Source organism: Salvelinus namaycush, unplaced genomic scaffold (genome assembly GCF_016432855.1).
Source record: "Salvelinus namaycush isolate Seneca unplaced genomic scaffold, SaNama_1.0 Scaffold37, whole genome shotgun sequence".
Taxonomy (NCBI): Eukaryota; Metazoa; Chordata; class Actinopteri; order Salmoniformes; family Salmonidae; genus Salvelinus; species Salvelinus namaycush.
The window spans coordinates 207501-261915 of NW_024060674.1; the positions used below are offsets into that span (position 1 = coordinate 207501).

Consider the following 54415-nt stretch of genomic DNA (forward strand, 5'->3'; position numbering starts at 1 on the left):
TGTGTGTGTGTGTGTGTGTGTGTGTGTGTGTGCATGTGTAAGCCTGGCTGTGAGGCGGTCTGATGTTTCTGTATGGTGTCTCTGCTGTTGAGGGCTCTTTGTTGTTCTCTCTCTCTTTCCCTGGTCTCTAGCTCTACTTCAGTAGAGAGGCAGTTCTGCCTGTATGGTAGAAGCTGTTGAGGAGCCTTTTAGTCCTAGACTTGGCACTCTGGTACCGCTTGCTGTGCGGTAGCAGAGTAAACAGTCTATAACTTGGGTGACTGGAGTCTCTGACAATTTTATGGGCTTTCCTCTGACACCGCCTATTATATAGGTCCTGGATGGCAGGAAGCTTGGCCCCAGTGATGTACTGGGCCGTTCGCACTACCCTCTGTAGCGCCTTACAGTCAGATGCCGAGCAGTTGCCATAGCAGGCGGTGATGCAACCGGTCAGGATGCTCTCGATGGTGCAGCTGTAGAACCTTTTGAGGATCTGGGGACCAATGCCAAATCTTTTCAGTCTCCTGAGGGGGAAACGGTTTGGTTGTGCCCTCTTCACGGTTGTCTTGGTATGTTTGGACCATGATAGTTCGTTGGTGATGTGGACACCAAGGAACTTGAAACTGTCGACCCGCTCCACTACAGCCTCGTCGATGTTAATGGGGGCCTATTCGGCCCGCCTTTTCCTGTAGTCCACGATCAGCTCCTTTGTCTTGCTCACATTGAGGGAGAGGTTGTTGTTGTCCTGGCACCACACTGCCAATATTTTTACCTCCTCCCTATAGGCTGTCTCATCGTTGTCGGTGATCAGGCCTACCACTGTTGTATCGTCAGCAAACTTAATGATGGTGTTGGAGTCGTGTTTAGCCACGCAGTCGTGGGTGAACAGGGAATACAGGAGGGGACTAAGTACACACCCCTGAGGGGCCCCAGTGTTAAGGATCAGCGTGGCAGACGTGTTGTTGCCTACTCTTACCACTTGGGGGTGGCCCGTCAGGAAGTCCAGGATCCTTAGCTTAGTGATGAGCTTCGTGGTCACTATGGCGTTGAACGCTGAGCTATCTCAGATAGGTGTTCTTTTCATCCAGGTGGGAAAGGACAGTGTGGAGTGCGATTGAGATTGCGTCATCTGGGGATCTTTTGGGGCGGTATGTGAATTGGAGTGGGTCTAGGGTGTCCGGGAGGATGCTGTTGATGTGAGCCATGACCAGCCTTTCAAAGCACTTCATGGCTACCGACGTGAGTGCCATGGGGCGGTAATCATTTAGGCAGGTTACCTTCGCTTCCTTGGGCACAGGGACTATGGTGGTCTGCTTGAAACATGTAGGTTTTACAGACTCTGTCAGGGAGAGGTTGAAAATGTCAGTAAAGACACTTGACAGTTGATCCGCGCATGTTTTTAGTACACGTCCTGTTAATCAGTCTGGCCCAGCGGCTTTGTGAATGTTGACATGTTTAAAGGTTTTGTTCACATCGGCTACTGAGAGCGTTATCACACAGTCATCCAGAACAGCTGGTGCTCTCGTGCATGCTTCAGTGTTGCGTTCCTCGAAGCGAGCATAAAAGGCATTTAGCTCGACTGGTAGGCTGGTGTCACTGGGCAGCTCACGTCTGGGTTTCCCTTTGTAGTCCGTAATAGTTTTCAAGCCCTGCCATGTCTGACGAGCGTCAGAGCCGGTGTAGTAGCATTCAATCTTAATCCTGTATTGACGCTTTGCTAGTTCGATGGTGTGTGTGTGCGTTTGCGTGTGCATGTGCCTTTGTGCAGCTGTGTGTATTTGTGAGTGTGCGTACAAGCATGCTTGCATGTGTGTTTGCTTGGCTGCACACGGATGTGTATGGCTCTGACCATGTGTCTCTTTCTCTCCTCCAGGTGGGTCCAGGGTTTACAGTGTTCAGGGAGCAGGAACACCATGGCTGCTCTGAGGCTGCCTCTAGAGGGGGACCTCCATGGGGGTGGGACACTCCCCCTCACTCCCTCTCCTCTTCTCCCTCCGTCTCCCCCTCTCACCCAGGGCCTCTACCTCTTCACCAGCGGAGTGCCTGACCAGGAAATTGTATGACACTGTCCTGGCAACAGTTATATCAATTGGTGATGATGACTCATGATGGTGAACATTAGAACGGGTATAAGAAGAGCTGATCTGAAATCAGTTCTTTAGCCACAGAGAGTAACCATATACTGTTACACTGGTCGCACTTCATCCCAACAGGGCACTATAATAGAGACATGCTTCCCTCTGGTGCCCTCTGCTGCTGGAAACGAGTTAATGCACTAGCTAGGTGTCACTGATATACTGTGCCTACATATTCATATGCCCATGCTTGTTGTCTGGCAGCTGTACGTTTCTATGAACATGTGAATTCATTTTTTATTTAAAAACAACTCTTCTCTCGACAAGTCAAATGAATGACAATCAATCCAGAACAAGTCTCTTGTTGCTCTGTTCCCAGGCAACGGTGTCTTCATATGTGTCAGAGTGCTGCAGTGGCCGGCCTCTACGTCTCCACATCTGTCTGTTGACTGGAGAGGAGACAGAGGCACAGACAGAGGCACAGACAGAGGGTTGCCCTCCACCTCACCATGCCACCAGGGAGGAGACTGCGGTGGCACTGAGGGAACTGGCACAAGCTGGCAACGGACGCTTCCACTGGATCAGTGAGACAGGTATGTGAGAATTCACACACACACAATCTTCATGAAGACTTCAAAAAGTGCTATGGAAAAATAGATTACTCCACTATCAAGTGGCACCTTGAAGAAATGAGCACCAGTGATGACAGTAGAAGTAGAACACTTACCCACCACAGAGGTGATTACTTCCTGGAGGGGCTACCAGCCAGCTGTGTGAACCCACTTATCCCCCAGCTAATGGCCTATTCAACAGTTACTCCTTCTATACTGTGTGTGTGTGTGTGTGTGTGTGTGTGTGTGTGTGTGTGTGTGTGTGTGTGTGTGTGTGTGTGTGTGTGTGTGTGTGTGTGTGTGTGTGTGTGTGTGTGTGTGTGTGTGTGTGTGTGTGTGTGTGTGTGTGCATGCATGTTGCCTGTATGTCTGTGTGTGTATTGAAGCATGTTGCCTGTCTGTCTGTGTGTATGTGATACTGGGTGGAAACCCTGAGCCCTGGTCTGTCCTGTCCTCTCACTGCAGGCATCCTGGAGAGCGATGACATCACTGCTCTGATTGGAGAGATGGAGAGGGCTGCTACTTATTGGCAGAAGGTGAGATTGGAACAGCATGGGGAAGGGAGAGTGCTAAACAGCAGCAACAACAATGGCTTACACACATCTGTCCTAAACTACTCAAAACATTTAGATTCAGATACTAGTCATATGTATTGACAACATACTGTAAGGTATTCTGTTTACATTATTTTAATGGGGAAAAAATTATTCAACCACTTTAACATTGTAAGACTGGCATTGCAAATCTATCCATTGCTAGTTAAAGGATGACCTGTATCTCTTTGTATTTCTGTGTGTGGCTCCAGAGCGCCATGCTGGTGGACTCCCTGACCCAGAAGTCTGACTGTAGGTGCCCAGGGGAGGATCTCTCTCCTGGGGACAAAGCTCCGGCCCAGTCCACCCTGGCCTGGAGACGCAGAGACAGACCACTGCCCCCACCGCGACCCACAGCACTCACCCTCGCCAGGCTGGTTAGAGCACACACATACGCACGGATGTACAAACACACACAATAATATTTTCTCCTCTTTGTCCTCTCTCATTTCAACATCAAACAACACTTTCAACATTTCTTTCTCAACTCTCAACTAACAAACAGAATATCAGATGAAAGATTATTTTAGAAATGCCTCATCTTGGGCCGAGACAAAGTAGGATGCTAATAAATATGGAGTGGATGTTATAATGTTTTGTGTCGATGCTACATAAGACCGCATGAAAGCATTTATGAAGATTATATAAACATATATAGGGCATTATGATGCTTTATGTCATGCAAATAAAGGTTTTATGAGTGCTTTATACTGCATATCACCACTCCAAGTAAAGGTTTACATAAGTTTTTATTTTCTGCTGACAGCAAATGAAGGAAGGCCGAACAAACGAGCATTCCTCCTCTCAGAAGGCTCTCGCATGGCGTCCCAGCAGTGCCACATCTGCTATCCCACCGGGTGAGTCAGCATTCTAGCCTGGTTAAACCAGACTGAATCAGTTTTAATGCCGGGCTGGAGGTTTACCAGCGGTATCTAGGTAAACTTCCCCGTGGGTGACTGACAGTTCAGTGGAGTGAAGGTTGTGTCTCAGGTGAGTGTCAGGCAGGGGCTAGAGCAGGGCCCAGTTCATTAGGCACCAAACAGAAACAAACAGTCTAGAACATGGAATGCCAGACAGAGCAACTGTCACCTTTCTGTACCACAATGAGTGCAGTAAGTACCAGTTCACTGCTGCTCCTGTCCCAACCCCAGTCAAAGTGAGTGCCAGACTAAAAGTTAATAAACTATTAATCAAATGGAGGATGGCTCCAGTTCATCAAAGTCCTTTGCATGAGGAATTAAATCCATGTTGGGTCGGTAAGGAGTTACCCGTATTTCCAACGGGTATGTTGACCTTCACTTTATCATTCTCTCTACAGATTCTTTGTGTCTTCAAGATGCTTTTAAAGATGTGAAGACTAGACTAGGGCTTTGTCCCAGATGGCACCCTTTTCCCTACAGTACCAGTCAAAAGTTTGGACACACCTACTCATTCAAGGGTTTTTCTTTATTTTTACTATTTTCTACATTGTAGAATAATAGTGAAGACATCAAACTATGAAATAACACATATGGAATCATGTAGTAACCAAAAAAGTGTTAAACAAATCAAAATATATTTTATATTTGAGATTCTTCGAAGTAGCCACCCTATGCCTTGATGCCAGCTTTGCACACTCTTGGCATTCTCTTAACCAGCTTCATGAGGTAGTCACCTGGAATGCATTTCAATTAACAGGTGTGCCTTGTTAAAAGTTAATTTGTGGAATTTCTTTCCTTCTTAATTCTTCGAGTCAATCAGTTGTGTTGTGACAAGGTAGGGGTGGTATACAGAAGATAGCCCTATTTGATAAAAGACCAAGTCCATATTATGGTAAGAACAGCTCAAATAAGCAAAGAGAAATGACAGTCCATCATTACTTTAAGACATGAAGGTCAGTCTAATCAGTCAAAAATTTAAAGAACTTTTAACGTTTTTTCAAGTGCAGTCACAAAAACCATCAAGCACTATGATGAAACTGGCTCTCATGAGGACCGCCACAGGAAAGGGAGACCCAGAGTTACCTCTGCTGCAGTAAGTTCATTAGAGTTAACTGCACCTCAGATTGCAGCCCGAATAAATGCTTCACAGAGTTCAAGTAACAGACACATCTCAAAATCAACTGTTCAGAGAAGACTGCATGAATCAGGCCTTCATGGTCAAATTGCTGCAAAGAAACCTCTACTAAAGGACACCAATAAGAAGAAGAGACTTGCTTGGGCCAAGAAACACGAGCAATGGACGTGGAAATCTGTCCTTTGGTCTGATGAGTCCAAATTTGGGATTTTTTGTTCCAACCGCTGTGTCTTTGTGAGACGCAGAGTAGGTGAACGGATGTTCTCCGCATGTGTGGTTCCCACCGTAAAGCATGGAGAAGGAGGTGTTATGGTGTGGGGGTGCTTTGCTGGTGATACTGTCAGTGATTTATTTAGAATTCAAGGCACACTTAACCAGCATGGCTACCACAGCATTCTGCAGCGATACGCCATCCCATCTGGTTTGCGCTTAGTGGGACTATCATTTGTTTTTCAACAGGACAATGACCCAAAACACACCTCCAGGATGTGTAAGGGCTACTTGACCAAGAAGGAGAGTGATGGAGTGCTGCATCAGAAGACCTGGCCTCCACAATCACCTGACCTCAACCCAATTGAGATGGTTTGGGATGAGTTGGACCGCAGAGTTAAGGAAATGCAGCCAACAAGTGTTCAACATATGTGGGAACTCCTTCAAGACTGTTGGAAAAGCATTCCTCATGAAGCTGGTTGAGAGAATGCCAAGAGTGTGCAAAGCTGTCATCAAGGCAAAGGGTGGCTACTTTGAAGAATCTAAAAGAATCTAAAAGATATATATAAAACACTTTTTTGGTTACTACATGATTCCATATGTGTTATTTCAAGGCGTTGATGTCTTCATCACCCCGTCAGCCAGGGTCAGGGTTTCTCCCCTCAGGTACATCACCACCCTGTCAGCCAGGGTCAGGGTTTCTCCCCTCAGGTACATCATCACCCCGTCAGCCAGGGTCAGGGTTTCTCCCCTCAGGTACATCATCACCCCGTCAGCCAGGGTCAGGGTTTCTCCCCTCAGGTACATCATCACCCCGTCAGCCAGGGTCAGGGTTTCTCCCCTCAGGTACATCATCACCCCGTCAGCCAGGGTCAGGGTTTCTCCCCTCAGGTACATCATCACCCCGTCAGCCAGGGTTAGGGATTCTCCCCTGGTACATCACCACCCTGTCAGCCAGGGTCAGGGTTTCTCCCCTCAGGTACATCATCACCCCGTCAGCCAGGGTCAGGGTTTCTCCCCTCAGGTACATCATCACCCCGTCAGCCAGGGTCAGGGTTTCTCCCCTCAGGTACATCATCACCCCGTCAGCCAGGGTCAGGATTTCTCCCCTCAGGTACATCATCACCCCGTCAGCCAGGGTCAGGGTTTCTCCCCTCAGGTACATCATCACCCTGTCAGCCAGGGTTAGGGATTCTCCCCTGGTACATCACCACCCCGTCAGCCAGGGTTAGGGTTTCTCCCCTCAGGTACATCATCACCCCGTCAGCCAGGGTTAGGGATTCTCCACTCAGGTACATCACCACCCCGTCAGCCAGGGTTAGGGATTCTCCCCTGGTACATCATCACCCCGTCAGCCAGGGTCAGGGTTTCTCCCCTCAGGTACATCACCACCCCGTCAGCCAGGGTCAGGGATTCTCCCCTCAGGTACATCATCACCCCGTCAGCCAGGGTTAGGGTTTCTCCCCTCAGGTACATCACCACCCCGTCAGCCAGGGTCAGGGTTTCTCCCCTCAGGTACATCATCACCCCGTCAGCCAGGGTCAGGGTTTCTCCCCTCAGGTACATCACCACCCCGTCAGCCAGGGTCAGGGTTTCTCCCCTCAGGTACATCATCACCCCGTCAGCCAGGGTTAGGGATTCTCCCCTCAGGTACATCATCACCCCGTCAGCCAGGGTCAGGGTTTCTCCCCTCAGGTACATCATCACCCTGTCAGCCAGGGTTAGGGATTCTCCCCTCAGGTACATCACCACCCCGTCAGCCAGGGTCAGGGTTTCTCCCCTCAGGTACATCACCACCCCGTCAGCCAGGGTCAGGGTTTCTCCCCTCAGGTACATCATCACCCCGTCAGCCAGGGTTAGGGATTCTCCCCTCAGGTACATCATCACCCCGTCAGCCAGGGTCAGGGTTTCTCCCCTCAGGTACATCATCTCCCCGTCAGCCAGGGTCAGGGTTTCTCCCCTCAGGTACATCATCTCCCCGTCAGCCAGGGTCAGGGTTTCTCCCCTCAGGTACATCATCACCCTGTCAGCCAGGGTTAGGGATTCTCCCCTGGTACATCACCACCCCGTCAGCCAGGGTTAGGGATTCTCCACTCAGGTACATCACCACCCTGTCAGCCAGGGTCAGGGTTTCTCCCCTCAGGTACATCATCACCCTGTCAGCCAGGGTCAGGGTTTCTCCCCTCAGGTACATCATCACCCCGTCAGCCAGGGTCAGGGTTTCTCCCCTCAGGTACATCATCACCCCGTCAGCCAGGGTTAGGGTTTCTCCCCTCAGTGTACTGAATGAAGGATGACTCAGCTCTATTTTTGTCCTCTACTAAAACGTTACCCGTCTACCTCAGACTAGCTTTCTTGTTGTTATTGTTGTTGTTGTTTTATTATTTTTGTTTTCCCAGGGATACACTCATGAGATGAATTGTTGTGTTTTGATAATACAAAACTGCAGATGTTTTTTAGTTTGTATACAAAGGATGAGGTCTTTTTTCAAGTTTAAATAATTGTATGATGTAAAATTGATATAGCCTTTTATTAGTTAGCTTGTTTGTTGTTTCTCCTTCAGTACAGCCCATGACTGGTTGGGGTCCAGTAGAGACTAAAGCCAAGCAGAGGAAGCCTTCTCAGGTCTCCCAGTCTGTGTTCTACCTGGAAGATGGTAACTTGGGTAAGAGTGTGTGTGTGTGTGTGTGTGTGTGTGTGTGTGTGTGCACGTGTGTGTGTGTGCACGTGTGCGTGCTCATGTGTGCACGTGTGCGTGTTGACTTTTTGGGTTGTGATTGTATTTTCCCTATTGTCTTGACCTAGGTGTGGTGTTCAAGTCTTACCCCAAACCTAAAAGTGTCCGAAAGTCCATCCCCTTAGTGACTCTGCCAAAGCAGGAAGAGATCTGCTCGACCAATCGGGTGCAGTATGAGAAATGCATGCCAATCATCAAGTCAACCAATCAGATTGATATATTCATCTAACATCAGCCGCCTTATTTAAATGCTCTTATTATAAGTCGGTCTGATAAGGCAATGTGCTAAAAATGTGTGTGTGTGTGTGGGGAGGGGCCAATATGCATTTTTTTCTCATATGTCTCTTGGCCCTGACCTGTAGTGGCTGAAGAGGTTCAGTATTAAGAGGCAGAAGCTTGACATCTATAAGCTGGTGTCTGGACCTGACTGTACTCATCATAAGAAGCTGGTCCCCTCGGTCCTCAAGAGAGTGTCTGCCAAATACTGCTCCATCTTCCCCAGTGTCCACATCAACGTGAGTCAGAGGAGAATGGCTTCAATAACATCTTTTGGCATAAATACAAATTAAAATGCTAGCAACTAAGTTCAAGTACGAGTACAAATGTCCAATGCGGCCAAATGGTGAAAAAATAATTACATTTGATTATAAATAATAATAATATCAGGTTATCCAACCAGCTATCTATCCACAGTTTACAATTGGCTCATTCATCCCCCTCCTCTCCCCTGTAACTATTCCCCAGGTCGTTGCTGCAAATGAGAACGTGTTCTCAGTCAACTTACCTGGTAAAATAACGGTAAAATAAAAATAAATAAATAAATAAAACTCCCATGCTGGTCTGAGCCTCCTGTCTCTGTCTGTGGTTGTTGTTTCAGGGGATGGTGAAGCACCTGCAGCTGACTCCAGGAGAGTTAAAACAGTACCTTACTCAGACTGAGAGACTCCTGCTGCGCTACATACAGAGGCTGCAATGGCTGCTCTCTGGTATGCCTCTCTCTCGCTCTATGTCTCTGTCACTGTCTCTGTATCTTGTCTGAAGACCTCTGTTCTAGTCATTCTAATTATATGGTACCAAAGTACTGAAATATCTATGAATGCCCGGTTGAAGAAACCATAGTGTCTGGCTCCTTCCGCTCACTTCCTCCCCAGGTAGCAGGCGTGTGTTTGGGACGGTGCTGGAGAGGGAGGTGTGTGTGCTGCTGGATGTGTCCGGCTCCATGGCTCCCTGCCTGGGGGAGCTGAAGACCAAGCTGGCCTCTCTCATCTGGGAACAGCTGCATCACAACACAGTCAGGTAAACTAAACCTAAAAAGCTTTGCTTACCCCTGGACACTTCCACTGTTGACTATCCCAGAAAAATAATGAAAAAGGAACTCTGTGTTGGCCTAGACAAACAGGCTCACGTTTCTCTTTCTATCCATCTGTCTGTTTCATAGAGGAAAATTACAGGCAATGGTGACAGTAGAAATTTAAATAACATCTTATTCTAGTTCTGTGGTTGTTACTACTGTAACTTAAGTTCATTATGTTCATATAACCATCTCACCCCTGCTACACTCACACCCATTGGTTATTGTCATATCTAACCCCAGACCCCTTCTCTGACTGTGTCCCAGGTTCTCTCTGCTGGCGTTCTCTGAGGAAGTGAAGGTGTGGCATCCGGCACTGCAGGAGCCTACAGAGGAGGCATGCCGCGACGCGGTGCAGTGGGCATATCAGCTCAACACCCATGGGGGAACCAACACTCTGGAGGCCCTGCAGGTGACGGGTTTAACCTCACTAGGGTATGTGGGACGCGTCCCACCTCGTCAACAGCCAGTGAAACTGCAGGGCGCCAAATTGAAAACAACAGAAATCCCACAATTAAAATTCCTCAATCATACAAGTATTTTACACCATTTTAAAGATACACTTGTTGTAAATCCAGCCACAGTGTCCGATTTTCAAAAAGGCTTTACGACGAAAGCACACCAAACGATTATGTTAGGTCAGTGCCAAGTCACAGAAAAACACAGCCATTTTTCCAGCCAAAGAGAGGAGTCACAAAAAGCAGAAATAGAGATAAAATGAATCACTAACCTTTGATGATCTTCATCAGATGACACTCATAGGACTTCATGTTACACAATACATGTATGTTTTGTTCGGTAAAGTTCATATTTATATCCAAACATCTGAGTTTACATTGGCGCGTTATGTTCAGTAGTTCCAAAACATCCGGTGATTTTGCAGAGAGCCACATCAATTTACAGAAATACTCATAATAAACATTGCTAAAAGATACAACTGTTATGCATGGAATTTTAGATCCACTTCTCCTTAATGAAACCGCTGTCAGATTTAAAAAAAACTTTACGGAAAAAGCACACCATGCAATAATCTGAGTACAGCGCTCAGAGACCAAAACAACCCAAACAGATATCCGCCATGTTGTGTAGTCAACAGAAGTCAGAAATAGCATTATAAATATTCACTTACCTTTGATGATCTTCATCAGAATGCACTCCCAGGAATCCCAGTTACACAATAAATGTTTGTTTTGTTCGATAATGTCCATCATTTATGTCCAAATACCTCCTTTTTGTTTGCGCGTTTAGCCCAGTAATCAAAATTCATGAGGCGTGATCACTAGGTGTAGACAAAGTCAAAAAGTTCCGTTACAGTCCGTAGAAACATGTCAAACGATGTATAGAATCAATCTTTAGGATGTTTTTAACATAAATCTTCAATAATGTTCCAACCGGAGAATTGTCTGCAGAATTGCAATGGAACGCAAGCTAACTATCACGTGAACGTGCGTGGTCAGCTCATGCCTCTCTGGCAGACCTCTGACTCAATCCCCTCTCATTCGCCCCCACTTCACAGTAGATGCCTCAAACAAGGTTCTAAAGACTGTTGGCATCTAGTGGGAGCTTTGGGAAGTGCATATGACCCATAGACACTGTGCATTCGATAGGCAATGAGTTGAAAAACTACAAACCTCAGATTTCCCACTTCCTGGTTGGATTTTTTCTCAGGTTTTTGCCTGCCATATTAGTTCTGTTATACTCACAGACATCATTCAAACAGTTTTAGAAACTTCAGAGTGTTTTCTATCCAAATCTACTAATTATATGCATATTCTAGCTTTTATGGCTGAGTAGCAGGCAGTTTAATTTGGGCATGCTTTTCATCCAAAATTCCCAATGCTGCCCCCTACCCTAGTGAAGTTAAGTAATAACTGTCATGTTATAACCTCCATATGTATGTTGCCCAGACTGGCTGAGGGTTTGATGATAGTGTGGGCCTGTACCTGCTGTTCTTGGTACATGGCATATGTCATGTTAACCAATTATGTTTATATATGTCATGTTATAACCTCTGTTTGTATGCTCCTTGTCATGTTATAACCTCTGTATGTATACTCCTCAGACTGGCTGTAGGTTTGGGGACAGTGTGGGCCTGTACCTGCTGAGTGATGGGAAGCCAGATTCCAGCTGCAGCCTGGTGCTGAAAGAGACGGAGAGACTGACCACAGGGAACCACATTACTATTCACACTGTCTCATTCAACTGCACAGACAGGTCTGACTATATGATTGATGGATTTGTACATTGATTGATTTGTACATTTAATCTATTACACGATGACGCTCACTATGACCCTCTATTACACTTCTGACAGCTCAGCCAATGACTTTCTGAAGAAACTGGCCCACCAAACTGGGGGTCGGTACCATCGTTGTCATGACAATGTGGATGCACTCAGTGGGCTGTTGGAATCGGGCCTTAGGGATGGAGATGTGAGTAGACACACACGCACACACAAACACACGTACGCATGTATACACACCTGAGCGTCATAGCCTGTGTGCTATTAGTCAAACACTGAACCAGCTTTCCCTGTCTCATACCACTCAGGGGTACGAAGGATGAGTACACAGTAGAGACAGATATTCAAGTTTGAGGGACCTATTGTGAACTGATTCCAACAGGAACCTACCCTGCCGGCCCTTGAGGGAGATGATTTGAGGAGACTGGCTCAGGAAATTGACAAACTGAGACATTTCCGGAAGCAGGCACAGGTCTTCAGGTTTGTCTTACAGTGAGCAAATGGGTTAAATTTAGCATAAAAACTGTTGTCCATGACTGACCTTGACCTGTTTTTGACAGGGAAATCATTTTGGAAAAGAAGAATCCAGAGGAAACAACAAGAATCAACCAAACAGACTAGATTACTGTAAACCCAAGAATTTGACTTCAATGATTTTATATACACATTTGTAATTCAGATTTTCAGTGACTAAATATATGAAGAAAGTAGTTGTTAAGAGATTAAAACTGGTGTGCATGAATTTTGTCGGATTAACCATATACTGTACACAGTTCTATTTGACCTAATTTGGGTGTGCAGTATGCTTTGTTCAGATTGACAAACCTCTGCTTTTCTTAATTTAAAACTAGAATGATTAGTTGCTACATCATTTTTTTACTTATAAATTATTTCTATATGTACCCATTGATTCTTGAAGAATATAATTTATAAATGCCTCATGAGCTTACTTCAACTGTCATACCCATCAGAAAGCTTGTTTTACTCCAATGTTTGTAAAAAAAAAACACTATATAGCCTGAAGAGGCAGGGCTGACCACTTTGGTATTGTTTCTCTAAAAACAGCTAATAACCTTATTGTGTTATATTGTTTCTATGTACCAATGAACATATCGGCATGAATAAAACAAATGATTCCATGATGTCTGTTATAAATAATATGAGCATGTCTAATATGAACATGTCTAATATGAACATGTCTAAAATGAACATTCCTAGTATGAACATGTCTAATATGAGCATGTCTAAAATGAACATGTCTAAAATGAACATGTCTAAAATGAACATGCCTAATATGAACATGCCTAATATGAACATGCCTAATATGAACATGCCTAATATGAACATGTCTAATATGAACATGTCTAATATGAACATGTCTAATATGAACATGTCTAATATGAACATGTCTAATATGAACATGTCTAATATGAACATGTCTAATATGAACATGTCTAATATGAACATGTCTAATATGAACATGCCTAATATGAACATGCCTAATATGAACATGCCTAATATGAACATGTCTAATATGAACATGTCTAGTATGAACATGTCTAATATGAACATGTCTAATATGAACATGCCTAATATGAACATGCCTAATATAAACATGTCTAATATGAACATGTCTAATATGAACATGTCTAGTATGAACATGTCTAATATGAACATGTCTAATATGAACATGTCTAATATGAACATGTCTAATATGAACATGTCTAATATGAACATGTCTAATATGAACATGTCTAATATGAACATGTCTAATATGAACATGTCTAATATGAACATGCCTAATATGAACATGCCTAATATAAACATGTCTAATATAAACATGTCTAATATGAACATGTCTAATATGAACATGTCTAGTATGAACATGTCTAATATGAACATGTCTAATATGAACATGTCTAATATGAACATGTCTAATATGAACATGCCTAATATAAACATGTCTAATATGAACATGTCTAATATGAACATGTCTAGTATGAACATGTCTAATATGAACATGTCTAATATGAACATGTCTAATATGAACATGTCTAAAATGAACATGTCTAATATGAACATGCCTAATATGAACATGTCTAATATGAACATGTCTAGTATGAACATGTCTAATATGAACATGTCTAATATGAACATGTCTAATATGAACATTCCTAGTATGAACATGTCTAATATGAGCATGTCTAAAATGAACATGTCTAATATGAGCATGTCTAATATGAACATGTCTAATATGAACATGTCTAATATGAACATGTCTAATATGAACATGTCTAGTATGAACATGTCTAGTATGAGCATGTCTAATATGAGCATGTCTAATATGAACATGTCTAATATGAACATGTCTAGTATGAACATGTCTAATATGAACATGCCTAATATGAACATGTCTAATATAAACATGCCTAATATGAACATGTCTAATATAAACATGTCTAATATGAACATGTCTAATATGAACATGTCTAGTATGAACATGTCTAATATGAACATGTCTAATATGAACATGTCTAGTATGAACATGTCTAATATGAGCATGTCTAATATGAACATGTCTAATATGAGCATGTCTAATATGAACATGTCTAGTATGAACATGTCTAATATGAACATGTCTAATATGAACATGTCTAATATGAGCATGTCTAATATGAACATGTCTAATATGAACATGTCTAGTATGAACATGTCTAATATGAACATGTCTAATATGAGCATGTCTAATATGAACATGTCTAATATGAACATGTCTAATATGAGCATGTCTAATATGAACATGTCTAATATGAACATGTCTAATATGAACATGCCTAATATGAACATGTCTAATATAAACATGTCTAATATGAACATGTCTAATATGAACATGTCTAGTATGAACATGTCTAATATGAACATGTCTAATATGAACATGTCTAATATGAGCATGTCTAATATGAACATGCCTAGCATGTCATACATCTTTATTAGGTGTAATGAAGGTAATAAACACATAGAAGCACAAACAAACTGCAATAATATCAGACACCATCAGACACCTACTTACAGCACTGAAAACCCAATCATCCCACATTTCATCAGGATCTTTTGACAAGTCAACACAGCTTCATACTGTTCACTTCCCAAGCACTGGGTTGACACACATGACACATTACAATGAAAGAATGAGGGTTGGGAAAGCTTTCCCAGTAAATATGACATTTTAAGGGGTAATGTGCAGTTGCTACATCCATTTTGGACTTATAAATTAATGATATGTACCCCATTGATTCTTGAAGAATATAACTTAGAAATGTCCAATGAGCTTAGTTCAACTGTCATACCCCATCAGAACCCAAAATATAAGCTTATTTTACCACAGTGTTTGTAAACAAAGTAAATGTAAACAAACACTATACAGCCTCAAAACATAATCAAACTATAATGTTGACATCATGAATAGCCAGTCCTGAATTTGAGAGTGGTTACATTTCTCCAGTCCTGACCCTCAGCTTTTTACCAAAACATGAGCGGGAAAGTATTTGGTATTGTTTCTACCGCTGATTGCCTGATTGCCGCTTTAAGGTGTTACCGTTTCATCAAGAAGCAAGCAGCTGAGCCAGCACTTGCAGAAGGATGCTGGGGAGTTGGGTGGGCGTCAGAGAGATTTGAGGAGAAGGGTTGACGCTTGAGAAGTGCAGGGTTGAGACAGGACTAGGGGAGGGGCGAGGTTTGTGAAGGAATGACAAATAGGTATTCTGTACATTTGCTGATTTTGTACCTGTGAAACATGATCTTAGTCAGAGTGTGCGCGTTTCATCCAGACCCTACGGTAACGCGTCTCAGGTGAAGCCACAAGTGATTGTCAGGCAAAGGTTGTCAGCGTAGACTGCAGGGACCTGCGAGAGGGGTGTCAAAATATAAAAAGGGGGATCTTTTAATGATATGTATTCAATGGACATAAGCAGATATATGACATTACGTTGAAAGGTACAGTAGGCCTATTTACCAAAGTCGTTTTAGTGACATAATTTACAATGGAAAGTAATGTGGCAACCAGATCCGCGCATCACTGGGTAGGCCTATATTTTGGTTTATTCAGAAGGTTGATGGGATATTGTATGTTTCTTTTAAGACCGTTGTAAAATATGAAACAGAAAGAAAAAAAACATTTAGAATCTGCGCATTTTGGCTGTAGGTCAATGTTAGATACCCATACGTTCAACTCAACTTTGTCGTAGGAAATCACCAGTGTAGTATAGAGAAGGAAATAGTATCACGGAACTAGTATTTTTATGTGACAATTGAGATAAAATAACTAGAGGTTGACATCCGAATAGACAATGGCACATGGTGTCTGTCTGTATCTGCAGCGGTCTCCGCGATGACTCATTGTACAGACTGACTCACAGTCAAACTTGTTTTAGTCCTGTACTTTACTCTATTGATTACTCAGACAAATGAATTAGTATTTCTTTGTTATTTTTTATAGTCTGGTCATGTAAATTAATTGGCAAAGAAAATGTTATTAGTTATAGCCGATGAAGGTGGCTACCGTGTATCTTATGGAGAATAGCTGTAATGATGAGGTACCTACCATTTGAACCCCCTGTCCCTCACAGGGTTCCGAATTCCATCTATCCCAAGAGGAGTCTGAATGGAGTTGTGTGGCCCCAGTATGAAGGACATCGGAGGCTCTCTGTGCCAGGTAGAGCAGCTGCCCTACCCCTGTGTCCCCCTGCCTGACCCAGGCAGTGCTGGGTGCCGTATACAGGCTAATAGACACCTCCACAACCACCACCTCAACCATCAGCTCCAGTCCTGGGTGAGCCGGCCAGCCCCAGACCTAACCTCTACCCCAACTCCAACCTCCCGACACAGGGCCAACGGGGTGGTGGGTGCCTGGTGCAGCAGCCCAGAGTGTCCAGCCCCCCGCCTGGATGAAGTGACTGATCAGGCCTTGAGAGGGGCAGGGATGGGGACAGGCAGGGTGCTGGTGACCGGGGGAGCAGGGTATTTCGGGTTGAGGCTGGGGAGAGCTCTGGTCAGCCAGGGAGTGTCTGTGGTGCTGCTGGATCTTCACAAGCCACAGTGGGATACTCCAGATGGTACTGTCTTCCATCAGGTAGGTAGAGTAGACGCACTAGTCACTTCGGGGCAAATCCTAACTTTCAACTTTCAAATGTTTACTTAGTATGTCACTGTCATCAATGCTTGACAAAGTAAAAATTTGACTTAAGTGGAAGTTAAGATTCATCCCCGGGGTACGCAACTCCAGTCCTGGATTTCCCAGGGTTTTGTTGCTTTCCTTTTGTTCAGTGGTGGAAAAAGTACTAATTTGTCATACTTGAGTACAAGTAAAGACACCTTAATAGAAAATGGCTCAAGTAAAAGTGAAAGTCACTCAGTAAAATACTACTTGAGTAAAAGTCTAAAAGTATTTGGTTTTAAATGTACTTAAGTATCAAAGTAAATGGAACTGCTAAAATGTACTTAAGTATCAAAAGTAAAAGTATAAACCATTTCAAATTCCGTATATTAAGCAAACCAGATGGCACAATTAAAAAATATATATATATTGACGGATAGCCAGGGTCATACTCCAACACTCAGACATAATTTACAACTGGAGCATTTGTGTTTAGTGAGTCCGCCAGATCAGAGGCAGTAGGGATGACCAGGGATGTTCTCTTGATAAGTGTGTGAATTGGACAATTTTTCTGTCAAAATGTAATGAGTACTTTTGGGTGTCAGGGAAAATGTATGGAGTAAAAAGTACATTCTTTTCTTTAGGAATGTAGTAAAGTAAAAGTAAAAGTTGGCCAAAATATAAATAGTAAAGTAAAGTACAGATACCCCAAAAAACAACTGATGTAGTACTTTAAAGTTATTTTACTTAAGTACTTTACACCACTACTTTTGTTTTTGATCATTGTACCTAAATGATTACTAGTTTGAAATTACCCCTTTGTTAATATCGTAATTGAAAAAGTAGAGAGAGAACACTGTATGTTATCAGGGGGATACATTGAAATTCAAGTGTCTTTAGTGTAGTATTTCTCCTCATATACCCCAGGGTAGACGGGGCTAATAAGGTTGGGTATACATGGCTCAGGTATAAAGACACAGGTAAGTGATCTAGTTGAGGGTGCCAGGTGTTGACTAGGACAGAAGGAGGCCGGGGCTCTGATTCAGGTTTCAGGTGCAGCCTTCATGGCACTTTAACTTAATTGTACTTACTAATAATTGGCTAATACATGGACATAGCATGTACTATATGTTCAAGCTGTCATCTTACCCAACAAGATAGTTCACCTTGAAAAGAAGGCGGAGAGTTCCATAGCAGACTGGATGAATTATGTCAAATGTTTCCTCACATTACTGACACTTTAATATCAGAGCCGCTCTTTCTAATATGAATACAACAAAGGGTTGACTGTTCCTAACATGAGACAGTTAAATCTGATGGTTTATCGTACTGTTATATTACATACTGTATAACAGTGAAGTACAGTCATAGGGTAGAGGAAAAAACACAGCATATCATTGTCTTTCGTAATACTGATTTTCTCCCCTTGCAGAGCGACATCCGGGACTATGATTCTCTGTATAAGATCTGTGAGGGGGTCGACTGTATATTCCACACCGCTTCCTATGGGATGTCAGGCCCAGAACAGGTGAGTTCCTGAACAGATGGAGGGTAGAATTGAACCCTTCTACTTTCTTTATTCATTTAGCTGACTGGGAATGTAAACAATTCAAAAACCATCACTCATAGTTGTTGGTCTCCTGTAACACTGTTCCAAGAATACGGTACAGAGTACATTTTTTGTCTTAAATGCAACGACTTGAGTGGCGTGTGACAGAGATGGAATGGATGCCTGTCTATGGGTTCCAGAGTAGGATAAATCATAACATACTGAATGGAGGCTTTGTTAGTGAAACTCAATTGTTCACATTGTAGTATCACCTGTGTCTCTTGTCCCTCTCTGCCTGATACTGAGTCTCTCTCTCACGCTCTGAAATATTTACAGTCAGCTAGGAGATGATTATGTAACTTAGAAAGCTTGTCTGTGTGTTTGGCTGGTGGGTAAGGACAGGCTGAAGGTAGTGGTCATATAGCAGGAGATTTACTAACTTTTTGAAGTGACTTTATAAAGGGTGTCATTACTTTAATTAGATTTTTTGTTTTTTATTTCTCCTTTATTTAACCAGATAGGCCAGTTGAGAACAAGTTCTCATTTACAACTGCGACCTGGCCAAGATAAAGAAAAGCAGTGCGACAAAAACAACAACACAGAGTTACACATAAACAAACATACAGTCAATAACACAATAGAAAAAGCTATGTACAGTGTGTGAAAATGTAGAAGGGGAGGTAAGGGAGGTAAGGCAATAAATAGGCCATAAAGGCGAAATAATTGCAATTAGCAAGAAGATAGATAACAATATTGGGATGAGGTAGTTGGGTGTGCTATTTACAGATTGGCTTTGTACAGGGACAGTGATCGGTAAGCTGCTCTGACAGCTGATGCTTAAATTTAGAGAGGGAGATATGTCTTCAGCTTCAGTGATTTTTGCAATTCGTTCCAGTCATTGGCAGCAGAGAACTGGAAGGAAAGGCGACCAAAGGAAGTGTTGGGTTTGGGGGTGACCAGTGAAATATATCTGCTGGAGCACATGCTACGGGCCGGTGTTGCTATGGTGACCAGTGAGCTGAGATAAGGCAGGGCTTTACCTAGCAAAGACTTATAGATGACCTGGAGCCAGTGGGTTTGGCGACGAAAATATAGCGAGGGCCAGCCAACGAGAGCATACAGGTCACAGTGGTGGGTAGTATATGGGGCTTTGGTGACAAAACGGATGGCACTGGGATAGACTACATCCAGTTTGCTGAGTAGAGTTTTGGAGGCTATTTTGTAAATTACATCACCAAAGTCAAGGATCGGTAGGATAGTCAGTTTTACGAGGGTATGTTTGGCAGCATGAGTGAAGGATGCTTTGTTGCGAAATAGGAAGCCGATTCTCAATTTAATTTGGAGATGCTTAATGTGAGTCTGGAAGGAGAGTTTACAGTCTAGCCAGACACCTAGGTATTTATAGTTGTCCACATATTCTAAGTCAGAACCATCCAGAGTAGTGATGCTAATCGGGTGGGCGGGTGCAGGCAGCAATCGGTTGAAGAGCATGCATTTAGTTTTACTAGCATTTAATAGCAGTTGGAGGCCACGGAAGGAGTGTTGTATGGCATTGAAGCTCGTTTGGAGGTTTGTTAACCTGTCTAGGATGAGAGTGCCGCTAGCGGCACTCCCCCCCCACCCCCACTGAAAAACCAGTGCCGCGAAATTCAAAAACAATATTTTTTTAAAATATTTAACTTTCACACATTAAAGTCCAATACAGCTAATGAAAGACACAGATCTTGTGAATCCAGTCAACATGTCCGATTTTTAAAATGTTTTACAGGGAAGACACAATATGTAAAGATGTACATCTATTACCTAAAAACACATTAGCATAATCCACCATCTTTTATTTGTCCACCAACACCAGTAGCTATCACCAATTCGGCTAAACTAAGATATTTATAGCCCCTAACCTAGAAAAAAACTCATCAGATGACAGTCTGATAACATATTTATGGTATGGGATAGGTTTTGTTAGAAAAAAGTGCATATTTCAGGTAGATGGCATAGGTTACAATTGCACCCACCGTCACAAATGGAATAGAAAAACTACTTAGAGCAACGTGTTTACCTACTTACTAATCATCAAACATTTCGTAAAAATACACAGCATACACGAATCGAAAGACACAGATCCTGTGAATACAGACAATATTTCAGATTTTCTAAGTGTCTTACAGCGAAAACACAATAAATCGTTATATTAGCATAGCACATAGCACATAGCAGCCCAGCATTGATTCTAGCCAAAGTGAGCGATAAAAGTAAACATCGCCAAAATATATTAATTTTTTCACTAACCTTCTCAGAATTCTTCAGATGACACTCCTGTAACATCATATTACACAATCCATATAGAGTTTGATCGAAAATGTTTATATTTAGCCACCAAAATCATGGTTAGACAATGTGAAATGTAGCTCAGCTGGTCAGAAAAAGTCTGTGCGCCACTTAGACAGTGATCTACTCTTATACATAAATACTCATAAACGTGACTAAAAAATATAGGGTGGACAGGGATTGATAGACAATTTAATTCTTAATACAATCGCGGAATTACATTTTTTTAATTATCCTTACTTTTCAATACAGCTTGCGCCAAGCGAAGCTACGTCAAAAAACATGGCGTCCTAAGCCACTAACATTTTTCGACAGAAACACGATTTATCATAATAAAAATGTCCTACTTTGAGCTGTTCTTCCATCAGTATCTTGGGCAAAGGATCCTTTCTTGGGTCCAATCGTCTTTTGGTGGAAAGCTGTCCTCTTGCCATGTGGAAATGCCAACTGCGTTCGGGATGAACTGGAAGCGTGCCCAGCAATTCACAGCGTTTCAGAAATAAATGTCCCAAAATCGCACTAAACGGATATAAATTGCTATAAAACGCTTTAAATTAACTACCTTATGATGTTTTTAACTCCCATAACGAGTAGAAACATGACCAGAGTAATATTACTCCCTCCACTAATGCTTGGAACAGGTGCGGGTCGGTGTCCTCTAGGCGCATGACGCAGCTCCAAAAGAGTGACTAGCCTCAGGGTTTTTTAATTTATAGTGCCTGTGAACGCGCAATCGACCCCATTCAAATCGTCATCACGTAAAGACATCCAGGGGAAGACGTAAGCAGTGTCCGTATAGTCATAGCAATAACAGTGCCCTTTTAACTGACTCCAGAACAGTGGCCAAAATTTCTGTAATCTGACTCCATGTCAGGGAAATTGCTGTAGAATGGGCTCTGTTCCACTTAGAGACAAAATTTCAACTCCTATAGAAACTATAGACTGTTTTCTATCCAATAATAATAATAATATGCATATTGTACGATCAAGAACTTTGTGGGAAGCCGTTTCAAAAATTACACGATTAGCATAAATAGTCACAACAGCGCCCCCATCCTAAACAGGTTAACAGAGTGTCCAAAGAAGGGCCAGATGTAAACAGAATGGTGTCGTCTGTGTAGAGGTGGATCAGAGAATCACCAGCAGCAAGAGCGACATCATTGATATTTACAGAGAAAAGAGTCGGCCCGAAAATTGAACCCTGTGGTACCCCCATAGAGACTGCCAGAGGTCCGGACAACAGGCCCTCTGATTAGACACACTGACATCTATCTGAGATGTAGTTGGTGAACCAGGCAAGGCAGTCATTTGAGAAACCAAGGCTATTGAGTCTACCGATAAGAATGCAGTGATTGATAAAGTCGAAAGCCTTGGCCAGGTCGATGAAGACAGCTGCACAGTACTGTCTTTTATCGATGGCGGTTATGATATTGTTTAGGACCTTGAGCATGGCTGAGGTGCACCCATGACCAGCTCGGAAACTAGATTGCATAGTGGAGAAGGTACCATGGGATTCGAAATTGTCGGTGATCTGTTTGTTAACTTGGATTTAGAAGATTTTAGAAAGGCAGGGCAGGATGGATATAGGTCTATAACAGTTTGGGTCTAGTGTGTTTCCCCCATTGAAGAGGGGGATGACCGCGGCAGCTTTCCAATCTTTGGGGATCTCAGACGATACGAAAGAGAGGCTGAACAGGCTAGTAATAGGGGTTGCAACAATTTCGGTAATTTTAGAAAGAGAGGGTCCAGATTGTCTAGCCCAGCTGATTTGTAGGTATCCAGATTTTGCCGCTCTTTCAGAACATCAGCTGTCTGGATTTGGGTGAATGAGAAGCGGGGGGGGGGGGGGGGGCTTGGGCAAGTCGCTGCAGGGGGTGCAGAGCTGTTGGCCGGGGTAAGGGTAACCAGGTGGAAAGCATGGCCAGCCATAGAAAAATGCTTATTGAAATGATCGATAATTTATTAGATTTATAGGTGGTGCCAGTGTTTCCTAGCCTCAGTGCAGTGGGCAGCTGGGAAGAGGTGCTCTTGTTCTCCATGGACTTTAGTGTTCCAAAACTTTTTGGAATTAGTGCTACAGGATGCAAATTTCTGTTTGAAAAAGCTAGCCTTAGCTTTCCTAACTGACTGTGTGTATTGGTTCCTGACTTCCCTGAAAAGTTGCATATCGCGGGGACTATTTGATGCTAATGCAGAACGCCACAGGATGTTTTTGTGCTGGTCAATGGCAGTCAAGTCTGGGGTGAGCCAAGGGCTATATCTGTTCTTAGTTCTACATTTTTTGAATGGGGCATGCTTATTTAAGATGGTGAGGAAAGCACTTTTAAAGAGCAACCAGGCATCCTCTACTGATGGGATGAGGTCAATATCCTTCCAGGATACCCGGGCCAGGTCGATTAGAAAGGCCTGCTTGCTGAAGTGTTTTAGGGAGCGTTTGACAGTGATGAGGGGTGGTCGTTTGACCGCGGACCCATTACGGACGCAGGCAATGAGGCAGTGATCGCTCAGATCCTGGTTGACGACAGCAGAGGTGTATTTAGAGGGCAAGTTGGTCAGGATGATATCTAAGAGGCTGCCCATGGTTCCGGATTTAGGGTTACACATTAGTTACACATTACACATTAGTTCCCACACAAACAGTGTTAAAAGTTATTCTGTTCTGTGTCTCACAGCTGAGGAAAGAGCAGGTGGAGTCGGTCAACGTCGGAGGGACGAACAACGTCATTAATGGTAACAAGCTCCCCTCCCTCCTCCCACCTTCCTCCCTTCCTTCCTTCCCTACCTCTCCCCTTCTTTCTTCCCTACCTCCTCCCCTCCTTCCTCCCCTCCCTCCTCACCTCCCTCCTCACCTCACTCTTCAACTATTGTCACACTTATCAACTTCCCCTCTCACACAGACAGGTAGACCATTCCTTAGATTAACAACACATTCTTTACATTACATACAGTATTATCTTTGCACAACATACTGTATGTAAATACATTTTTATAGGCACAAGACGTCCTAGGAGGTGAAACATTTTTGGCCCTCCTTCACAATAATGTGTAAACGTTTGGCCCCTATGATGAAATAGTGGAAGAGACCTGTTGAAGGGCTTCTAATGGGGTGCAGTGTAACAGTACAGCCATATATGAGTAGCCATATAATGCCTGCTAAATGTAGTTGGAGGTAGTGTAGAACAGTCTCTTGTCCAAGACCTACAGACGTGTGTTAACTCCCAGAGCTAATGACTAGGCTGGAGCTCAGTGGGCTAATAGGCTTTTGAGTCATGACCCAGGTTTAGAATATTAAGTAAACTCCTAAATAAGAATGTGTTGTCAGTTAAACGACTTGGCCCAATGATAACCCTGTGTGTGTGTGTGCTTGTTTCAGTGTGTGTGGAGAAGGGCATCACCAGGCTGGTCTACACCAGTACGATCAACGTGACGTTTGCTGGCAAACCCATAGAGGAGGGCGACGAGGACTCATTGCCCTGTGTGCCCCTGGACATGGTGAGTAAGAACAGGATGTCCCAATGAGGAGCAGCTTTACTGTAGCCTGGGTAAACCAGACTGAATGAAAGTGAGTGCAGCATTCTGTCTGCTTTACCCAGGCTAGCTTTACTGTGTCTATATAGAATAAGTGTTTGCTCTGGGTTGATGAAAACACAACGTATGATCTTTTTTCATAGTTTACTTTTCATGTGGTACATACAATTGGTTAAAGGACTGGGCACCTTTGCTATGTGATGTTTTCCAGTAAACCTTGAGATTGAAGCTGACAAGGTGTACATGACATCCAGAACCAGGCTGATAAAGGAAGCTCATGAATGTAATCTTCTCCCAGAGCTGCTCCTTCCAGCTTACATGACTGTATAAGTCCCGCATGAGTAGAGTTACACAGTTTAGGATAGCTTGGAGGCCCAAAGCCTGTCAACCTGACACTGGCGGGGTGTGTGTGAGAGAGAGTGAGTGTGTGTGGTGTGTACAGTATGAGTGTCACACCTCTGACATGCATCTATCTTGCAACCTCTTCTGAAGGACATACAGGTAACTGCCCAAATAAAGGAAACAACATCATAAATGTGTTAATTAATATACTGCCATCAAAACAGCTCTGCATTTTTATACATGACCCTAAGCATGATGGGATGTTAATTGCTTAATTAACTCAGGAACCACACCTGTGTGGAAGCACCTGCTTTAAATATACTTTGTATCCCTCATTTACTCAAGTGTTTTCTTTATTCTGGCAGTTACCTGTACTTTCCTCAGCAGCAGCAGTAACAATGAATAGGTCCACTGATGGCTATGTCTTAGGAAATAATAAAACACATGGATTGATATGAATAGATATGATGCGTTCTGCTGTCCCAGCACATAGACCACTACTCCAGGACCAAATCTATCTCTGACCAGATGGTCCTAACAGCCAATGGACGCTCACTCAAAGGTAAGAGAGACCCTAGAAATAGACTGAAGATATACAGTGTTAGATCTATTATTATAATTATGTGTCTATGGCAGAGACACTGTGACTTTGTCTGGCATGGTCTTGAGGTGATAGGATAGGGGTTACTTACAGCATCAAGACAGTGATGATATCCTCAAATGGAAATGATGTGTTCAGGTCATTGACATTGTCTTATGATTCTCAGTGTGTATGAATGGATGCTGTATGTTTCCACAGCCAAACTGTGTGTGTGTGTGTGTGTGTGTGTGTGTGTGTGTGTGTGTGTGTGTGTGTGTGTGTGTGTGTGTGTGTGTGTGTGTGTGTGTGTGTGTGTGTGTGTGTGTGTGTGTGTGTGTGTGTGTGGTCGTGTGCACATGTGCTTGTGTGTATTTGTGAGTGAGTGAGGTTGGCATGGAAACCAAGCTATCCATGTGTGTGCAACCTAATCCATCTGGACCTGCTGACACCAGTTCAATTTAGAGCTGGAAAGCACAATGCCACTTGAGACTGGAGAGCAGTGTTCACCCGACACCGTTTTGTCTCAAGCAACACACACACAGGGATGTACTTACACACAGAGACACACAGTTAGTAGCAGTAGTACCAGACATGCAGTACAGACTCTCGTCACAGACAGATGTCACGTACATACTTACTGTAAAACTGACAGTCAGAGTCACAGGAGACATTGATACACACAATGTATCTATTAACATAAACCCATGTAGAGGTCGTCTCTCTCAAAGATGTGTAGGAATTCTCTTACTGCATTAGTGTGATTCCAGTGAGTGCTTGGTTAAATAGGTGTGATGCCTTCAGCCCCTCCTTCGGGGAAACATAACCCCCTATCAATGACCACTTATTTATATATTAAATGAAACTAGGAGCATGGCGCTATGTCATTATATACTCTCCTGGACCAGTCATGCATTTATAAAGATGGGATGTAGAGGAAATATATTAACACTGGAAGATGGGTTCAGGTTGAAGCAAAGGTTAGCATATTATATATGTTGATGAACTATTACTACTACTTACATACAGTATTACAGTAACCTACATACATTTGCATAGTACACTATCTTGCAGTTAAGTGGAATTTACATTTCTAGACTCAGTTACAAGTAATTACACGGTGGAGTAACTCATTTGTAACAAACTTTCAGTGTTGCCAGATTTAGTTCATTATTCAATGGCATTCTCTTCTGTGAAGGTGGGGGTCTCTTGCGGACCTGTGTCCTGAGACCCTCAGGCATCTACGGGCCAGAAGAGAGACGACACCTACACAGGGTTATGGTGAGCGTCCGTACACCTACCTACCACATAGAATCACAATGAAAAGAACTGAGACATCTCTACATTCCACCTGATTTGTCACTTTCCATCGAAAACGGCGGCACCATAGGGATAAATGTCTGTGTACTATTTAATTGTGTGGGTGACACAATAAAATGACAGCCCAGTCTCAATGCCCTTCTATCAGGTATAGAGGTTCTCTTAGGGTTTAGATCCTTGGCTGGCAGAATGTGTACCTGGTGAGGATATATTATTAATGGATCCTCTTAAGGTATCCTGTTTCACCCCTCTCTCTCTCTCCCCTGGGGAGAATGAAGGGAAGGAATACTCTATGCTGGGCTGGGTAGAACAGGGCTGGGATGCTGCAGTTCCCGGTTCACTATGGGGACAGCTGCTTAGAGGCTTTTTAATCTTTCTTCCCATAATACAGTTTACCTCTCCCCTCACTCAATGTCAGACCATTGTACACACACGAACCCATGCATGCCTTGATACACGTACACAACCCCAAACACACTCACATGAGAACAGACATACTCTCAGCACAACAATACAGTCTAACCTGAATTCAGTTGAATTATCAACCCGCTCTCTCTCTCTCTCTCTCTCTCTCTCTCTCTCTCTCTCTCTCTCTCTCTCTCTCTCTCTCTCTCTCTCTCTCTCTCTCTCTCTCTCTCCACTTCTCCTTCCCCCTCTCTCTCTCTCTCTCTCTCTCTCTCTCTCTCTCTCTCTCTCTCTCTCTCTCCACTTCTCCTTCCCTCTCTCCCCAGGTGAATGTGGAGCGCCGGTTGTTCAGTTTTAGCTTTGGAAACCGCCAGGCCAAGATGAACTGGGTCCATGTGGACAACCTGGTGTTGGCCCACGTCCTGGCTGCTGAAAGCCTCACACCCAAGAGGAACTGTGTGGCTGTGAGTTTACTACTACTCACCATCTCCATGGATACCAATGATCGTTTCAGCACTTGTTTGTTCTACCTTCAAGTGGCATTTGTACACATTGTACATATTTAGGCCTGTGTGTGTTTGGGGTGGGGGTGTATACATAGTAATATCAACCTTTCTCCCTCAGAGTGGACAGGCCTACTTCATCAACGACGGGGAATCTGTCAACCTGTTTGAATGGTTAACACCACTGGTGAGTAACTCTATATATTCTTTGGGTGATTAACACATATAGTTCATCTTGTCTTGGTCTTTGATATCCTCTCTGTCTTTCCCCTCCTCTCTAGTTTGAGAAGCTGGGGTACAGCCGGCCGTTGATACACTTGCCTGTCTCACTGGTCTATTCAGCAGGTAGGAGACACAAACGGGCACGCACGCACGCACACAAATACCCACGCTGCTGTAACAGGACGCTGATCATGCCCAACACCAGCCACAATCTGTCAGGATACACACCAGTTTCATACTTGCCAAACTGTTGTAATAGTATGCTGCTCGTAGCTCAGACCTGCCACGCTGCTGTCTTCCTTCCTCATCTGGGGTGTGTATTTCACAGCCATTCTGATGGAATGTTTACACCTGGCTCTGAGGCCAATAGTGGAGATCCCTCTGCTCTTCACCAGAAATGAGGTAAGCATACAGCTATGTATCTACAGTACCTATCTACTACTTACCTACCTATCTATATGTACCTGCCTGCCTGCCTGCCTACCTGCCTACCTACCTACCTTCATAGCTCTTTCTACACCTAACCCCTCTTCTCACTTCCCATTTTTACTCTGCCTTTTTACCCATTCTTCTTCATTCCTCCTTTCTCCCTTCTCAGTTTTACATTGCAGCCGAGCACTGATGTGAGGACCAACCTTCCTCACCACACTTGCAAGAAAACGTTGTTGAGAAATATGCCATGTTTTCCAGTGTTACATATTCAGTGTATTAATTAAGTGTAACTGTCACGGCTCTCGTCGTTATGAGGATCGGACCAAAGCGCAGCGTGGTAGGTGTTCATGATTTTATTTGATCACAAAACACTCTAACAAAATATACAAGAGGGAAAACCGAAACAGTTCTGTATGGTGCATAAACTATACAGAAAAAAACTACCCATAACTAAGGTGGCAAAACAGGCTGCCTAAGTATGATTCCCAATCAGAGACAACGATAGACAGCTGCCTCTGATTGGGAACCACATTCGGCCAAACACACAGAAATACAAAACATAGAATGCCCACCCCACATCACACCCTGACCTAACCAAATAGAGAAATAAAACGGCTCTCTAAGGTCAGGGCGTGACAGTACCCCCCCCCCCCCCCCCCAAGGTGCGGACTCCCGGCCGCAAACCTGAACCTATAGGGGAGGGTCTGGGTGGGCATCTACTTCGGTGGCGGCTCTCTAAGGTCAGGGCGTGACAGTAACAGTCTCTTTCCTGTCACATACTCGATACAAAGAGCAAACACATGGAAGGGAGAACATTTTGAATTTACTTAGACCTATCACTCTGTTTGAGTTGTAAAGATCTGAAGTTTTTGCATTCTGGGTCATGGTGACATGTCTCAGTCAGTGTAGAACCCCACTGGGCCACGGTGGCAGGGTCGTTCCACAAAATGAGTACCTTTGATATTTTAAGTAGAAATTGTGCACAAATTTGAAAGCCATGAAGTGCCCTTCAATATTGACCACGTGGAATATTCAATAAATCTGATTTTTTGGGGGGAATAAAGACTTACTAAAGTGCTACAATTCTGCATTTGGGCATGTCCCTCTTTGCATCCTCTGTGACTTCTAGGAATATTTTAACACACTTAATCCCAACATTTATCCAAGTTTTCACCATCATTGTAAAGCCGTAGTTATTTTGTTGGTTTGACAAAGTCACTTCTGAAGATTATTATTTATTCATGTGATTATTGATCCATTTTAAGGTTAAAAAAATCATGTCCCTAATCTTAAGGTCAACCCTGTTACGTGAACTGAACTCTCGTTTTAATATGATGAAACAATTCATTTTTTAAAAACTTTTTCAAAAGAAACGTTGAACATCTAATAGTCAAATCATAGTGTAAAATCAGGTAAGCTGGTTCTACCCTTTTTATGACGACACAGGATATGACCCAGATGCAGACACGGGGGGAGGATAGTACCGTTCTCAGATAATTTATTAGGAGTAATTGTAAGTAAGCATTTCACTGTAAGGTCTACACCTGTTGTATTTGGCGCATGTGACAAATACAAATGTATTTGATCTGGAGGGGGGTGGAGACAAGCACAAAGACCGGTGTGATACTTACAGATCAAGGTGTGATACTTTTTGGGCATTTTCTGGTGTTTTGTGGTGGAATACTGAGCGGGTTGAGCATTAATACGTCAACCTTGTTACCCATAGATAGACAGGCTAGAAATGTTTTAACAATAAATAAAAAATGGTGAAACTTGCATTCAATTGCCCCTCCCTGTTGCACCCAACAAGCTTCCATTTCCCTTGTCACAAGTCGTCAACCCTGTTTCGGTCAACCCTGTTACTTTATTTAGCGCTTAACAGGACTTACTATAGTATTTTATTTATTGAACCTCTTGAGATGGGAAAACAATGTTTTTTTATTAAGTTGAACATGTGCTCTTTATGACAGAATGTTAAAATCAGGTGATATATATATATATATATTTATTTTTTTACTAAGTTATATTACCTAGAGACATCTAATTGGTGGAATGACGTGTGTGTGTGTGTGTGTGTGTGTGTGTGTGTGTGTGTGTGTGTGTGTGTGTGTGTGTGTGTGTGTGTGTGTGTGTGTGTGTGTGTGTGTGTGTGTGTGTGTGTGTGTGTGTGTGTGTGTGTGTGTGTGTGTGTGTGTGTGTGTGTGTGTGTGTGTGCGTGCGTGTTTGGGTTAAGGGGAGCTTGGGTTACTAGATCCTTCATTAGATTTTTGTTTGTCTCACGGAGGCTTCATTAGGGAAGTATTTTCCAGGCGCACCGACCCCCCTTCCTTCCTGATCCTATCTCTTATACATACGGTTTATTATGGATCAGGGTCAATCAAAATGAGAGATTTCATGAATTCACAGCTTTGGGTGTTGGTAGATGGAGAAGCGATGCTTCTTTACACTGTTTGCCAGGAGAGGTACTGATGAGCCCATTTAGAAGCAGTCAGGAGAGGAACTGATGAGACCGTTGAGATGCAGTTGAAAAAAGTCGATCTGTTACTGCAAACAGCAATAACTGCCCAGAATGTATAGGCACCCTCCATCTTACCTTCTGTGTAGCTCAGTTGGTAGAGCATGGTGGTTGCAATGTCAGGGTTGTGTGTTTGATGCCCACTGGAGACCAGTATGAAAATATATCCAGTTGCTCTGGATAAGAGTGTCTGCTAAGTGACTCAAATGTAGATGTTCTCTCTCTTTCATGGATATGATTGAACTGGAAATGGCTTATGTCAAACAGACCTGGGGTCAAATACATGTGTATTTGAATATCTGGTATTTAAAATACTTTTTCTGTGTACTTTAGTATTTTCAAATACACATCGCAATACAAGTACTTTTATTTTAGTATTTGAATGGTAATTTGTAAAAACCAAATAGTCAACCAAATTTGTAACTCAGCAAAAAAAGAAACGTCCCTTTTTCAGGACCCTGTCTTTCAAAGATAATTCGTAAAAAATAACTTCACAGATCTTCAGTGTAAAGGGTTTAAACACTGTTTCCCATGCTTGTTCAATGAATCATAAACAATTAATGAACATGCACCTGTGGAATGGTCGTTAAGACACTAACAGCTAATAGATGGTAGGCAATTAAGGTCACAGTTATGAAAACTTAGGACACTAAAGAGGCCTTTCTACTGACTGAAAAACACCAAAAGAAAGATGCCCAGGGTCCCTGCTCATCTGCGTGAACGTGTCTTAGGCATACTGCAAGGAGGCATGAGGACTGCAGATGTGGCCTGGGCAATAAATTGCAATGTCCGTACTGTGAGACGCCTAAGACATCGCTACAGGGAGACAGGACGGACAGCTGATCGTCCTCGCAGTGGCAGACCACGTGTAACAACATCTGCACACGATCGGTACATCCGAACATCACACCTGCGGGACAGGTACAGGATGGCAACAACAACTGCCCGAGTTACACCAGGAATGCACAATCCCTCCATCAGTGCTCAGACTGTCCACAATAGGCTGAGAGGCTAGACTGAGGGCTTGTAGGCCTGTTGTAAGGCAGGTCCTCACCAGACATCACCGGCAACAACTTCGCCTATGGGCACAAACCCACCATCGCTGGACCAGACAGGACTGGCAAAAAGTGGTCTTCACCGACGAGTCGCGGTTTTGTCTCACCAAACGATTCGCATTTATCGTCGAAGGAATGAGCGTTACACCCGAGGCCTGTACTCTGGAGCGGATCGATTTGGAGGTGGAGGGTCCGTCATGGTCTGGGGCGGTGTGTCACAGCACAGACTGAGCTTGTCGTCATTGCAGGCAATCTCACCGCTGTGCGTTACAGGGAAGACATCCTCCTCCCTCATGTGGTACCCCTCCTGCAGGCTCATCCTGACATGACCCTCCAGCATGACAATGCCACCAGCCATACTGCTCATTCTGTGCGTGATTTCCTGCAAGACAGGAATGTCAGTGTTCTGCCATGGCCAGCAAAGAGCCCGGATCTCAATCCCATTGAGCACGTCTGGGACCTGTTGGATCGAAGGGTGAGGGCTAGGGCCGTTCCCCCCAGAAATGTCCGGGAACTTGCAGGTGCCTTGGTGGAAGAGTGGGGTAACATCTCACAGCAAGAACTGGCAAATCTGGTGCAGTCCATGAGGAGGAGATGCATTGCAGTAATTAATGCAGCTGGTGGCCACACCAGATACTGACTATTACTTTTGATTTTGACCCCCCCCCCCCCCCCTTTGTTCAGGGACACATTATTCCATTTCTGTTAGTCACATGTGTGTGGAACTTGTTCAGTTTATGTCTCAGTTGTTGAATCTTGTTATGTTCATACAAATATTTACACATGTTAAGTTTGCTGAAAATCAACACAGTTGACAGTGAGAGGACGTTTCTTTTTGCTGAGTTTATTTTAAAGGATTTTCAAATAGTTATTTCAAATACTATTTTTCAAATACCTGGGTTAAACACATGGGATAGTATTTAAGTAAGTGTATTTAAATGTTTTGTATACTTTCCAAGTGTACACTGAGTGTACAAAACATTAGGAACACCTGCTCTTTCCATGACCAGGGGAATCCAGGGGAAAGCTATGACCTCTTATTGATGTCACAATCAGTGCTGATGAAGGGGAGGAGATAGGTTAAAGAAGGATTTAACCTACCTTGAGATAAGTGAGACATATTGTGTATGTGTATGTATGCCGTTCAGAGGGTGAATGGGCAAGACAAAAGAAGATTTGGGGTATGGTAGTAGGTGCCAGCCGCACCGATTTAAGTGTGTCAAGAACTGCAACACTGTTGGGTTTTTCATGCTCAACAGTTTCGTGTGTGTACCAAGAATGGTCCATAACCCAAAGGACATCGAGCTAACTTGACACAACTGTGGGAAGCATTGGAGTCAACATAGGCCAGCATTCCTGTGGAACGCTTTCGACACCTTGTAAAGTCCATGCCCCGATGATTTGAGGCTGTTCTGAGGGCATAAGGGCAATAATTGTTTTATACACTAGTGAACTTTCAAATGCATTAAAATATTGAATGACTAGTCTTTTCAAATGAAATATATCTGAATACTTACTTCAAATGTATGTGAAAGTTATTGAGATAGTTGAAATAATATCCTGGTCCAGGAGCTGCTTCAGTCAGACATTCTGGCGGCTGCCACTGGGAGATCGATAATTGTCCTGTGAATAAAATATTAGCCTGTTGTGTGTATTTCTCCTGGAAGGGTGGGATGGAGTAGGGAGAAGTTGCCCCATAATCACTGATCCAGGGTCAGACATTATTTTATTCCTCCTAGGATTGTCTGTGACTTACAGTAAGGTAATCCTAGATCTGTGGTTAGAGCCAACATCTACCTTGATTGACTGGGTCAGGAAGTTCAACACTGGGGACATAGGAACTGACCTCATTGCAGGCTCAAATCCAAGTAGTTCCCTTGCTTTAGGGTTATCTCCTAACCTGAACCATTACTGGACAACATCACTACTCTGCTCAACGGTCCTGTTGCTGGGCTAACAACAGACAGCAGTCAGTGGTCCGTCAGAGACAGACAGGTGTACAGAGAGACATACATGCTAAGTCTCCAAAGGGTAAATCCATTTGAATTCAATCGCTGTTGTTTTAAACACAACTTTCCATACATGTTAGCCGATGGAAGAAGTGGTCAGAAAGTGACTTTTTAGACATGAATACCAAAACATTCAAAAGATCCACTACATGACCAAAAGTAACATTCCAAAGGTGTTCAATGGGGTTGAGGTCAGAGCTCTGTGCAGGCCAGTCAAGTTCTTCCACACCGATCTTGACAAACTATTTCTGTATGGATCTCGCTTTGTGCATGGGGGCATTGTCATGCTGAAACAGGAAAGGGCCTTCCCCAAACTGTTGCCACAAAGTTGGAAGCTATAGTTTTAAGATTTCCCTTCACTGGAACTAAGGGGCCCGAACCATGAAAACAGCCCCAGACCGTTACTCCTCCTCCACCAAACTTTACAGTTGGCACTATGCATTCGTGCAGGTAGCGTTCTCATGGCAAACCGAGAGTCGTGCGTTGGACAGCCAGATGGTGAAGTGTGATTCATCACTCCAGAGAACACGTTTCCACTGCTCCAGAGTCGAATGGCAGTGAGCTTTACACCACTCCAGCCGACGCTTGGCATTGCGCATGGTGATCTTAGGCTTGTGTGCGGCTGCTCGGCCATGGAAACCCATTTCATGAAGCTCCAGACGAATAGTTATTGTGCTGACGTTGCTTCCAGAGACAGTTTGGAACTCGGTAGTGAGTGTTGCAACCGAGGACAGAAGATTTATATGCGCTACACGCTTCAGCACTCGGCGGTACCGTTCGGTGAGCTTTTGTGGCCTACCACTTCGTGGCTGAGCCGTTGTTGCTCCTAGACGTTTCCACTTCACAATAACAGCACTTACAGTTCTAGCAGGGAAGAAATTTGACGAACTGACTTATTGGAAAGGTGGCATCCTATGACGGTGCAACGTTGAAAGTCACTGAGCTCTTCAGTAAGGCCATTCTACTGCCAATGTTTTACTATGGAGATTGCATGGCTGTATGCTGAATTTTATACACCTGTCAGCAACAGGTGTGGCTGAAATGGCAAAATCCACTAATTTGAAGGGGTGTCCACATACTTTTGTATATATAGTGTAAAAGTGTTCAAAGTTAAGTCCTTTTGCATACCCCACCATACCATGAGACATCCATGTCTTCATCACTAGAAAAGATAAACGGTTGAGATTGATATTATTTAAAAGCTTATGAACAGGGTTGTCAAACTATTTCATAATTTCTTTCAAAAGTATAGTTTTTAATGGTGGGCACAACACAAAAATCTCAGATTATGTAAATAGGGTCTAAACCGCAACATATGCAGATATTTAGACAATTGACATTAATGGTTCAGAAATTTAAAAAAATATTATAAAAAAACATTTTTTTCAAGAAATTATTAAATAGTTTGAAATCCTGTTCATGCGCTTTTAAATTATATCAATCTCAACCGTTTATATTTTCCAGTGATGAAGACATGGATGTCTCATGGTATGGTGGGGTATGCAAAAGGGAGCAACTTGGATCACTTTTATATCTTGAATGTTTTGACATTCAGGTTCAAAAAGTCCCTTTCTGAGAACTTGTATGGAAGGCAAATATGTATGGAAGGTTTCATTCACAAAAGGGGTGCTGTCAAAAAGTGAATTCAAATGGATTTACCCCAGCGTGACAATAGGAAACTTGCTGAATCTCTGTGTTACACTGAGCCACCGGGTTTGTCTGAGAGCTTCTGTCACGACAGGTATTTTCCATGCAGACATCGTATCCTCCGTGCAGTAAGGGGATATAGGGACTAGCGAGACATCCTTCACACGGGGTGGCAGGATGTTGGTAAACTGAGGTTATTCAAAGACATTAGCATGGAGTCAAACTCCCTTGAAGCTCCAGAGCTCCTAACCTGCCTCCCAGGCTGTACTGAGCACTATGCCCATCTCAGTGCACCCTGATTGGGCAAGAGTGAAGGAGTGCTGTTGAGTTTGTTAAGCTGCCTTCTTGGCAAAGAGGCGGGGGCGAGAGACAGGGGCACAGTACAGACCACTAACAGTCTTCTCCTTAACAGCTTGTTTAACTCTATTCCTTTAACTGGGTGTTGGGTGCCAGTCTGTTTCTGCTTTAACCAACGGGTCAAGTCTTAACAACCAAGACAGTTAACTTTGTTGAATGCAGAGACAGTCAGGTACCTGGCAACCATTTCCCTGAATCTTTTCTGCATCCTCCTAGGTGAGGAACATTGCAGTGAGCCACACCTTCAAGATCGAGAAGGCCCGTCGAGACCTGGGCTACTGCCCCAGACACTACAGCCTGGGGGACTCAGTGGACCAGTACATACGGTCCCGACCATCCCGCTCCAGGCCCTCCCCCCTAGGCCCCTCTCAGACTGTTCCCCTGCTCCTGGTCCTTCTGCTGGTGTTGGGGTTCAGCCTGGCTGTCCTCCTGCTTTGCTCCTGGCTCTGGAAACACTAGGTAGCTACTGTGGCTAAAACTTAAGTAACAGCCCACTAAGACCCAACCTAAATCTTAACACAGCTAATACACTCACTAACACGTTTTATTTGTTAGCCGCCTTTCTGGACACCTATGGTCTTGGCCTTACGTCAAGCTAAAAGCAATGATAGAAAGCATGCATAGTGTACATCTAGATACACATAGAAGACCACATGAATATACCACATACTGTTGACCTAATGCTAGCAACTCCGCCCTTCTATAATGTTTATCATGGTATATCATGTTATCGTACAGTTGACTAAGGCTGTAGATGGATGATGATCAAATGTGTAGTATGTAGAATATTTGAAATAATATGGTGCTTTGTTCAAACCCTATTGCCTTCCATAGGGCGGAGTGTATCATATATCTGGGTTTATTTTCTTGAGAAATAGGTTCTTATATTGAATCAGAGAATCATAATGTGAATACAGTACAGTGCTTTAATATGGTCATAAACCTATTGACCATTCCTTAAACGTATTTTGATTCTATAGCAGTTTTGTGTAGGTGTGTGTAGGTGTCAGTCTATATGCAAGTACGTCATACCAGAAGTGAAAACTAAAGTTTTAGTAAAAAGGATTCCTCTTTGCATTGATGTTTATATACTGTACATACAGGACCAGTCAAACGTTTAGACACACCTAGTCATTCAAAGGTTTTTCTTTATTTTACTATTTTATACATTGTATAATAATAGTGAAGACATAAAAACTATGAAATAACACATATGGAGATCAACCAAATTGAGAAGACCGCTGTGTCTTTGGGAAATGCAGAGTAGGTGAACGGATGATCTCCGCATGTGTGGTTCCCACCATGAAGCATGGAGGAGGAGGTGTGATGGTGTGGGGGTGCTTTGCTGGTGACACTGTCTGTGATTTATTTAGAATTTAATGCACACTTAACCAGCATGGCTACCACAACATTCTGCAGCGATACGCCATCCCATCTGGCTTGTGCGTAGTGGGACTATCATTTGTTTTTCAACAGAACAATGACCTAACACACTTCCAGGCTGTGTAAGGGCTATTTAACCAATAAGGAGAGTGATGGAGTGTGGCATCAGACGACCTGGCCTCCACAATCCCCCAACCTCAACCAAATTGAGATGGTTTGGTTTGGGATGAGTAGGGCCGCAGAGTGTAGGAAAAGCAGCCAAAAGTGCTCAGCTGTTGGAAAAGCATTCCAGGTGAAGCTGATTGAGAGAATGCCAGGAGTGTGCAAAGCTGTCATCAAGGCAAAGGGTGGTTACTTTGAAGAATCTATAATCTAAAATATATATATTTTGATTTGTTTAACACTTTTTTGGTTACTACGTGATTCCATATGTGTTATTTCATAGGTTTGATGTCTTAACTATTATTCCACAATGTAGAAAATATAAAAAATTAAGAAAAACACTTGAATGAGTATGTGTGTCCAAACTTCTGACTGGTACTGTAAACATGTTGATTGTCATTCATAATAATGCATGCTTCCCCCCTCATCTTCTTTGGTGAGGGATTTGTTGTGATTCACATTTAGTCTGTAGGATTAAATCAACCAGTCATAGTCATTTTATAAGCTTTTGGGAAAAAAGAGAAAGCCTTTCTATGTTGAATGCCAAGTACTATTTTGTATTAAGAATAGTTTTTATGTTTATGGTGTGTATCTGAGAAATATTTAATTGCTCGCAGTGCTCTTCCTTTTTTCTTCAATTCAAATATTGCAATATGAAACAGTTATTGAATAATATGTTTTGCTGAATGACATGAATGGAATACAGCCTTACTAAACACAACTGTTTGTCGTTTTGTGACAGTGGGACAGAAAGTCATCCTAACCTTAACCCTAACCCGTACCGTAACCACACTGCTAACCCTAACCTTAACCTTAACCCTAACCTTAACCCGTACCGTAACCACACTGCTAACCCTAACCTTAACCTTAACCCTAACCTTAACCCGTACCGTAACCACACTGCTAACCCTAACCTTAACCCTAACCTTAACCTTAACCCGTACCGTAACCACACTGCTAACCCTAATGCCTAAACCTAACCTTAACCCGTACTGTAACCACACTGCTAACCCTAATGCCTAAACCTAACCTTAAATTAAGACCAACAATATATATTTGTTTAATAATTTTTTTACAATATAGTCAATGTTGACTTGCAGCTGGCCTATATCCAGTGTTTGAAAATTTACTCAATTGTCATACTTGAGTAAAAGTAAAGATACCTTAATAGAAAATTACTCAAGTAAAAGTGAAAGTCACCCAGTAAAATACTACTTGAGTAAAAGTCTAAAAGTGTTTGGTTTTAAATATACTTAAGTATCAAAAGAAAAAGTATAAACCATTTCTAATTCCTTATATTAATTAAAGCAGATGGCACCATTTTCTTTTTTTACTTTTCTTTTTTTAAATTTCACCTTTATTTAACCAGGTAAGCTAGTTGAGAACAAGTTCTCATTTACAACTGCGACCTGGCCAAGATAAAGCAAAGCAGTGCGACAGAAACAACAACACAGAGTTACACATGGAATAAACAAGCGTACAGTCAATAACATAATAGAAAAAAATAAAGTCTATATACAGTGTGTGCAAATGGATTGGGTGGGCTATTTACAGATGGACTATGTACAGCTGCAGCGATCGGTTAGCTGCTCAGATAGCTGAAGTTTAAAGTTAGTGAGGGAAATGTAAGTCTCCAGCTTCAGCGATTTTTGCAATTCGTTCCAGTCACTGGCAGCAGAGAACTGGAAGGAAAGGTGGCCAAAGGGGGTGTTGGCTTTGGGGATGACCAGTGAGATATACTTGCTGGAAAACGTGCTACGGGTGGGTGTTGTTATCGTGACCAGTGAGCTGAGATAAGGCGGAGCTTTACCAAGCATAGACTTATAGATGACCTGGAACCAGTGGGTCTGGCGACGAATATGTAGCGAGGGCCAGCCGACTTGAGCATACAGGTCGCAGTGGTGGGTGGTATAAGGCGCTTTGGTAACAAGACGGATGGCACTGTGATAGACTACATCCAATTTGCTGAGTAGAGTATTGGAAGCTATTTTGTAGATGACATTGCCGAAGTCGAGGATCGGTAGGATAGTCCGTTTTATTAGGGTAAGTTTTGCGACGTGAGTGAAGGAGGCTTTGTTGCGAAATAGGAAGCAGATTCTAGATTTGATTTTAGATTGGAGATGTTTGATATGAGTCTGGAAGGAGAGTTTACAGTCTAGCCAGACACCTAGGTATTTGTAGTTGTCCACGTATTCTAGGTCAGAACCGTCCAGAGTAGTGATGCTAGTCGGGCGGGCGGGCGGGTGGGTGCGGGCAGCAAACGGTTGAAAAGCATGCATTTGGTTTTACTAGCGTTTAAGAGCAGTTGGAGGCCACGGAAGGAGTGTTGTATGGCATTGAAGCTCGATTGGAGGTTAGTTAACACAGTGTCCAAAGAAAGGCCAGATGTATACAGAATGGTGTCGTCTGCGTAGAGGTGGATCAGAGAATCACCCGCAGCAAGAGCGACATCGTTGATATATACAGAGAAAAGAGTCGGCCCGAGAATTGAACCCTGTGGTACCCCCATAGAGACTTACAGAGGTCCGGACAACAGGCCCTCCGATTTGACACACTGAACTCTATCTGAGAAGTAGTTGGTGAACCAGGCGAGGCAGTCATTTGAGAAACCAAGGCTATTGAGTTTGCCGATAAGAATAAGGTGATTGACAGAGTCGAAAGCCTTGGCCAGGTCGATGAAGACAGCTGCACATTACTGTCTTTTATCGATGGCGGTTATGATATCGTTTAGTACCTTGAGCATGGCTGAGGTGCACCCATGACCAGCTCTGAAACCAGATTGCACAGCGGAGAAGGTATGGTGGGATTCGAAATGGTTGATGATCTGTTTGTTAACTTGACTTTCGAAGACCTTAGAAAGGCAGAGCAGGATGGATATAGGTCTACAACAGTTTGGGTCGAGAGTGTCACACCCTTTGAAGAGGGGGATGACCGCGGCAGCTTTCCAATCTTTAGGGATCTCGGACGATACGAGAGGTTGAACAGACTGGTAATAGGGGTTGCTACAATGGCGGCGGATAATTTTAGAAAGAGAGGGTCCAGATTGTCTAGCCCAGCTGATTTGTACGAGTCCAGGTTTTGCAGCTCTTTCAGAACATCTGCTATCTGGATTTGGGTGAAGGAGAAGCTGGGGAGGCTCGGGCAAGTAGCTGCGGGGGGTGCGGAGCTGTTGGCCGGGGTTGGGGTAGCCAGGAGGAAAGCATGGCCAGCCGTAGAGAAATGCTTTTTGAAATTTTCGATTATCATGGTGAGTGGTGAACGTGTTACCTAGCTTCAGTGCAGTGGGCAGCTGGGAGGAGGTGCTCTTGTTCTCCATGGACTTTACAGTGTCCCAAAACTTTTTGGAGTTAGAGCTACAGGATGCCATTTTCTGTTTGAAAAAGCTAGCCTTTGCTTTCCTGACTGACTGTGTGTATTGGTTCCTGACTTCTCTGAACAGTTGCATATCGCGGGACTATTCGATGCTATTGCAGTCCGCCACAGGATGTTTTTGTGCTGGTCAAGGGCAGTCAGGTCTGGAGTGAACCAAGGGCTATATCTTTTCTTAGTTCAAATTTTTTTTGAAAGGGGCATGCTTATTTAAGATGGTGAGGAAATAACTTTTAAAGAACGACCAGGCATCCTCGACTGACGGGATGAGGTCAATATCCTTCCAGGATACCCGGGCCAGGTTGATTAGAAAGGCCTGCTCGCAGAAGTGTTTTAGGGAGCGTTTGACAGTGATGAGGGGTGGTCGTTTGACAGCGGACCCATAGCGGATGCAGGCAATGAGGCAGTGATCGCTCAGATCCTGATTGAAAACAGCAGAGGTGTATTTGGAGGGCAAGTTGGTCAGGATAATATCTATGAGGGTGCCCATGTTTACGGATTTAGGGTTGTTCCTGGTGGATACCTTGATAATTTGTGTGAGATTGAGGGCATCTAGCTTAGATTGTAGGGCTGCTGGGGTGTTAAGCATATCCCAGTTTAGGTCACCTAACAGAACGAACTCTGAAGACAGAATGGGGGGCAATCAATTCACATATGGTGTCCAGGGCACAGCTGGGAGCTGAGGGGGGTCTATAACAGGCGGCAACAGTGAGAGACTTATTTCTGGAGAGATTCATTTTTAAAAGTAGAAGCTCGAACCGTTTGGGCATAGACCTGGAAAGTATGACAGAACTTTGCAATCTATCTCTGCAGTAGATTACAACTCCTCCCCCTTTGGTAGTTCTATCTTGACGGAAAATGTTGTAGTTGGGTATGGAAATCTCAGAAATTTTGGTGGCCTTCCTAAGCCAGGATTCAGACACGGCAAGGACATCAGGGTTGGCAGAGTGTGCTAAAGCAGTGAGTAAAAAAAACTTAGGGAGGAGGCTTCTGATGTTAACATGCATGAAACCAAGGATTTTTCGATTACAGAAGTCAACAATTGAGAGTGCCTGGGGACACGCAGGGCCTGAGTTAGCCTCTACATCACCCGAGGAACAGAGGAGGAGTAGGATGAGGGTACGGCTAAAGGCTAGCAAAACTGGTCGTCTAGTGCGTTGGGGACAGAGAATAAAAGGAGCAGATTTCTGTGTGTGGTAGAATAGATTCAGGGCATAATGTGCAGAGAGGGGTATGGTGGGGTGCGGGTACAGTGGAGGTAAGCCCAGGCACTGAGTGATGATAAGAGAGGTTGCATCTCTGGACATGCTGGTTTTACTGGGTGAGGTCACCGCATGTGTGGGAGTTGGGACAAAGGAGGTATCTGAGGCATGTACAGTGGGACTAGGGGCTCCGCAGTAAACTAAAACAATTATTGACGGGGCACACTCCAACCTCAGACATAATTACAATCAAAGCATTTGTGTTTAGCGAGTCAGATCAGAGGCAGTTGAGATGACCAGGGAAGTTCTCTTGATGTGTGTGATTTGGTCCATTTTTCTGTCAAAATGTAACGAGTTCTTTTGGGTTTCAGGGAAAATGTATGGAGTAAAAAGTACATTATTTTCTTTAGGAATGTAGTGAAGTAAAAGTAAAAGTTCGCAAAAATATAAATAGTAAAGTAAAGTACAGATACCCCCAAAAATGACTTAGGTAGTATTTAAAGTATTTTTACTTACTTAAGTACTTTACACCACTGCCTATATCAGGTGACATCGCTCAGTTCTGCCTCATGACAATAAACGACAAGAAGTGTTAACCTTTTTCAAATCCAGACTGTATGTACTATGACACATGCACTACATGAGGGAGCAATTGCATAATCCACAAATCATACAGCAACACCATAAAAGGTTGCAGTTGAAATGACGTCAAGGTCAAGTAGTCGATAATGTACGTTTTGCATAGATCTTTCAAAATGGAAAATAAAATTTCTGGCAGCGGTGGGATTCGAACCCACGCCATCGAAATGACTGGAGCCTAAATCCAGCGCCTTAGACCACTCGGCCACGCTACCTCAACGAACAGATGTAAAATATATGGTATATAAATATAGCATTTTGCGAATGTATGTGACGTCTTCAGTGAATTTCTATAACTGTCAAGCAATATTAAATGATTTTGAAATCCATATAAGATATTCGACAAAATTAATTAACGTATCTCAGCAATTGTAATGACCATAGATGGCTACCACAGCATTCTGCAGCGATACGTCATCCCATCTAGTTTGCGCTTTAGTGGGACTATCATTTGTTTTACAACAGCACAATGCCCCAACACACCTCCAGGCTGTGTAAGGGCTATTTGACCAATAAGGAGAGTGATGGAGTGCTGCATCAGATGGCCTGGCCTCCACAATCCCCCTACCTCAACCCAATTGAGATGGTTTGGGATGAGTCGGACCGCAGAGTGAAGGAAAAGCAGCCAACAAGTGCTCAGCATATGTGGGAACTCCTTCAAGACTGTTGGAAAAGCATTCCAGGTGCCTGATCCCCCCCCCCCCAAATTCCCCCTTTTCTCCATTTCAAAAGTACACCTTTTTAATAGAAATATAACACGATTGGATGTTCTATGTCCACGACAACGTTTAAAACCCTATCAGGAGACAACTTTTGAGGTCTGGGAAAAACCATTTCGATTTTGGGGTGTAGTTACCGTTTAAACGCAAGTGTGCGCCAGGAAGAGACCTTAGTTTGGTTAAGCGGTGTTGCTGTAGCGCTCGTGTGAATGCGGAGTTTGCAAAACAAATGGCCACTGGATTGATGCAAATAATCATGATATAATTCTGCCAGGCTACTTTGCAGTTAACTTTTAATTGAGAAGGTTTTGGGGGAAGCCTTTCCTTTTCTACCAGAAGAAGGTTATATCATTAGCCTCATAAGCTAACGGCTCCACAAAGTGTAGACATGCGCGCGCCCCGCACGCATGCGCACAGAAACTGGGCAGTCCTGTGCCGTTTCTGAAAGTTGCGTGGAAATACGAATCACTGATGCATTTTGTTCATGTCTTATGATTCACTTGGGCAAATGAATGTATTTTCTAACAAGTTGAAGGGATTTAGTTGACTTCCTCCTTAGTTCAAAACATTTTTGAATAATGTTGAATTTCTGTTTGAATGTCTGGATTCCGTGATTCCGTGCCGTATTTTATAGGGCCCTAGTCCATGAAGTTGTCATAAGTGTCAACATAGGATATGCCCCCCACCCACCCCCCAAGAGTGAAATATATGGCCTGGAAATGTAAGCAAGGTTTGAGCTTTTTCAGTGTGTTGAGTCACAACGTGGACATTTCTCTGTCTCCCGATGAGTGAGCGACACATTGCCTTTATATAGTGTACCAAGAGTTTGCCCTTCGCTTACGGCCATACCAGCCTGAATGCGCATTTCCTGATTGGAGAAGTGACGACAGGTGCGAGTGTCTGAGCTGTGAGTGAGTGTTTGCTGGAGAGTGTTTGCTCGAGAGCTATTTTTGTTAATTAAGTGGTTTTTGCAATATAATTTATTATTTTCTTCAGTTGAATAGTTTAAAGTTTGGTTAGTCTTCCCCCTTGCAGTTTTTCTGCTTGGGGGAGAGTTTTTTTGGATTCATTTTTTACTATGACGGACAACATGGAAAAGACAAACGGAATGGACAAAGACAACGAAAAAGCGCAACGGAAGAAAAAGGAAGATAAAGAAGGGATGAAATATGGAAAAGAATATACGGTGGCAATTGAGTTGGAAGGAGAAGACAAAGTGACGACAATGGAACTACTAAGAGCAATTAAGGAGGTGTGTGGAGAGGTGGTGGGATGCCGAATGAAAGGAGAAAAGAAGTACGAAATTACAATGAGAAATGAAAAAGGAAAAGAACGGTTAATGGATGGATTGCGAATAAAGGACACAAAGATTCTGGCGAGAGATATTAATGTGAAGGAATTGGTGGTGTCTTTTATGAATCTCCCAGTTTACGTAGAAGATGGTGTGATACTGGGCAAGCTGAGTAGCTGGGGAGTGGCGGCCGTCTCGGAGATAAGAAGGAGAGTTTGGCCAGGAACGGAGGTGGTTGATGGGACACGTTTCTGCAAAGTCAAGTTTACAGAAAAAGTGACATCATTACCTTATTCTACAAGAATTGAGACGTTGGAAGGAGCGGAATATTTCAGAGTCATTCATGACAAACAGGTCAGAGTGTGTCGGTTGTGCATTCAACCCGGGCACATAGTGAAAGACTGCCCGGAATTTAAGTGTTTTAAGTGTGGCAATCAAGGACACTATGCAAGAGAATGTGTAGGTGGAAAGGAAAGGGCATTTTGCGAAGGATGTCGCATGAGAGCTGACGAGTGCAGCTGTGGAGAGGGTGGAAATGAGGAGGGGAGCCAGGATCTTTTTGTGGAGGCTGATGTATCACCCCGAGCAGAAGAAGACGATGGAGGAGAGGACGTGGTGGAGGGTGGAGAGACGGAGAAAAGAAGAGGGGAGAAGATGGAACAGAAGACGGATGAAATTGGGGACAGTATGGATTCAGGAATAAGAAGAGGGAGTTTTCAGGAGGAGGGGGGGAGTGGGCTGGGTGGAGGAACTGGGGACTCACAGATATTGGGGGGGGCCTCGGGCTATGTGGGTGCCTCGGAAGGAGGTGAAGTGGAGGGGAGTGGGATGCTGACAGGGGTGGAGACGCAAGTGGATACAGGCAGCACAACAGGCACAGGAAAGGAGAGTTCGAGTTGGTTGGAAGAGATGGATTTAGAGCCAATTTCAGATTCAGAAGACATGGAAAAGATTGATAGAACAAGGGGAGGCTACAGGAAGAGGAAAGCGGCGTTGGAGGTGAAAAAGGACGGAAAAGGAAGAAGACATGACAAAAGGTAGAGGATAATGAGAAAATATTTTTTCTTTTTATTATTTATTGGAATGGTTAATATTATGTCAATCAATGCGAATGGGTTAAGAACAATGGAAAAATTTCAAAGAATAGTTAAAATGAAGAATTCGGATATTTTATGCCTTCAAGAAACACATTGGGACAATGTATGTATTTTAGAAGTAAAAAAAATATGGAGAGATTTTATTTTTGTTAACAATGGCAGGGGGAATTCTAGTGGGGTTGCTATTTTATTGAGGAAGGATGTGGTGGATAATGTGAAACATATATATAATGATAATAATGGGAGGATTTTAATTTTAGATTTTGAATATATGAGTAGGGTTTTTAGAATTATAAATATTTATGCGCCTAATACTGAAATAGAGCGCAAAGATTTATTTTTAGAAATAGGAAAATGGTGTGAGGGAAACTGTATTGTAGTTGGGGATTTTAATGTTAAAATGGATAGACTGGACATGACAAGAGGAGCTATTTTTAGAAGTGATGTATCTAGGGGGGTTTTAAAGAAGATGATGTTAGAAAAAGGAATGATTGATATATGGAGAGAGGAAAATCCAGAAAAAAGAGAATTTTCTAGAAGGCAGGTGGTTTTAGGGGATTTGAAACAAACGAGGATAGATCTGGTTTTAGTAAAAGAAGGTTTAAGGAATTTTATGAAAGATATTAAGTATGTTTTTACAACTTTTAGTGATCATGCAGGTTTAACATTTTCAGTGGGATTAGATAAGGAGAGAACAGGGGGTGGAATATGGTGTATGAATGCAGGGTATTTAGGAGATGAGGAATATGGGAAACAACTTAAATCTTTGATAGTATGTGAAATGGAGGATAAGCAGAAAGAGAATGATAAGTGTATGTGGTGGGACAAGGTTAAGGAAAAAATAAAAGTTTTTAGTATAAGATATGCAAGGAAAAAGAGAGGTAGGATGAAAAGAGAAGAAAATGAGTTGAGAGCTAAATTGGATGAAGAAATGAGGAAGTGTGACAGTGAACCTAATTATAATATAGAAAAGTTTTTGCAATTAAAAGCACAATTGAGTAAATATGAAATAGATAAGTGTAAGGGTGCAATTATAAGAAGTAAGGCAAAGTATGTTTTGGAGGGGGAGAAATGTACTTCATTTTTTCTTGGGTTAGAGAAGAATAAACAGAGGAGAACATATATTAGAGAGATCGAAAATGTAAAGGGTGAAGTTGTCAATGATTATGTAGAGGTTTTAGAAACAGTGCAGAATTTTTATAAGGATTTATTTAAGAAAGGGGAGGTGGATGAGGGGTGTGTAAAGGAGATATTGGATAGTGTGGATGTGCAAATTAATGTAGAGGATAAACAAATGTGTGATGGGAAGATAACATTGACTGAAATTAAAGATGCGATTAAGGGTTTACAAGTAAATAAGAGTCCTGGAGTAGATGGAATAATTGCAGAGTTTTATAAAATATATGCCAGTTTGTTAGCACCTATTTTATTGGAAGTTTATCAATATATGGAGGAGAATAATTGTGTTTCAGAATCTATGGTGACAGGGCTGATAACGATTTTATATAAAAATAAGGGGAGCAAATTAAAACTGGAGAATTATAGGCCAATTAGTTTATTAAATTCGGATTATAAGATTTTAGCTAAAATACTGGCAAATAGAATGAAGCAAGTTTTAAATGATATTATAGCACCTACACAGAATTATAGTGTGCCAGGGAGAGATATTGCTGACACAATTAATACAATTAGAGATGTGATAAATAAAATGAATCATGATAAGATGGGGGGAATTGTTTTAAGCATAGATTTAAATAAAGCTTTTGATAGGGTGGAACATGATTTTATGTTTAGGGTAATGGGTAAATATGGTTTTGGTAATAGAATAATAGGATGGATAAAATTATTATATAAGAAGGCAAAAAGTAGGGTGAAATGTAATGGAGTTTTAACTGATTCTTTTATTCTTGAGAGATCTGTGAGACAGGGGTGCCCTTTATCAGCATTATTGTTTGTTTTATCGGTAGAACCCTTAGCAGCATTTCTTAAAAAAGATAATCTTATAAATTGTGTACAGACTCCGCAAGGAGGTTTTAGTTTAATTCATCAATACGCAGATGATACCACTATAACAGTTCGAGATGAGGGTAGTGTAAAAAGGGTGATGGAATGTTTTAAAGTATATGGACAAGCATCGGGTGCAAAGGTTAACATGGAGAAGTCAATAGTAATGTATATTGGGAAGATTAATGAGGGGAATTTTCCTTTTAAAGTGGTTAAAGATTATTTTAAGGTGTTAGGAGTGTTTTTAGGGGTGAAGGAAATGGAAGCTAGGGATTTGACATGGAGTGGTGTAATAAATAAAGTTAGAATGGTGGTAAATATGTGGAGGGGGAGGTCTTTGAAATTAAAAGGGAAAGTAATTGTCATAAATTCATTGTTGATGTCAATTTTTATTTATGTAATGAATGTTTTAGATATGCCAGAATGGGTTTTATCTGAAATGAATAAAATTGTAGTTGATTTTTTATGGGATGGGAAGGGGGGTGAAAATAGCTTTTAAAACTTTGATTGCAGGTTATGAGGAGGGGGGTTTGAAGTTGGTAGATTTAAGTGTAAGGAAAACAGCAATTAGAGTAAAAATGGTACGGAAATATTTATTTGGTGAATTGGATTATGGGTGGAAAAGGTTTTTTAAAGAGTATTTGCAGGAGGTTGGGAGGATGGGGGACAATGGTTTATTGATGAGTATGAAGAAAGAAATGTTAGGTAATATACCTTTGTTTTATAGAGAAGTGTTTGAGGCTTGGGGGCAGTTTTTACCAAATGTTTATTATGAATGTACCATTTTAGAAAATATTTTAAATCAGCCGATATTTTTAAATCCAAAGATAAAGTACAATAATATGATGTTGTTTTGTAAATATTTTATGAGGGCTGGGATGAGGCAGATAGGTGACATAGCATATGAGGTAATTCCTGGGTTTCTTCCATTTCCGGCTATATATGATAATGTGGTTGAAGTAGATGAAGAGATAAGTAAAACTACTGTGGAGAATATGTATAAGAAAATATTAGGATGTATTCCTGGGGAGTGGGTGATTTTAATAAATAAAGAGGTGGTCAAAAGATCTAGGGGTTTACCGGTTTTATATTATGAAAGTAATGGGGAGAAACATGATTTATCAGGTTTAAAAGTTAAAATGGTTTATAGAAAATGTATTTAAAAGAGATAAAAGTTCCTGCTTCGGAAAAAGTGTGGTCTAGGGTGTTTCCAAATATGGATGTGAAATCAATATGGAAGAATGTAAATGTAAAATGTAATTTTATAGAATGTGAAGACAATGATTTTAAAATGAAACATAATAGGATTTTTACAAATGTGGTTTTGCATCAAATAAATAGGGATGTTAAAAGAGAATGTGATATTTGTGGTACGGGGGTGGAAAATTTTATGCACTTTTTTGTTGAATGTAGTAGGTTGAAAGATTTTCACGAGTTTTTAAAGGGGCTTTTAGTAAAACATTGGGGAGAAGAGATTTTTACTGGGGTGGAGTGGAGGAGGTTGTTTCTTTTTGGTTTAAATGGGAAAAGTAAAGTTTTAAATTTTAATTTGGTGAATTTTATACTGAGTCATGCTAGATATGCGATAAGATTAAGAAGGAATCTAGGTCATTATGAAGGGAAAATTGTGAGTGTGGAAGGTTTTTTTAGCAGGATTTTAGAGAAAGATATAGAGATAATATATAGATACGGTGGAGGAAATTTTGAAAAATTGTTTGTGTGGGGGAGTACTTTTATTGAAATTCTGTCAAATGGAAAACTTGTATTTAATTATTAATTGGTTTTAGTGAAGGATTGTGATTTTAATTGTTTTTCATTTTTTTTTTCTTCAGATTTTGAAAAAAGGGTGAATTGTTCATCCTTATTTATTATTGACTGAATGTTGTAAATAATGATTGTTTTTCATAATAAAAGATAAAAAAAAAAAATACACCCGATCTCGTCTGATCTCGGAAGCTAAGCAGGGTCGGGCCTGGTTAGTACTTGGATGGGAGACCGCCTGGGAATACCAGGTGCTGTAAGCTTTTTGCTCCAGTAGAGGGTTCTCTTGTGTCATGCGTGGAGCAACTGCCTTTTATTTATCGCCCTAATAATATCATCTCTTTTATAGGACTAAATGCAGTTTGTTAGTGCTTCCCTGCCCTGCCCTGCCCTGTTCAAATCAAATAATGGACAGTGCGTTTCCCTCAAAATGTAGGCAGTACATTCAGCATTTGTTTTTAGGCAAGGAGACTGTCAATGTCTGTAGTCCGTTAGGGCCCTGTAAAATCCCTTCAATGTTTTGCCTGTGTGCGCCAGGAAGAGACCTTAGTTTGGTTAAGCGGTGTTGCTGTAGCGCTCGTGTGATTGCGGAGTTTGCAAAACAAATGGCCACTGGATTGATGCAAATAATCATGATATAATTCTGCCAGGCTACTTTGCAGTTAACTTTTAATTGAGAAGGTTTTGGGGGAAGCCTTTCCTTTTCTACCAGAAGAAGGTTATATCATTAGCCTCATAAGCTAACGGCTCCACAAAGTGTAGACATGCGCGCGCCCCGCACGCATGCGCACAGAAACTGGGCAGTCCCTGTGCCGTTTCTGAAAGTTGCGTGGAAATACGAATCACTGATGCATTTTGTTCATGTCTTATGATTCACTTGGGCAAATGAATGTATTTTCTAACAAGTTGAAGGGATTTAGTTGACTTCCTCCTTAGTTCAAAACATTTTTGAATAATGTTGAATTTCTGTTTGAATGTCTGGATTCCGTGATTCCGTGCCGTATTTTATAGGGCCCTAGTCCATGAAGTTGTCATAAGTGTCAACATAGGATATGCCCCCCACCCACCCCCCAAGAGTGAAATATATGGCCTGGAAATGTAAGCAAGGTTTGAGCTTTTTCAGTGTGTTGAGTCACAACGTGGACATTTCTCTGTCTCCCGATGAGTGAGCGACACATTGCCTTTATATAGTGTACCAAGAGTTTGCCCTTCGCTTACGGCCATACCAGCCTGAATGCGCATTTCCTGATTGGAGAAGTGACGACAGGTGCGAGTGTCTGAGCTGTGAGTGAGTGTTTGCTGGAGAGTGTTTGCTCGAGAGCTATTTTTGTTAATTAAGTGGTTTTTGCAATATAATTTATTATTTTCTTCAGTTGAATAGTTTAAAGTTTGGTTAGTCTTCCCCCTTGCAGTTTTTCTGCTTGGGGGAGAGTTTTTTTGGATTCATTTTTTACTATGACGGACAACATGGAAAAGACAAACGGAATGGACAAAGACAACGAAAAAGCGCAACGGAAGAAAAAGGAAGATAAAGAAGGGATGAAATATGGAAAAGAATATACGGTGGCAATTGAGTTGGAAGGAGAAGACAAAGTGACGACAATGGAACTACTAAGAGCAATTAAGGAGGTGTGTGGAGAGGTGGTGGGATGCCGAATGAAAGGAGAAAAGAAGTACGAAATTACAATGAGAAATGAAAAAGGAAAAGAACGGTTAATGGATGGATTGCGAATAAAGGACACAAAGATTCTGGCGAGAGATATTAATGTGAAGGAATTGGTGGTGTCTTTTATGAATCTCCCAGTTTACGTAGAAGATGGTGTGATACTGGGCAAGCTGAGTAGCTGGGGAGTGGCGGCCGTCTCGGAGATAAGAAGGAGAGTTTGGCCAGGAACGGAGGTGGTTGATGGGACACGTTTCTGCAAAGTCAAGTTTACAGAAAAAGTGACATCATTACCTTATTCTACAAGAATTGAGACGTTGGAAGGAGCGGAATATTTCAGAGTCATTCATGACAAACAGGTCAGAGTGTGTCGGTTGTGCATTCAACCCGGGCACATAGTGAAAGACTGCCCGGAATTTAAGTGTTTTAAGTGTGGCAATCAAGGACACTATGCAAGAGAATGTGTAGGTGGAAAGGAAAGGGCATTTTGCGAAGGATGTCGCATGAGAGCTGACGAGTGCAGCTGTGGAGAGGGTGGAAATGAGGAGGGGAGCCAGGATCTTTTTGTGGAGGCTGATGTATCACCCCGAGCAGAAGAAGACGATGGAGGAGAGGACGTGGTGGAGGGTGGAGAGACGGAGAAAAGAAGAGGGGAGAAGATGGAACAGAAGACGGATGAAATTGGGGACAGTATGGATTCAGGAATAAGAAGAGGGAGTTTTCAGGAGGAGGGGGGGAGTGGGCTGGGTGGAGGAACTGGGGACTCACAGATATTGGGGGGGGCCTCGGGCTATGTGGGTGCCTCGGAAGGAGGTGAAGTGGAGGGGGAGTGGATGCTGACAGGGGTGGAGACGCAAGTGGATACAGGCAGCACAACAGGCACAGGAAAGGAGAGTTCGAGTTGGTTGGAAGAGATGGATTTAGAGCCAATTTCAGATTCAGAAGACATGGAAAAGATTGATAGAACAAGGGGAGGCTACAGGAAGAGGAAAGCGGCGTTGGAGGTGAAAAAGGACGGAAAAGGAAGAAGACATGACAAAAGGTAGAGGATAATGAGAAAATATTTTTTCTTTTTATTATTTATTGGAATGGTTAATATTATGTCAATCAATGCGAATGGGTTAAGAACAATGGAAAAATTTCAAAGAATAGTTAAAATGAAGAATTCGGATATTTTATGCCTTCAAGAAACACATTGGGACAATGTATGTATTTTAGAAGTAAAAAAAATATGGAGAGATTTTATTTTTGTTAACAATGGCAGGGGGAATTCTAGTGGGGTTGCTATTTTATTGAGGAAGGATGTGGTGGATAATGTGAAACATATATATAATGATAATAATGGGAGGATTTTAATTTTAGATTTTGAATATATGAGTAGGGTTTTTAGAATTATAAATATTTATGCGCCTAATACTGAAATAGAGCGCAAAGATTTATTTTTAGAAATAGGAAAATGGTGTGAGGGAAACTGTATTGTAGTTGGGGATTTTAATGTTAAAATGGATAGACTGGACATGACAAGAGGAGCTATTTTAGAAGTGATGTATCTAGGGGGGTTTTAAAGAAGATGATGTTAGAAAAAGGAATGATTGATATATGGAGAGAGGAAAATCCAGAAAAAAGAGAATTTTCTAGAAGGCAGGTGGTTTTAGGGGATTTGAAACAAACGAGGATAGATCTGGTTTAGTAAAAGAAGGTTTAAGGAATTTTATGAAAGATATTAAGTATGTTTTTACAACTTTTAGTGATCATGCAGGTTTAACATTTTCAGTGGGATTAGATAAGGAGAGAACAGGGGGTGGAATATGGTGTATGAATGCAGGGTATTTAGGAGATGAGGAATATGGGAAACAACTTAAATCTTTGATAGTATGTGAAATGGAGGATAAGCAGAAAGAGAATGATAAGTGTATGTGGTGGGACAAGGTTAAGGAAAAATAAAAGTTTTTAGTATAAGATATGCAAGGAAAAAGAGAGGTAGGATGAAAAGAGAAGAAAATGAGTTGAGAGCTAAATTGGATGAAGAAATGAGGAAGTGTGACAGTGAACCTAATTATAATATAGAAAAGTTTTTGCAATTAAAAGCACAATTGAGTAAATATGAAATAGATAAGTGTAAGGGTGCAATTATAAGAAGTAAGGCAAAGTATGTTTTGGAGGGGGAGAAATGTACTTCATTTTTTCTTGGGTTAGAGAAGAATAAACAGAGGAGAACATATATTAGAGAGATCGAAAATGTAAAGGGTGAAGTTGTCAATGATTATGTAGAGGTTTTAGAAACAGTGCAGAATTGTTATAAGGATTTATTTAAGAAAGGGGAGGTGGATGAGGGGTGTGTAAAGGAGATATTGGATAGTGTGGATGTGCAAATTATGTAGAGGATAAACAAATGTGTGATGGGAAGATAACATTGACTGAAATTAAAGATGCGATTAAGGGTTTACAAGTAAATAAGAGTCCTGGAGTAGATGGAATAATTGCAGAGTTTTATAAAATATATGCCAGTTTGTTAGCACCTATTTTATTGGAAGTTTATCAATATATGGAGGAGAATAATTGTGTTTCAGAATCTATGGTGACAGGGCTGATAACGATTTTATATAAAAATAAGGGGAGCAAATTAAAACTGGAGAATTATAGGCCAATTAGTTTATTAAATTCGGATTATAGATTTTAGCTAAAATACTGGCAAATAGAATGAAGCAAGTTTTAAATGATATTATAGCACCTACACAGAATTATAGTGTGCCAGGGAGAGATATTGCTGACACAATTAATACAATTAGAGATGTGATAAATAAAATGAATCATGATAAGATGGGGGGAATTGTTTTAAGCATAGATTTAAATAAAGCTTTTGATAGGGTGGAACATGATTTTATGTTTAGGGTAATGGGTAAATATGGTTTTGGTAATAGAATAATAGGATGGATAAAATTATTATATAAGAAGGCAAAAAGTAGGGTGAAATGTAATGGGTTTTAACTGATTCTTTTATTCTTGAGAGATCTGTGAGACAGGGGTGCCCTTTATCAGCATTATTGTTTGTTTTATCGGTAGAACCCTTAGCAGCATTTCTTAAAAAAGATAATCTTATAAATTGTGTACAGACTCCGCAAGGAGGTTTTAGTTTAATTCATCAATACGCAGATGATACCACTATAACAGTTCGAGATGAGGGTAGTGTAAAAAGGGTGATGGAATGTTTTAAAGTATATGGACAAGCATCGGGTGCAAAGGTTAACATGGAAAAGTCAATAGTAATGTATATTGGGAAGATTAATGAGGGGAATTTTCCTTTTAAAGTGGTTAAAGATTATTTTAAGGA

At 42.2% G+C, this 54415-nt stretch overlaps 1 protein-coding gene and 1 non-coding gene across 2 annotated transcripts; one reads left to right on the forward strand and one right to left on the reverse strand.

Moving 5' to 3' along the window:
* The first annotated feature begins 16513 nt into the window (after nt 1–16513).
* Nucleotides 16514–36253, forward strand: LOC120040629 (putative short-chain dehydrogenase/reductase family 42E member 2). The gene is made up of 11 exons (XM_038985710.1): nt 16514–16981; nt 18438–18533; nt 23555–23612; nt 24256–24374; nt 25239–25314; nt 26528–26610; nt 27381–27518; nt 27679–27744; nt 27839–27902; nt 28108–28181; nt 36011–36253. Exons 1-11 carry the CDS (start codon nt 16514–16516, stop codon nt 36251–36253), a joined length of 1485 nt encoding a protein of 494 aa, XP_038841638.1.
* Nucleotides 36254–42682: 6429 nt separating this feature from the next.
* Nucleotides 42683–42764, reverse strand: trnal-uag. Its single transcript has one exon. It is a non-coding gene; the product is annotated as a tRNA-Leu (tRNA).
* Between the last annotated feature and the right edge of the window lie 11651 nt (nt 42765–54415).

Excerpts from the sequence above, each read along its gene's own strand:
- LOC120040629 (XM_038985710.1), top strand. The coding sequence starts at position 16,514 with ATGGAGTTGTGTGGCCCCAGTATGAAGGACATCGGAGGCTCTCTGTGC. Across the intron at positions 16,982-18,437 it reads ATGGTACTGTCTTCCATCAG|AGCGACATCCGGGACTATGA; the intron begins GTAGGTAGAGTA and ends CTCCCCTTGCAG. Across the intron at positions 25,315-26,527 it reads CAATGGACGCTCACTCAAAG|GTGGGGGTCTCTTGCGGACC; the intron begins GTAAGAGAGACC and ends TCTTCTGTGAAG.